The sequence below is a fragment of the Nicotiana tabacum genome, chromosome 6 (genome assembly GCF_000715075.1).
Source record: "Nicotiana tabacum cultivar K326 chromosome 6, ASM71507v2, whole genome shotgun sequence".
NCBI lineage: Eukaryota > Viridiplantae > Streptophyta > Magnoliopsida > Solanales > Solanaceae > Nicotiana > Nicotiana tabacum.
Window position 1 is genome coordinate 201,535,267 of NC_134085.1, and position 72,089 is coordinate 201,607,355.

A 72,089-nucleotide genomic window follows, 5' to 3' on the forward strand; every position below is an offset into this window, starting at 1 on the left:
TGGATCAAACAAGGAGATTCAAATTCCAAGTTTTTTCATGCTCAACTCAAAGCAAGACAGGCCAAGAATAATATTGCTACTATCTGTAATGAACATGGAATGCAGTTAACTGACCCAAAGCAGGTGCAATAGGAATTCATAGGGTTTTATCAAGGTTTGATGGGAAACAGAGCACAAGAACTACCTTGTGTAGATACTCACATTGCTAAAGATGGTCCTTATTTACAGAGAGACCAACAATTGCTACTGATTCAACCAGTCACAAAAGAGGATATTTTACAGGCATTAAGAGAGCTACCAAATGACAAGGCCCCAGGGGTGGATGAGTTTAATGCAGAATTCTTCAAAGAATATTGGTATGTCATAGAAGAGGATGTGAGTAAGGTTGTTGTATAGTTTTTTGAAACTGGGAAAATGTTAAAGGAAGCAAACTGCACCACACTCACTCTAGTACCAAAGGTAGCTAATCCCACATATGTGAAGGAGTACAGACCCATCGCTTGTTGTACAACTTTGTATAAGTTGATAGCAAGAATTCTTACTGACAGACTCAAACTAGTAGCAGGCACAATTGTTGGACATTCACAGTCAGCATTTATAGCAGGAATGAGTATCCTAGATAATGTAATCATTGCACATGAGCTAGTGAAAGGTTATACGCAGAAGAGAGTTTCTCCTAGGTGCATGGTAAAAGTTGACATCAGAAAGGCCTATGATTCAGTTGAATGGGATTTCCTTAGAACTATTCTGCTAGATTTTGGGTTTCTCGGGAAATTTGTTGGGTGGATTATGGAATATGTGACTACTGTAAGCTATATTATATTGATAAATGGAGGGATTACTCCAAAGTTTGTGGCAAGGAAGGGATTGAGACAGGGTGATCTCATGTCCCCGTACATGTTTGTGCTAATTATGGAGTACCTCAATAGATCCCTCAAACAGTTACAACATAATCCAGACTTCAATTGTCACCCTAGATGCAGTAAGATGAAGCTGGTACATATATGATTTGCTGATGATTTACTCAAGTGTCGCCGGGCTGATCGAGTTTCAATCCAACTAATGATCCAAGCTTTTAATCATTTCTCTGATGTGTCTGGGCTGAAAGCAAACTTGGACAAGAGTTCTCTGTACATTGCTGGAATTTCTCAGGAGCTGAAGTAGCAGATTTTGAACAAGATGCAGTTTGCACCAGGAGAACTGCCATTCAAATACCTGGGGGTTCCAATTTATTCCAAGAAGATTACTGTACAACAATGCATGCCAATTGTGGAGAAGATGATATCAAGAATTAGATGCTGGACTACTAAATTTTTATCTTATAGTGGAAGGGTGCAGCTGATCAAAAGTATTCTCTTTGAGATACAAACATACTGGGCTCAGATTTTTGTCTAACCTAAGAAGGTTATTTAACTCATCACAAGTATATGCAGAATCTTTCTATGGACTGGAAGTTGTGAAGCATCAAGGAAAGCTCTAGTCTCTTGGGAATCATTGTGTATACCAAGATCATCTGGGGGTCTAAAGTTGATAGGCTATACCTTGTGGAATAGAGCAGTCATATGCAAGCTCTTATGGGCAGTATCTACAAGAAAGAAATCACTATGGGTGCAATGGATACATGGATATTACATAAAGAACAAGGAGATAGAGTCCATGAAAACACCTACACAAGTTTGCTGGCTTATGAGGAAAATATTTGATGGAAGAAATTGGTTTGGCAACAGGAACTACAAGGTGGAACTGGGAAAGTGCAGCAAGGGTGATAAGTTCAGCATCAAGGCAGCTTATTTGTCCTTTCAGCCACAATATCAAAAAGTTCACTGGAAAAATCTTACCATGGAGGCAAGGCATATTCCTAGACATCAATTCATTCTATGGCTAGCCATAAGACAAAGGCTTGCAACTGTGGACAGAGTAGAGAGATGGGGAATAAATATTCCAAAGGATTGTGTTTTATGCTCCAAGGGAACTACAGAATCACTAGCTCATATGTTCTTTGAGTGTAAATATGCAAGAGATATCTGGAGTTCTTTATTGAAGTGGATGAATGAAAACAGAATTCCTAAAACATGGAATGATGAGGTATGCTGGATGGCAAAGAGGTGTAGAGGAAGCAGAGAAAAAGGCCAGGTACTAGCATGGTTGGTTGCTGCAATAGTTTATCATGTATGGAGTGAAAGGAATGCTAGAAGATTTCAAAATGAAAAGAGAGAGAGTCAACAGAGAATTAAACAAATCAGCCTCCAACTGCATATTCGAGGACAGAGTTATAGCACATGGAAGAAGATATTAGATAGTTTAAATAGTTTTCCTAGCTAAGAGTAGATAGCTTATGAAAGTAAATGCAAAAGTTAACACTCTTAGATAGAAAGAGATAGAGATAACTAATTCTTGAGTCCAAATGGAACTAGTGGCTGTAAATATATAATTTTGGTTGAATAAAATTTTATTTTAACCAAAAAAAACTTTGAAAGAACTTAAATTATCGTGGAGATATGAATCCTTGGCAAACAATATGGATGTATTATAATTATATCAAATAATTCGAATAAGAAAAAAATTTATATAAGGTAAAATTTAATTGATTTTAAAGTCTTATACATTACGGCTTCCTACTTAGTTCAAATAAGAAAAAAAATTAATTAATTTTAAAGTTCTAGCAAATAATAGGAAAATAAATAAATTGAGTTTATCATGTGAAATATATTTTTAATATATACCACTTAGTCCACCTGTAGAATTCTTCTAGAAAAAACAATCTTATAAAATCGAAGCAAAACATCAATCCCTAATCACTAAATAACACAATCTAAACAATGAACAAACATGAAACGAGAATTCCCAACTTTGTTTTTTGTCAACCGACAAAATTAGTTTATATTAAAAACCTGTAGCATTACAAGGAGCAATTATAGAACATTCCCCTGGGTTACAAAAAGAGCAGATGGGGAGAGGTATTTGTTGTTATTGACGTAAGTCTACAGCAATACATTCATTAGATGGATCATCTAGACAAAAAATAAGATGATCAGACTGTGCCGCAAAAGATATTTTCCTTAAGTGGTTAGTGCCTTGTTGATCTTCTTGCAGTGTTGTTTCCAAAAAGGTTGGCGCCTTCTGTAGTAGTTGCAAGTTGGGTCCTTCGCTTAAAGATGCTTCGTATTTGGCTAATCTATTTGCTACACTATTTTGCTTCCTGTAAATATGCATGATGTGTGGGCTACCCAGCTGGCGCCGTACGTGAGCTGTCTCATACGGCTCTTCCTAAGAACTTGAAGCCCCCTCTCTCTAAATAGAAAAAAAATGCATTTACAAGACAAAAAAGACTTTTTCAAAAAGCCTTTGCACTCCTATTCAACGGGGCTATTAGAGAAGCAGCTTCGTTCCTTGACTTCTTTTCTCAGTCAAGTCGTAGCAAGTATCTGCACTCAGAAAGTAAAGATAAGTGTCGCATGTTATTATTTTTCAGCATAAAAATTACCTCAGTGGAGTCGATATTGATTTCCAGTGGTAAGAGTTTACGTTGCCATGCTAGATACAAACCTTGGAGCAAGGCCTGTAGTTCCATCGAAGTAGATACTCCTGTAAGTTTGCTTCCAGCGAATCCTAAGATCCAATTATCTGTGGAGTTTCTAAACACCCCTCCTATCCCAAGACTAGGAGGGTTTGTAGTAAAGGCACCATCTGTATTAAGTTTGAAGGCGTCGTTTGTTGTTGGTTCCCATTTAATATAGAGACTCGTTATTTGAGCAGGTGGACGGTGTTTTTGGATGAGATAATAATATTCGTTAGTCGAGGATACTATTTGTTGAAAGGAGGTTTGTGTATTAATATGTTAGAAAATGTATTTATTACGGCAGTTCCAGATGTACCATATTGTGAAAGGCATGAGTATGTGGGAGGGTGTGTGTGTTGGTGTTGGTATATTAGAGTGGATAAGTTTGTAGAGGTCTTTTATGAGGGGTTTATTATGATCGGTATTTGTTACAGAGTTATGCATAATTCCTAGAGTATGCCATATGATGGTTACTAAGGTGCATTGAAATAATATGTGAGCAACGGTTTCATTCTGTTGGTGACAGATAAGGAAGCTTGGGGATGAGGTGATATTGAGTCTATGTAGATAGGCGGTTGTTGGTAAACGATTATGGCTAATTTGCCACAAAAAGTATTTGATTTTGGGTGGTAATGATAATGCCCAAATCCATTTAAAGTTTTCAGTTTGGTGGTGTTGATTTTTATTTAAATCTTTGAAAATTCACTGTCAAGTCCCCATATAATTTTATCGAAGGTGTTTGGGTTATGAAGTGGTTGAATATAAACGTGTTCCAATTGTTCTGCTAAATGTGTTGGTAGTTCAAACGGAAGGGCTTGGATGTTAATCTGTTGTTGTGTTAAGTAGTGGTTGATAGGTTTGGTCATTTTCGGGTAATGGGACTTCTAGTTGTGTTCTTAATATTATATTAGGCCCTAGCCAAGGTTCTTTCCAGAAATTTATGTGCTGGCCGTTTGCCATATGCCATACTATGCCTTGTTGACAAAATTTTCAACCTAAGGTCCCTTCCAAGTGTTTGAAAAGAGTTGGGGATTTGATTATGTGTAATATTTATTAATGAGAGTAGATGCCATAAAAAATTTGGAGATGAAAAAAGTCTTCAGGCTAATGCGCCTAGCAAGGCATTATTCTTTTTAGTTAAATTATGAATCCCAAAAAAATCCCCCATTTTCTTTAGGTTGTTGGATTGTAGCCCATTTAATGAGGTATAGTTTCCTTTTATTTTGAGTTGTGCCCCATAGGAAATTTTGTTGGTATTTTTCCATTAGGTTAATAATGTTGCGTGGTAGATGAATGAGTTGCATTACATGTGTTGGTAGTGCGTTCAGTGTATGTTTAATTAAGGTACTTCTTCCTGCCATACTGAGCATATAAGTTTTCCATCCTGCAAGCATCATTTTTAAGTTGTCTAGAATAAATTGGTAGTCGCTTCGGCGGGGTGTGTGGTTGAATAAGGTATAACCTAGGTATTTCTCAAATTTTATACCTTCGCGCATACTAAATGAAACCAACACAAATTGTTTATCCCTTTGTGTCGTTTGTTTAGAGAAAAATATCTTTTATTTGTCTTAACTAATTTTTTGTCCTGAGTGGTATGCGAAAGATGTTAGAGTGTCAATAATAGCATGGACACTTTTAGGAGTTAGTTTTGAGGTTAAAGTTATGTCATCGGCAAAGAATAGATGTTAAATGGAGGGTCCCCTACGTGAGATTTGTACAGGCAACCAATTGTTATGGTCAACCTCCTATTGTATTTTACGTGATAAACATTCCATGCATAAAATAAATATATATGGGGAGAGTGGGTCACCTTGTCGCAGTCCCTTTGTAGGCATGAAAAATTTCGAAGGAGAGCCATTTAGTAGAATAGAAATGGATGATGAGGTGATGCACGACGTAATAAGCTTGATTATAGAGTGTGGGAAGTTGAAAGTGTAGTGTTTCATTGATGAATGCCCATTCCATGCGATCGAAAGCTTTTTCAAGATCTAATTTCAATAGAAAATTGGAATTTCTTCCCATTTGATGTCTGAAATGGGTGAGTAGTTCTTGAACTATGATTGCATTGTCTGAGGCACGACGGTTTTGCAGGAAGGCAGATTGCTCCGGACTTATAATTTTATATAGAAAAGGTTTTAGTCGAAGGCCTATAATTTTGGTTATTATTTTATAAAGAGTATTACAGAGACTAATAGGATGGTATTGAGTTATGGATGATGGGTGTGCAACTTTTGGGATGAGATAGAGGTAAGTTTGGTTAACTAATGGGGGAATTTCTTGGGTGTTGAAAAATTCATTACAAAAGGAGATTACTGTAAAAGCTATGGATGTCCAGTATTTTTGATAGAAATATGGGTGGAGGCCATCAGGTCCCGGTGCCTTGAAGGGTTGGAAAGAGTTAATTGCTTTAAGGATTTTTTTTATTGTTAAACCTTTTTTAATGCATTTTTGATCGTGTGCATTTAGTAATTTATAATGAGCTTTGACATAAGAGTTGGTAGAATAGCTGTGATCGGTTGTAAAAAGCATTTTGTAGTATAATTCTACCATTTCGTTGACTTTTGATTGTTCAAAAACCCAATTTCCTCCAAAGTCCTTTAAAGCAGTGATGCGATTTCTTCGTCTCCGTTGTATAGTTGTTTAGTGAAAGAACTTTGTTTTTGCATCTCCTTCTTGTAACCAATTTATACGAGATTTTAATCTCCAAAAGTCTTCTTCTAGCCTAAGGATTTCATTATATCTGTTAATAAGGTCGAGTTCTAGGTAATATAAGAACGTGCTGGTAGTGCATTTTGGTAATTTTTGAATACCATTGATCCTGGCAAGAATATTCCTTTTCTCCTTGAATATGTTTTCAAAAGTTGATTTATTCTATTCCTGGCATTATTTGTAAAATCTTTAATTGCATCAAGAATATTTTTATTTGGTGTCCAGTTTGCAAGTATTAGTGCGTTAAAATTTGGGTGGGAGGTCCACATTTTTTCAAATCTAAATATGTTACTTCTCCTAAAGTGTTTATGAAGATTTATAAGTAATGGGCAGTGGTCGGAGTGTGTTCGAGGTAAATGTTGGATGTATGCATCTGGAAATTTATTTAGCCATTCATAATTCCCCATGCATCCATCTAGACGTTCTAGAATTCTTTGGTGTAGCATTCGTTTATTAGTCCATGTGTATTTACTACCTCTATAGACGAGATCTATTAGTTGACAATGATTAATGCTTCGTAGGAAGTTATCACATTTAGTGTTATTTACTGCATTTCCTCCAAACTTTTCAGAAGCCCTTAGGATTTCGTTAAAATCCCCCCCCCCCCACTAGGAAAGGTAGCTTTATTGAATCATGAATGGCTTGCATGTTTTCCTAAATAATTTTACGTGCATTGGTATCAATTTTAGCATATATAGCCAAAAATAACCATTTATTAGCGTTTGATGGTACCTGGACAATTGAGTGGATTTCCTGATGTGTAACTCCCACTTGATCCAGTTGTAGAAGGTCACCGTGACATAACAAAGCTATCCCACCGACTGGCCTACTGTTGGTGCATGTGCGATGTTGTTGAAGCCAAAATCATCACGTAAAATAGTGTGATCTTGTAGATGAGTTTCCAGTAATGCAACTAATGCAGGGTTGTGATAGTTGAGTAGTGATCGAAAGTTCCTTCGAAAATCTGGTGATTGAGCTCAGCGATAATTCCACATGATGAATTGTATCTTCTTATTGGTTGTTTGTTCCATTAGAGGGGTTGGATGTCCCTCCCTTTGTTGTGTTTTCATTTGTAGCATGGATGGAATCAGCAATATCCCATATTTCTCTACCTCCGGATTGGTCGTTGGCCTTATATTTAGGGAACAACTTCTTAGCTCCTTTGGGCATATGATCACCACTTTTCCTTCGTACTGCTCTTTGAGGTCGTAATACCTGTTCTGATTGAGTAAGCAAAGGATTGGTCTTGTCTCCCTGATGTTTGCCATTGTTGCTGCCACCTCTAGCTATGCAATTTCTTCTAGTTCGTCTAGAATGTGAGGGGGTGTTGGGGGTGGACTCTTTGTAGTTGTTGGAAGTGGACTCATTGTAGGCGTGAGTGGTTGATATGGGGAGGCTTGGGCATGCAGTGGTGGTGGTATCTCTATCACTGCTCGTGGTTGAATCCAAGAAACCAGGGAGTGAGCTAGGAGTTTTGGTGGATAAAATGGGAAGTCTGTGGTTGGTGGTTGCATTTGGTAGTGATTTTGGTGGTGGAGTAGGTGGGTACAATGGAGGTAGGGGTGTCATGTGTTGGTAGCTGTGGAGTGTTGATGGTGGATGCATTGCCCATAGGTATTGGTTGTAGAGGTCGACCCCATTCTCATTCCTTCCGTTACTATTTGTGCCATGTCTGCCGGATTCTGAATCATCACTATGACATCTTGATTCTCGATTTCCATCGTAAACGTGAGAGCATGATCCTAGAGACTCATTTCGAGCCATGATTGTGGGTAAGCTTGCATGGAAGGAAACTGAGAGATGTAGATTGGTGGTGGGTGTGGAGTTTGGTTTGGAGGCTGCATGGTGAGGGTGTTAAGTGTAATTGGATGTTATAGGAGTTGGTGTTGGTGAACAAGGTTGTTCTCCGATACTGAAAGTTTAATGGGGTATGGTTCATGATTTGTTGTAATATGGGGTTTAGTGTTGCTTGTAGGAGTTGGATTATTCAGGGGAATTAATGACGGTGAGGCAGAGACGTGTTATTATTGAGAGGGTAGTTTGTGCGGTTGATTTGATGTGGGTTGTGGTGGGTTATTAACTGAGGAAATGGCACGTAAGCGGTCTATAGGTGTAAGGTATGATTTTGCTTGGGCCTTGGTGTTGTGTGTATTGGGTATCTGAAAATGGGGGAGTGCAGAAGGACCATCTTCGTTGGGTAATGCTTGTGTGGGTGTGTCTTCCGGTGTTTGGGGGTGGTAATTTGCAAGGGAGTGATTGGTAGTATGGGCGGTTGAGTTGATGAGTTGTCATTGGAGAGTTGCTGAGTAAGGTTCCTTTCCACGTGACCTTTTTTTTAATGTAATAGTAGGTGTGGTTTGTGCTGACGGGGACTGACTAATGGAACTAGTTAGTTGGGCTGGTGAATCATATGTGGTATGGGCTTTCGCAATTGGGCTGCTGGTTAAATCTGTAGTTGGGCCAGTGTGAGAGAAGGAATATACTTGGTTAGATGAAGAGAATGTTTGGTCGAGCATGTCGCTATCTTCAAGGTCTTGGACTAAATTTGTTGTATTTTGGTTAAAAAACTTTGGAGGGGTAATGTGGTCTTTTTCTAGTGTTATTGGTTTAGGGTTTGTATGGGGTACGTGGGTTGGTTTATCTGACTGGTGGAATGTGTTAGCCATCATTGAAGAAGACGGTGGTTGAGGAATTGGGGAGGAGTGTGAGGCATTACATTGGGGTATATGGTGGGTTCCTCGTTTGGTAGGGCATCTATTCAGGCGCCTTGGTGGGAATGTGACTGTTTTCCATTCACTTGATGCTGGTTTTTTGGTTGTTAATATTTGTTGGTTGGGTGTGCTAGCATTTGTAACAGGAAGTGTGCTATCGTTTGGTGTTATAGTGAGTGTTGTCGGTGAGGTGCTTGGTGGTGTAGGATATGAACAAAGATTTGTAGTGTGCCCAAGTCTACCACATAACGTACATAACATGTTAAGGCCTTCATAGAGAATTGTTTGACGATGCATGCCGATGAACACATGTGTTTTGAGTGGTTTTTCTAATGGTGCTTCAATACAAATACGCGCGTACCTTCCTCTGGTGGTGGCACTGGTGCAGGTATCTATTTTAAGCAGTGTGCCCACCTTTGCTCCCACGTTTTGGAGTATATCGAAATCATAGAATTCCGTAGGTAATTCAGGGAGTCGGATCCATATGGCAAAGTAAGTTAGTTGGGTTGCTGAGGCGATGTTAGAACGGAGAGAAAATGATTAAAAATAAACCAAGGTACTTCATGCAGGCCCTTATTCATATTTTCTTCCTTTTGGAATTTTATTAGGAAGAAATCTGAGCCTAGATCGATAAGAGGAAGGTTTTCAGTAGGTTGCCATAATGTTTGGATTTTAGTACTTAGTGTTTGGTGTCCAACCTTTCGTCCAAAAACTTTGATTATGACAGAGTACTTCCAGGGTGAATACAAACGAGTTTTGTCAGCAGTGAAGAGTGGGATAAAATTATCTGGATCAGCTTCAATGGTTGTCTCCTCAAAGTCTATGTTGAAAGGTTGTGGCTGGTTATTTGGTTGGATATGATGAACGGTGGTATTTTGTAGTAGTGTTTGTTTGAACGATTGGGGATGTTGATGTGAAGTTTGAATGCTAGGAGTGTCAATATACATGGAACTTAGATCAGGTGGTTCAAGGGGGTTGTTGTCTGGGGTCGTCATGGTGTGTTTTTGGATGATAGAATTCCCAACTTGAATACACGTCAAAACAGAAAAGAAATATGATCTTTTAGCTAATCTCCACCGATGTCGGTTTATATGTGTCTCTATAATCGATTCCTATTAATTAAATTGGGACATTTAGCAGCCGGAGGAGTATTTTAGGATTTAATATATAGGACCTAAATATTAGAGAAAATAATTAAATGACTCTTTTGTTTAGTGTGAAATTAATTTTTGAAAGGTAAAAAAGGGGAATTTGCATCTATACCCGTTTTTTGGGTCACGTTTTAACTTGTGCCCGCTTTGCAAAAAAAATTGCAAGTGTACCCACTTTTTCGCGTAACTTCAGCATACAGGGCTGAAGTAGCAAAGGCAACTATGCAAAACTTCAGCATTCTAGTAGACGGGCCTGAAGTAGCAAAGGCAGTGCTGAAGTTTTTTTTGTCGTGGATAAGATGTTGAAGTTATTTAGTTCATTTGTAAAAACTAAGCACAAAAATAGCTGAAGTTTTTTTGTCCTAGATTCATTAGTTTTGTCATAAAGCTTTTCAAAAACTTCAGCATAAGATGCTGAAGTTATTTAGTTCATTTGTAAAAACTTCAGCACTAAATAAGCTGAAGTTTTTTGTCCTGGATAAGCTTTTTCAAAAATTTCAGCAGAAGATGCTGAAGTTATTTAGTTCATTTGTTAAAACTTCAGCACTATATAAGCTAAAGTAATATTTTGCAGGAAGAGTGAAATATAAACTTTATTTCTTTCGTTATTAGTAGTCTTATTGCTATTTTCCACAAATGTTCTTTCGAATATAACCAACGAAAATTTCTACCAATGTGTTTGCCAGAATTCTGATTACTATGTCTCTTTTTCCACAGCTTTCGTCACCCCAACTAATGCTTCGTTCACCACAATCTTACAATCCGCAACACAAAATCTCAGATTGTTAGTGCCCTTCAGTTGTTAATAGAAGAAGAAAACGAATGAGGAGAAGGATGAGGAGAAAGGGGCTGAAGTTGTTTAAAAGATGGGTACAAGTTAAAACTTTTTAAAAAATGGGTATAGGTTAAATGGGGGCGACCAATAGGGCATCCCGTGCAATTTTTACGGTAAAAAGGTCGCTAAGGACTTCGTACTTTTAATATAGTACAGATTAATTTTAATAGTGGGCTATTATTGATGGGCCACCGTATTGGGCCCTGAAAGCCCAGTAAAGTGGCAACCATCTCCCGGGAAAAACAGAGGTATGAGAAAGTCCCTTGTTCCTACTATTTCCTTGCTCCGACTGAAAGTGCCGGTGTAAGAGATTTGGGGAAGCAATGACCGGAGATGGATTATCGGCGAAAATGGCCGGAATGTCCAAAAACCAGCTCCACGACATTATGTCTCAGATGAAGGTACTCCTATATACATATAATGTAGGCGCGCCTTGTATGTATGTATGTGTGTGTGTGTGTGTCATATAATCCATACACAAATTCATTGTTGAAGGTTTAATCAAGTTCAATTTTCATTTCATTTCGTTTGTTACTCGTATTATTTTCCTAGAGCTACTTGATAAAAATTGTTGTAAATTATTAGCACTGATTTTCTAATGGGGCTGTTGTGTAGACGCTAGTGGAACAAAACCAGCACCAAGCAAGGCAAATTCTCATTCAAAACCCTAGCTTGACTAGGGCACTCTTTCAGGTTTTTTTTTTACCTTCGCTCTCTCTACTAATTTTACTCGTTTGCTTGACTTTGATCAAGTATCTATTTTGAGCATTATTATTCTAGATTCTTATCTCTTTTTGCTTCCTATTGGTTGTTACAATGCTAATATTAGTGTTCTAAGTTATCTAATTATTGCAGAGAGTGTAGTTACACCGGCTTATGGTTTCAACATTCTTGTCCTTATAAGTTTAAACTGAAATGGCGTGATTTAGTTTAAAATTTGAAGTCAGATATTTTAATATGTGATCAAAAAGCTTAATCTATGAGAACTGTTTGCCTTAATGTTTTTAAAGTTTAAACTCTTATATAATTTGACATTTAGAGAAGCCTGATGTAGTAAGTGAAATATATCAAATTTCATGGCTAAAACACAGCTTCTCCTTTGTCCCTCGTGTGAACTCTTAGGATAGAGTATAGGTTGGTTTATTGTGATAAGGATGGTGTTTTAAGGATTATATTCTGTCTTGTATTGTGAGGCATCACAAGATACTGTGGAAGGTTGGAATAATAAGCTTTCTTAATTGGAATCCGACATATATGAATTTGGAGTTTCTTTGTTGATTTATGATTTTCTGAGCTGGAGTTTGATGATGCGTTTAATAGGCACAAATAATGCTCGGGATGGTGCAGCCCCCACAAGCAGTAAGTAGTGTTTCTATCATCCTTTTGTGAAATATCTATTTTCATGTGTACAATGCGATGCAGATATTTACTTTTTTCTATTGTAGATTCCAGCCATCCAGCCGACAGGAGCATTGAATCCTCAGCCTTCAGTATCTCAGCTTCCACGGTCAAATGTCCAGACCACTACATCGTTGTCAGGGCAAATCGGCATTCAGGAACAAACAAGAAAGCAGCAGCAGAATCAACCTGCTCCAATAGTGCCATCCGCTTCTCGTCCACCCTCAAACCTTCAATCCCCATCCTTGCCGTCTTATCCATTGCAGTCGGTGCAGCAGCCAAAAGGACATAGTGGTGCTCAAGCCACACCAATCTCTTTACCACAAACTTCTCAAGTTCCTAACATGCCATCGCTTCCTCATCATTCTGCTTCACCACTGCAATCTCATCTTCAATCACAGATGCCTCCGGCATCCTCCCAGTTGGAACAACCAATGCAAACTAGTGGCAACCAACACCTCACTATGCAACCACAGATACCACCACAAGTGAGACCACCAATGCAACCTTTCCCCCATCAACTTCACCCTTACATGGGACCCAATAGTGGTTTTCCGCAATCTGGAGCACCTCAGCACCACCATCATTCTCAGCCTACTTATCATGTAAGCATTATGCTTATAGAGGATTTAAGGTTTTCCTATTCCATGCATAAGATGTAAATTTTCCTTTTATCATTCAGCCTGCGCCGAGGCCTCCAGCAAGCATGGGACCTTCTTTTCTACCGGGACAACCACCAGTTCCAAGTCAGCTGCCACCCCAGTCGCTATATCAGGTGCCCTAGTTTTTTAAATCTACGTGACTGAAACTTTATGCCATTGCTAGTGCTGGTTGGTCTTTCTGGCCATGTAAGCCTGATCATTCTGTTTCTTGCTCTGCTAAACTTGGTCAATTCTAATAAGGACGGACCATTGTTAAATTTTAAGTGCCACTTAATAGTTACCTCTTTACCAATGCATGAGTTCTGTGCCAAGTTTACTGTGTTTAAGATTTTCTACTTATCCGTGTTAAATACGTCTATGTCATGATCATTAGGTGTGTGGGATTGTGAAGTAGGATATGTATAGAGGGTTTTTTAGTCTTTGGATAAAAATGGCTAGTAGGGATATAGTCATATAGGTATGCTATGCTCCTCCATTGTTAGCATTCTTTTATAAAAATCTGGGTTACCGACTTTCTTTTACATCCCAAATCATTCCAATTCCCTTGGTCCCTCTAGCCCAAACTAACGATTCTATTTTTCCTATTGTCAGTGTTATTATTTAGCCAATCAAAATATTTTCAATATATTTGGCCTTTTGAAACTACAGATTGCAGACTTTATATACTTAAGTATTATCTTCGATAAAGTTCAAACCTTGACAAAGTATAACTTGTTATCCATTCCCAAATCATCTTTTTGTAACATGGTGTTTCCAAGAGCAATGTTACATGTTAGTTCTGGCAACGGTTCAGAAAGCACGATGATTTTGGTTTCTATTGTTTGAAAGAGAATTCTTACCTCTAACTCACTTTGGAATCTATGTCGGCTATTATCATAGGATTTGACGTGCTATCTTTATGTGCTTATATCTAGAGGGGAGGTTCACATTTGAGACCAGAGTTCAATCAAGTTGGAAGTTCTATGCAAGCAGATCGAGTATCTCCTTGGATTCCCAGCTTACCAGAGAATACATCAGGAACACAGCTCCCAGGACCACCACCATTCACTGGCCAGATGGGCCCGAGCAGTCAGCCTTCTAGACCGGCAGCAGTAATATCTGCAGTCCGATTGTTCACTTATTTAGTTTTAGAGATGACTGTTGGTTTTACTTTCTGTTTCAGGCCAAAAATAAGCTAATCTTGTTGATGTGCAGCTGAGTCCGGAGATGGAGAATGCACTTCTTCAGCAAGTAAGGAGTCTGACCCCGGAACAGATTAACATGCTACCTCCAGAGCAAAGGAATCAAGTGCTTCAGTTGCAACAAATGCTCCGTTAATTAGAAGCAATTGCTGCAAAAGACAATTTTGCGAAGAAATTGGAATATCACTGTCTGGCTAACTGACTTTGCTATTTATCCATTCCTGTAGATGGACAGTGCGTCCCTAGTTCAATGGTTTGTTTCCCCCTTCGTTAAGGTTATTTTTCCTGTCATGTAGTCAGCAAATCATAACTGTTGCTTATAGGGGTGTTGGTGGAGCTCCTTTGTGTAATATATATGTCATCTTTCGGACCCTTTCCTCTTTCTTTTGTATCTATTGTCACTTGCATGTAGCATGGTACTGTATTAGCATAGTTTAATGCAACTCAAATATGAGATTGCGAAATAGTATAGTCGCGTAAGAGCTGTACCTAGTTCCCGAGAGATCCAAAGTGAAGCGGAAATTCAGACATTCATGTCCATGGATAATTGTAAACCTATGTAGTAATTTTTCATGATATGTGGAGGTTGGTACATAACAATGTAACTGGTTGGTCCATGCTTCTCCACTCTTCCCCCCTTCAGTCAGATACCCAAACTGAAGACAAAGATATCATTCTTCTTTTTCTTAATAACCTTATGATCGGTGTTAGATTTGAGTAAAGGCTCGATTCATGCAATAGTGAGATGCTTCCACTTCGATTTCATTACCATACATATTGTTTGACGTTTGGTTAAATTTCATTTTACCTTAGAGATCCTAGAAACTAAAAGCACAAAAAAGACCTTAGTTAATAAAGTTGCTAGGACAATAGCTAATTAACATCTGCGTTCTGAAGAAAGCCTTTCATTCCTTGGTATCAAGAAACTGTTAATCTCTGATACTCAGTTCTGCTCGGTGCATATTGAAACAAATCTTCGCAGACACATTCTTGATAAAAAATTTCAATTGCAGTTGTCATTTGCGCTTATGCCCAGATAGATGACAAATGATGTAGTAAAAAGTATTTTCTTTTATTTCAACAAAAGGAATATTTTCTTTTCATGATGTAGAATGTATTTTCTTTAATTTTGATGAAGAAAAAGCATTTTCTTTTGTTCCAACAAAATGAGTACTTTATTTTCGTGTTGTAGAAAAAGTACTTTTTTTTTTCAACCAAAAAAAATATTTTCTTCTTAGTTATGGAGCACAAATTTCAACGTTTTTGCATGATAAACAGTAAAACAACACATTAATTCTTTTGAGTTTGTGTGAATTGTTAGAAGAATAATTAAATTCTTAAAGAAAATACAATCCTAAAAACAAAGGGTAAACATGGGGACTTGAGGGAAGGGGGTGAGGAAAGTAGTATAAAAAGTTATTTTCCCAAAAATATTTTTTACTTTCTAACCAAACATTAGAAAATATTTTCCGGAAATTTTTTCCAACCACTAACCAAACAAGGGAAAATAAGTACAAAACCACTTATTTTCCATGAAAACATTTTCCTTCATACCAAACACACCCTTATTCTTGTTATCTTTTCAGTTTTCCTCTTCTTTTTTTCCCTTGATATGTGATGCATCCTTCTCATTGTTTTCTCCATGATTCAGCAAAGTAATTACAAAAACTGGAAGAACCATAAAGAATGATTGACAAAGCAATTACATCTACACTCATTACAATGTTCACCGAAGGTCCAAAGCTATGAGTTGATAATAAAGTCTGGGCACCAGCAGACAAGCACTCCAGCTAATCCGTCACTGTACAATTCGGGCCAGTTGAGCTTGGATAATTGCACAATGAGAAGCCCTTACACAATTTGAATCGACCAGTGATCCAAAGGCTCCATCGATGGCCATAAGCAAATACTCAGGAGATTTATTAACCTCATTTATGATCCAAAACCTCAGAAAGATGATTGTTGTGGCTGCAAGATACAGTATCATACTTGGTCAATAAGAACATACAGTTATTGTAGTTGGGAGTTGTAGCACTCAAGCAGTAGTTCACTTTTGGTTAATGTGTTTCTTTGTCATTTCCAGTGTATCTGCAAATATAAAAGTAGTACTGGAAGTTAATGCCACTGTTAGCATGCCATGGGTTAAAACGTGTAGTGAATTTTAAGTGTGTATCCCAACACTTAAACTAAGTAGTTTGCACATACTAGGCATCTTCTGAGAAAATTTGACCAGTATATTCATTTCGAATAGTAAAACCTTGTAGTTTATTCAAGGCTTGAACCAATTCTAAAGAGCAACAAGAATATTATGACGGGCATTATGAGGTTTTAAATACAAACAAGTATTTGAGACATTTCGTGTTGCTAGTGGCATCTAGAATTGATTACGAAAAATAATTTCCTTGCTCTTCAAATTTGTTGAACCATTACACTTTTCCCGGTGAGAAGTGCCCTAGCAAACCAGTTCCAATCACTTCGCTTCCTGCCATTTCTTTTTCTTTTTCCATTCGGTAGAATAATATAGGTTTTATAATCATATTGAATATGCATTCATTATTTTTAGGAATAAGAGCTTTTAAACATAGTTTTAATAATGAAGGCATAAGACGGTACGATTACCTCAATAAGACTACAGTCATGATAATGCAGTTCCTCATAAACAATTAGCCATGAAATGTTGTTATCCTGTCTAAATGTCCTCGAGACTGGAGTATTCTGAATCATCATCATTTTCCCATTCAGGATCTTCATCCTCGTCACCATCAGACTCCAGCGATGAAGCTTCATCTTCACTCTGCACACCGAACAAAAAGTAAGTTAATATGAATATTTCACAATCATTATAATTTGATCTTTTCTTCTGGTAAATATTTCATTATTTTGATCCTAAATCCTGAAATTAAAAAGATCAACCCCCCCCCCCGAGGGAGGACCTCTTCACTTCAAGGAACCATTAACAGTTAAGACAAGAAGAAGCCCTGCAAAGTGGTCAGTTAAAGACAATTCTTGACTATCGTACAAGAAACTTCCAAGATTTTCCTAGTTAGCCAGAGAAATCATTGTAAACTCACTTGGGAAAATTCTGAGACATGATTGAATTGAATAAGTGCCTCCAAGTTGCTATTATTGATGCCTGCATTACCAACATCACCCTATGGACATACAAGAAGAAGATTCAGTTATCGAAAATGTATAGATAGTTGAAAACTTGAAATACGCACTTTGAATTTCAAAAATACTGGTAATCACAGTGTAGCTGCAAATATGTTAGATATTACAAAAAACAAATTTAATTCACAAAGCAACCCCAATTTTTCCAGCGACATTTTTCACGTCTTCAAGAGCCTCTCTTGATGAACGTTAACTAGTTCCACTGGTACTTAACAGATATGAAATATTCCAATGATCTTTTTCTTAATAAGGTAATCAATATCCCACTGATGACAAAGTAAAACTGGAAGAAGATGAGTTCAGACTTGCCTACAGTTTGAATTCCAGAGATATGTAACCAATGCTATGAAAAGATCCAGTTAGCATATAAGATTGGGTGTTATCAAGACGATGATGAATGAAAATCCCTCAGATGTGATCCTTCTTTAGGAATTGTGGTTTACAAAGATCAGACTCACTTCTTTGTTGCATCTCTAAAAGATTCTGAACTGAAATTTTTTACTCAATCTAACTTTAGTCAACTTCCACACATTAGGATTTGGCCTTCTAAGAGATGGCAATCTTAATTTGGGAACATTTGTTTTATCTTATAATACTTAGAACTATATTTCTCTGCAAAAACTACTACATGGTAATTTATAGGAAATATTAATGTTGGAATATATAATATGGTTTTAAGAATATCTTCCAGCTATGCATGATCATTGGCCTTTGAAATATGATTAATGTAAAACACTCTGATCCCACTTTAAGTTTAGTTTGGCAATGTTTTTATGGTTGATAGTAGAAACACATAAGGATAGATTATGCACATATAACTATAAGAATGGATCCAGTTAATCTTTTTGAAAAGCTAATAGAGTTGTAGTCAGAAGCCTCCTGAAATGTTTACAAAATGGAGGATTTTTTATATGAAGAAAACCATTTAATTATAAATCGGGTATTTATTTCAAACAAACTGTTAGAATTTGCAGCCCAATGTGGAAATCAAAAGAAAACACCAAGAAATGAAGCATGAAGAATTGGACCATCTGTTGAAGTTGGGACTATAAGTAATCAAGATACGTGAATATATAAGTTCATATCTGACACATAGGCAAGAGCCCAAATCAAGAAGAAGCAGAGTGAATGGTAACATGACAAACTACAAAGGGTATATTAGCAAACTGTACTACATGAACGCATAATTCAAGCTCAGATTTTATCTTACAATTTGCCTTTTCGTTTGCTCTATCGATGTCTCCAGCTCGGTCATATGCTGACTGAGAGTTTGGGAAGCCAGATAAAACAAGCAGATTATCAGTAAAAAGAGAGATAACATTATTTTTTAATGGGACAGCTGACATGTAAGATGAAAAACCTCGTAACGCTGTAGTGCCACTCTACGTTTTAGTGCTTTTGCTTTTGTCAGAAGGTTCCTTGGCCTGAGGCTGATGGGCCGCCTATAGTTCTTCCCACGGTAGAAAATAAGAGCATAACCTTTTGGCACTTTATCTATTGCCACTAGAATCCCACCACTTTCATATTCCAAAAGTCTAGCTGTTTCTTCAACAAAAGCAAGTTCTTTTTCCTTTGATATTAACTTTACAAGTTCTCTGTGTTTCCAATGCAGATGCATGTTCTCAATAACACCATCAAAGACGCCACGAATACCTGGTAAGTAAGCATATACATGAGTTCTCAGTTAAAAACAGGATGTAATCAACATATTGACCACAGTTTTTGTTACGTCCAAGAACAACGAAAACTCACCAAGTGGCAGGTATGACTTCATTCTTAATCCAACTCTGCGGTACATGACCCTTTCCTCCTCTGTTATTGTTTCCAGATCATCAGAAGGACCAGCAGGAATCCAGGAGTCCACAATCTTAGCTAAAATTTTCTCTGCTTTAAGCTTCTTCGCCTGGGACTGTTCACGCATCACATAAAAACGATTACTTAATAGACAAAGGAATGGCAAAATAAAATTGAGACAAGGCTAGATAAAAATAACTTGGAAACAAGATTAAGGAAATAACTAAAGGAAATTAAATTTGGCAGGACATTTTCAGAAGAGCCAAAAATTTAGGGGAAAAAAAGAATGAAGAAAAATATGAATCTCAAGAGAGTAAAAAAAAATTGAAAAGCAAAAAGCTTTTTGGAAAAACAAAAGCCTATAAAATATGAGGGCATAGTGAAGAATGACAGACAGCAAATTTAAAGAATTCTATAGCTCATCAGTTGAAATTTTCCGATAGCTAGATAGTACCATACTCCTAGATCGCACCAAATTTTTTTTCTTCAATAATAAAAGGGAAATCTGACGGATTTCAAAAAAGACAACCATTTTGCAACAGAATGATAAGATAAACTGCAATAAAGGCAATGGGTTATCATGAAAAAAACTAATGTGAGGAAACTTTAGAAGCGCTATCATTCAAGAGATGTGCTTTCAGATTAGCGGTGAAAAGATATACTTACAAGCTCAAGTTTATGTTCAAGCCGCTTGACTACTCTAGCAATCTTAGCTCTAGCTGCTTCTTTTAACATTTTCTCACGTTCTTCGTCAGATATTTCTCTTCCCCACCGAGCCTGAGCCTCATAAAATTCTGCTAAAGTACCAGCAACAGCCTGTGCATCTGTGGCCAACGGTGCCGGTTCAGCAGGCCCGCTCCGCGTTTTCTCTTCAACATCTTGGATCTGTTTTGTTATCTCTTGCCTTTCTGCTAAAGCAGCCGCAACAGTAGGTGGGAGGAAATCTTTTCCTCGATAAAAGATAATGTAATATTTGTTTCTCAGAAGTAGGACTCCCCCTGTTAATTTCTGAGATACAGCTGAAATGTTAGCACTAATACTCAACAGATCTCCAATTTCAAAGGCATACAAGTATTATGTGCTGCTCAGTGAGGTGTACGTCTGCGGCAAAAAAAAGGACAAATGAAGCTCTATATCTGATATGAACTTCAACTATAGAGAAGCAATAATTTTAAGAAGTACCAAGATTCCTGGAAAAGCCTATTATCACATCACTGTATAACTGATATCAGTTGATATGTGATTCCAAAATAGGGCACACCCATAACTCATTGGTGATTACTGAAACACTTTGTAGTGTGAAGCTTAAGATGTGTCACAAGATCACATAAGACAAGATAAGGAGTGTGATCTTTGTGGGCGAAAAATTCTGTACAGTCAAGTATCAAGCCATGAAGGGCTAAATACAGAACTTTAGAAGTGGCAGGACAATAACTAAGATGTCTCAGTTCTGTAACGTCTCTTCCAGACGACTTTTCTGGTTCACATAAACAGGATCAGCTTTTTCTTATTTTTTTCTAGAACTAAATTAGTGGTGTCTGCAGAATGGAAAAGGAAATGGAGAACACAAAGTGGAAGCCGATACTTTCTCCTTTTTTTAATCAGATGGGAGCCAATACTTTCTCTAGAAGTATTAACTTGTAAACATGAAACATGGGGTGATATGACTAACAGCCTAAGGACCTAATTTCATGAAATTGGAATCCCCTCTGACGAAGATAAATAGTACTTCCCAATTCATATGACATCACACAAAGAATCAAAGAAGTCACAGACAGAAGCAACTAACATATAAAGACATTCTTTTCTATTTCTTTTTATTTGGGATAAAATCACATCAAAACATTCTAACACACCTTTAACTCCTCAGCCATCAGCTTGTTGTTTGTATTCTGAATTCCACGTTTGACTGCAATTTTAACAACTAAACTTTTCTCCCAAAGCTTGATTATAGCAGCAGCCAGCCCTTGATGATTTCTGTTTCTTCCTAAAATGGACACCAGGAAGATAACCTATATTGTCACACTAAAAACAAAAACAGTAATGGTACTTAGAGGGTTGAAATTTACCGAGAGCAAAATGACAAGGAAGTGATTTAGCAATTTTCCGTAAATTAGTCATTTCTGCATTTGTTAGGCGTGATCTCATTCCAGTAGGAAGAAGCCGGAAAGGTGTTTTATAGCCAGGAATTGTCTGGGGGAGCAAATCGGCATCAACAGGAATCACCCCCGTACCCCACCAATCCTCATAACGTGGGCCTAAACCATCTAATAGCCTATTGAATTCTGCTTCCTCCTCAGTCATGCTTTGGACACGATGAGGATGAACTTGATTACGATTCTCTATAACTGGATTAGAGCTTTTGTCGTCTTTTGCAATAGATTTATCAGAGGAAACATCAGGAACAAAGAGAGCATTGCCGTTCTCATTCACGGATCGAGATCTCAAAGAAGGCCCCTCATAGTTACTTCCTCGATACACCACCATAACGCTCCCAGCCCTCCATATCACAAGCCCTCCTGTTCGACGCTGACAACCGGGAAAAAAGGAAGTTAGCGCACTGCACCTTTTCTAACAAATACAATATTTAGGTAAATTACAAATGACGATAATTGCTTGCAATATTTACTGGATAATTGCTCGAAAATTGTACTACTATTTATCTTTAACAAGATAATGATTGCATTTTTTTTAATTGTTAGCAAGTTAATAATTGTATTTTAAAACAAATTCAAGTAAATCCACATCTATGAATCTTTATGGAGAATGGCAATCATTACTTTGAAAAGTAATGGACATATGAATAAAGCTCTTTCTTCGTCGTAATGATGATTCCTATTATTGCTTCAGAAGTGCCAAGTTTAGTAAGTGATCCATAGGATGTAATCTTGGCCAGCACTAGGACAATATATGAAGAACAAAATATACAAGAAATCTTTTGGACACAAGTTCTGGAAATATTCTAAAGAGTCAAATGAACTCATGCCAAAAGAAAGCAAGACAAATAGAAACAAATACTCCCCCGTCCCATTTTATGTGGCGGCGTTTGACTAGTCGCAGAGTTTACATTTGAGTGGTTATAAATCATCTCATTAAAGTTAAAATGGAAAGTTTAAAGTTAAATTGTTTCTAAATATAAAAAGGTGTGATTCTTTTCTGAACAACCAAAAAAAGGAAAGTACTCTACAGAATAATGCTATGAGGGTAAAGCCAAGTGCACCAACCTCAACAATCTCGTGGCCAGTCCTCATATCATGAGCCAAAACCTCATGAAACTTGAGCCTAACCAGCTCATTCTTCCTCCACGCATCGTGAATCTTCTCCAACACTGCTCCTGTAATCCCAGCCTTAGGTACACTCACCCTTTCTCTCAAAGTCATACCATTCCTCCTCAGCCTCCTCAATTCCTCATCCTCAATTGTTAGCTCAGCCAATGTTGGTGCCTTCACTGTCCTCCTCTTCCCTCCCCTCTGCTCCTCCACCACCACCTCTCCCTCCTCTACATTCCGTTCCCACGGCAACAATGTATCATCTCCCTCGTCATCATCACTCTCTCCCAATATCATATCCGGTCGGACCCAATCTCTCTTCAGTAAATCCCCTAATTTCTCTTCTTCGCCATTACTCGGCACTGCCGAACTAGAATTCAAATTCGAATTTTCCTCTTCCTCATTTTCATCTTCATCGTCAGAGCCTAATCCTAAGTTTCTCAAACGGAGTACAATCCTCTCTATGGCGGTGGTCCCTACTCTACTAGTGTTCTCGTCGAAGTATTTAGTTTCCGTGTTGGAATCGAAGGTTCTAGAATTGGACGACGAATGTTCTACTGAAGGAGATGTGTTGGGCCATTTATTTAGCCAAGTAGAAGAGTGAGATTTGTTTGGCTTGGACTTCACAGGGGTAGAATTGGAATTTGAATCTCGGTAGGGTTTCCGTTGATCCCTGTTGTTGGTTCTGGTGTTGCCGCCGGTGCGGCGAAGAGATGAGAAGGGTTTAAGGAAAAGAGAGAATGCAGGTCGAGTAGAAGGAGTAGAAAACGAGGAGAACAAATGTGGTGGCAATTCTGTGAATTTCGCCGTCGATAAGGCCATTTTCAATTAATTCAGTTTCTTCTTCTTCCGGTTAGCTTCATAGTAGTGGGAAAAATGGCTTCAGTTGGCAGAGCTTGACGATAAGATATCTATTCGGATATTTTAGCGGTCATATGTACACGTCAGCCTAACCTATTTTTATGCCACCTTTTTAACATATACCCTATTTTTAAAAACTATTGATTTCGTAACCAACTAACAAAAAATTCGTAATAATATGATCATTATACCCTTTCAAAACATATAAAAATTGCATCAAGCATACCCAGATTCAAATTCCAGATCTCCTCCGTATCTCCTCCATCAGTCCGTCTCTCCTGAGATCGTCTCTCGCAACCAGATTCAAATTCCAAATTCAAATTCAAATACATTATAAGTATTCAAATTCATTTCCAGAATTCAAAATAGTTTTTGAATTATATATTTTCTGATTGATTGGTTGAAGTTGTTTGACGAACTTAACTAATATGCTGAATTTGCATTCTAAATCTGTTTGACGATGAATTCTAACATTTTAATCCGACAAATATGTTAAAAAATTATATTAAAACATTATATGAGTGTTTTAATATTTAAAACACATATGTACAAAAAAACTTCGGCAGAGGTGCTGAAGTTTTTTTGTTATTATTTAAAAGCTGAAGTTTTCCTATTACACTGGGTAAAAAAATAAAACATCAATTAAAATTTCATATTGCACAAAAAACTTCGGCACAGGTGCTGAAGTTTTTTAGTTAATTTGTAAAAACTTCGGCTAATGGAGCTGAAGTTTTCCTCCTGCACTGTCTATTTTCCTCCTGCTGAAGTTATTTAGAACGTTTCTAAAATCTTCAGCACTTAAGAGCTGAAGTTGTTGTCCTTGCATTCATGAATCCCTGTCATACAGCTTTTTCAAAAAATCTTCAGCTGATATGCTGAAGTTATTAAGCTTATTTCTAAAAACTTCTGCACTTAATAAGCTAAAGTTTTCTGTGCAGCATTCATTAATTATGCCATACATCTTTTTCCAAAAAAAGTCAGCAGAATATGCCTAAGTGATTTAATTCATTTGTAAAAACTTCAGCACAAACAACCTAAAAATTCTTCTGTTCACTTTCCTAATACTTGCCACTAAAAATGAATCTGCAGGATGAGTTCGATTTGCATTGTTATAACTTTCAATGGGAGTTGGACTCCTGATTTCAAGTACTTGGATCATGATACAAAACTTGTTCTACTTAATAAGCACATATCATTCAATACTTTCCTAAAGAAAATTAGAGAAGTTGCAAATATTGATTCAACCAGATATGCACTAAAAGTATGGTTTGATATCAAACTAAATACAAGCAAAGGAATGCTTGTAACTTCAGATGAAGAACTCAGTACATGTATACATTTGCTTACAACTTATTCACCCTACAAAAATTGCCATTTCATCATCGAAATAATACAACCTTCAGAATCTGCAGCATTCAAACAATCTCTTGCATATGCGATAGATTCAAAACCTTTTGAACATGAAGTAGGACAGCCAATAATGGAAGTAGACAACGAGCTACAACCTTCTAACATTACAGCTGCTTCAGAATATATAATGCTGCAACAATTACCCCCTCCTCCAATAAATTCAAACTAGTTTGTCGATGACCAAGAAGAAGAAGGACAGCTAATAATGCAAATTGACAGCCAACACACAATCCAACAAACCTTTTTGTTACCTTCTACAATGATAAGCAACAATGAAGATGAAGTAAACATGGAGAATATATCGATAACATCAGATAGAATTGAAGAAATTGCTGAAAGTTTTTGTGCTTCTCGGAAATTAGGAAAAAGGGTGAGGTAACAGCTGAAAGAATCTCCACCATGTAAAATACTTAGGCACGATGCGTTGCCTGAGAAAGTAAGAGTTAGATCAATTTTTGAGAACAAACAAAACATGACTAAATTTTTTTGCAGCTTGGAGATAAACCAGAAAGTTGAATTCACTGTTGTTAGATCATGTTCAAAGAGATACAAGCTGAAATGCATTGTGGACAAATGTGGTTGGAATGTACGTGCTACTAGAATAAAAAATTCCACACTATTCAGGGTGATAAAATATCATAACATCCATGAATGCTCGGTTGATGCAAGAAAATCAGATCAGAAGCATGCTACATCAAATTTTATAAGTGAATAAATTACAAAACATGTTCGAGACAAAAAAAATAGAGGTTACACCAGCCTTTGTAGAAAATGAAATGAAAAAGAAATTTGGAATTGACATTGGTTATCACAAGGCTTGTCATGCTATTCAAAAAGTTGTTGTTTGCATAAGGGGGTCACCTGAAGAGAACTACCAGTTCCTTCATACCTACAAATGATGGTGTGCAAAAACCCAGGAACGTACACAAGCATAAAAGGAGATGCGCAAAATAGGTAACCATCAGCCTGAAGTTTCAAATGTTCCTATTTGAAAAACTTCACACCTTATGATTTGTTTTATTGTGTTTCACTGTACAGATTTGCTTACATGTTCTTTGCTCCTGCGGCATCAGTAGCTAGTTGGTCCTACTGTAGACCCGTTATTGCGGTAGATGCAACATTTTTAAAGTCCAAATATCGTGGTATTTTATTTGTTGCTGTATCAAAGGATGCAAACAATCAAATCTTTCCTCTATGTTTTGGTGTAGCAGAATCAGAAAACAATGAGGCATACATTTGGTTCTTCGGGGAAATGAGAAAAGCAATTCAAGTCCGTCGTGAATTGGTTTTCTTGTCAGATAGAAACCAATCGATTGCAAATGGGATTAGAAAAGTTTTTCCTGAAGCTCACCATGGTATATGCCTCTATCACTTTGAGAAAAATTTAAAGCAAAGACATGCAAAAGCCACGATAATAAATCTTTTTCAAAGTGCTGCAAGGTCATACAAACGTGAAGATTTTAATCAGTTAATGTCCCAACTCAAAAGTATTGACAAGAAAACATACAATTACATAATGAAAGAACCTCCAGAGAGAGGTCTCGATCATGGTTTCCACAACGACGTTATGATATGCTAACAACAAACATGGTAGAATCAATGAATTCCGTTTTACTAAAAAGGGAGAGAAATGCTATTTTAAGAATGTTAGATTTCATCCAAGAAAAGTTAGGAGAGTGGTTTTACGAACGGAGAAAAAAGGCAAATGAAACTTTTCACAGAGTATCAATATGGGCAGAAGAAGATGACTAAGAAGATGGACTTGGCTTGTAAAATATTTGTGAGTATATTTATTAACTTTAGCTTTTTATATCTGTTGCAGTGATTTACTGCTTACATTTAAAAAAAATCATACTTTTTCTTTTTGAAGCAACAATACACTAATATAGTTTTTCTTAATTTTTTATTTCTTGTTAGGTGTTCAACCTTGATTCAATGTTGTTCAGAATAAATAGTGAAGGAATCAAATTCATTGTGGACTTAAAGAAGAGAACTTGTGACTGTCTGAAATTCCAACTTGATGAATTGCCTTATCCACGTGCAATTGCTGCTATTAATAAGAGATATATGCAGAAATCTGATTACTGCTCAAATTGGTATTCAAAGGAAATATGGTTGAAAACATATGAAGGATATGTGAATACCGTGGGAGATCAAAAATCATGGGATATACCACAAAATGTACAATCTGAGATCACAAAACCTCCCGATGTAGAGATTTTACAAGGAAGAAGACAAAAGAAGAGGCATATACCTATGACTGAATCAGTACCATTCAAGTCTACCAAATGCAGTCGATGTAAACAAGTTGGGCATAACAGAACAACTTGCTTGTCTTCTCCAGCACCTCATCCATATTCAAAGAAACATACTGAAAAATACTCCAACCTTTAATAATCCTTGGTCTGAATTTAGACTTTCATTATTGTATGACATATTTGAAATGTGATTTTTTCATAGGAATAAAAAAGAAGAAGCTCTTGGACTATTTTATATACTGCTAAAGTACAAATCACTCATTTTTGTTGCACAGGCTTACAGGTTTTGTTGCATTTTTAAAAAGTACGCAATGATTTCTACGAGAAAAAACTTTAGGTTACAGTATGTGAAATACATATCCTTAACACAAATACACACACACATACACACACTCACACAAACACACATACGCATACAACACACAAAATAAGGGCATGTACAAACAAAATCTTCAGCATCTCTAAGCTGAAGTTATAGAAAATGAACTTAATAACTTCAGCATATTCATTAATGAATATTCATTCATATTCATTAATGAATATTCATTAATGAATATTCATTAATGAATATGCTGAAGTAAACAAAAAAGCACAACATAAAAACATAAAAAAGAATTACAAAAACTAAACATAAAAACCAACTAAGAAGTATAAAGCAAATACTAACAAATAACAAGGATAATGCAATAGAAAACTAAGAAGAAAGAGGATGAGAATTACATTGATACAAAAAGAGATGAGAACAACACACAAAGTACAAACAAAAACATCAGCTCTCAGGGCTGAAGTTATACAAAATGAACTTAAAAACTTCAGCTCTATGGGCTGAAGTAAACAAAAAATATAGCATTAAAACATAAAAAAGGATTACAAACACTAACAATCATCACCACCACCATCATCATCATCACAGTACTCCTCAATTTCTCTAAATATCTTATCATCATCAGTATCGGAGATAACTATAGGGTAGTTTGGCAAAAAACCACTGAATCCAAGGAGATCAATCTTCAACTTGTCGAATTCATCACGCAGCTGACTTTGTTCAATGATTACTCTGTCCATAAGAGAAAGAAGAGTCTTTAGGTTGTTTTGCAGCTTGGAATAGTTGTTCCAGCTGGAAAACTGAAAACTATCAAACTGCTGCACAACCTTGTCGAACGAGGTTGAATAACCTCCACACACACGTGCTGAAGTTTTTTAGTTAATCTGTAAAAACTTCGGCTAATGGAGCTGAAGTTTTTCTCCTGCACTATGTATTTTATTATCATTTTTTGGAAAAACTTCATACCAAAAAAAATAAAACATCAATTAAAATTTCATAATGCACAAAAAACTTCGGCATAAGTGCTGAAGTTTTTTAGTTAATATTTAAAAATTTCAGCAAGAGGAGCTGAAGTTTTCCTCCTGCTGAAGTTATTTAGTACGTTTCTAAAATCTTCAGCACTTAAGAGCTGAAGTTGTTGTCCCTGCATTCATGAATCCCTGTCATACAATTTATTCAAAAAAACTTCCGCTGATATGCTGAAGTTATTAAGCTTATTTCTAAAAACTTCTGCACTTAATATGCTAAAGTTTTCTGTGCAACATTCATTAATTATGTCATACATCTTTTTTCAAAAAAAATCAGCAGAAGATACCTAAGTGATTTAGTTCATTTGTAAAAACTTCAGCACAAACAACCTAAAAATTCTTCTGTTCACTTTCCTAATACTTGCCACTAAAAATGAATCTGCAGGATGAGTTCGATTTGCATTGTTATAACTTTCAATGGGAGTTGGACTCCTGATTTCAAGTACTTGGATCATGATACAAAACTTGTTCTACTTAATAAGCACATATCATTCAATACTTTCCTAAAGAAAATTAGTGAAGTTGCAAATATTGATTCAACCAGATATGCACTAAAAGTATGGTTTGATATCAAACTAAATACAAGCAAAGGAATGCTTGTAACTTCAGATGAAGAACTCAGTACCTGTATACATTTGCTTACAACTGATTCACCCTACAAAAATTGCCATTTCATCATCGAAATAATACAACCTTCAGAATCTGTAGCATTCAAACAATCTCTTGCATATGCAATAGATTCAAAACCTTTTGAACATGAAGTAGGACAGCCAATAATGGAAGTAGACAACGAGCTACAACCTTCTAACATTACAGCTGCTTCAGAATATATAATGCTGCAACAATTACCCCCTCCTCCAATAAATTCAAACCAGTTTGTCGATGACCAAGAAGAAGAAGGACAGCTAATAATGCAAATTGACAACCAACACACAATCCAACAAACTTTTTTGTTACCTTATGCAATGATAAGCAACAATGAAGATGAAGTAAATATGGATAATATACCGATAACATCAGATAGAATTGAAGAAATTGCTGAAAGTTCTTGTGCTTATCGGAAATCAAGAAAAATGGTGAGGAAACAGCTGAAAGAATCTCCACTGTGTAAAATACTTAGGCACGATGCGTTGCCTGAGAAAGTAAGAGTTGGATCAATTTTTGAGAACAAACAAAACATGACTAATTTTTTCTGCAGCTTGGAGATAAACCAGAAAGTTGAATTCACTACTGTTAGATCATGTTCAAAGAGATACGAGCTGAAATGTATCGTGGACAAATGTGGTTGGAATGTACGTGCTACCAGAATAAAAAATTTCACACTATTCAGGGTGATAAAATATCATAACATCCATGAATGCTCGGTTGATGCAAGAAAATCAGATCAGAAACATGCTACATCAAATTTTATAAGTGAACAAATTACAAAACATGTTCGAGACAAAAAAAAATAGAGGTTACACCAGCCTTTGTAGAAAATGAAATAAAAAAGAAATTTGGAATTGACATTGGTTATCACAAGGCATGGCATGCTATTCAAAAAGTTGTTGCTTGCATAAAGGGTCACCTGAAGAGAACTACCAGATTCTTCCTTCATACCTACACATGATGGTGTGCAAAAACCCAGGAACGTACACAAGCATAAAAAGAGATGCGCAGAATAGGTAACCATCAGCCTGAAGTTTCAAATGTTCCTATTTGAAAAACTTCACACCTTATGATTTGTTTTTTTGTGTTTCACTGTACAGATTTGCTTACATGTTCTTTGCTCCTGTGACATCAGTAGCTGGTTGGTCCTACTGTAGACCCGTTATTGCAGTAGATGCAACATTTTTAAAGTCCAAATATCGTGGTATTCTATTTGTTGTTGTATCAAAGGATGCAAACAATCAAATCTTTCCTTTATGTTTTGGTGTAGCAGAATCAGAAAACAATGAGGCATACATTTGGTTCTTCGGGGAAATGAGAAAAGCAATTCAAGTCCGTCGTGAATTGGTTTTCTTGTCAGATAGAAATCAATCGATTGCAAATGGGATTAGAAAAGTTTTCCAGGAAGCTCACCATGGTATATGCCTCTATCACTTTGAGAAAAATTTAAAGCAAAGACATGCAAAAGCCACGATAATAAATCATTTTCAAAGTGCTGCAAGGTCATACAAACGTGAAGATTTTAATCAGTTAATGTCCCAACTCAAAAGTATTGACAAGAAAACATACAATTACATAATGAAAGAGCCTCCAGAGATATGGGCTCGATCGTGGTTCCCACAGTGACGTTATGATATGCTAACAACAAACATGATAGAATCAATGTATTCCGTTTTACTAAAAGCGAGAGAAATTCCTATTTTAAGAATGTTAGATTTCATCCAAGAAAAGTTAGGAGAGTGGTTTTACGAACGGAGAAAAAAGGCAAATGAAACTTTTCACAGAGTATCAATATGGGCAGAAGAAGAGATGACTAAGAAGATGGACTTGGCTTGTAAAATGTTTGTGAGTATATTTATTAACTTCAGCCTTTTATATCTGTTGCAGTGATTTACTGCTTACATTTAAAAAATTTCATACTTTTTTCTTTTTGAAACAACAATACACTAATATAGTTTTTTTTAATTTTTTATTCCTTATTAGGTGTTCAACCTTGATTCAATGTTGTTCAGAATAAATAGTGAAGGAATCGAATTCATTGTGGACTTAAAGAAGAGAACTTGTGACTGTCTGAAATTCCAACTTGATGAATTGCCCTGTCCACATACAATTGCTGCTATTAATAAGAGATATCTGCAGAAATCTGATTACTGCTCAAATTAGTATTCAAAGAAAATATGGTTGAAAACATATGAAGGATATGTGAATACCGTGGGAGATCAAAATCATGGGATATACCACAAAATGTACAATCTGAGATCACAAAACCTCCCGATGTAGAGATTTTACAAGGAAGAAGACAAAAGAAGAGGCATATACCTGTGACTGAATCAGTACCATTCAAGTGTACCAAATGCAGTCGATGTAAACAAGTTGGTCATAACAGAACAACTTGCGTGTCTTCTCCAGCACCTCATCCATATTCAAAGAAACACACTGAAAAATACTCCAACCTTCAATAATCCTTGGTCTGAATTTAGACTTTCATTATTGTATGACATATTTGAAATGTGATTTTTTCATAGGAATAAAAAAAGCTCTTAGACTATTTTATATACTGCTAAAGTATAAATCACTCATTTTTGTTGCGCAGACTTACATGTTTGGTTGCATTTTAAAAAAAGTACGCAATGACTTCTGCGAGAAAAAACTTCAGGTTACAATATGTGAAATACATATCCTTAACACAAACACATACACACAAACACACAAACACGCATACACATACGCATACAACACACAAAATAAAGGCATGTACAAACAAAATCTTCAGCATATTCATTAAAAAGAATTACAAAAACTAAACATAAAAACCAACTAAGAAGTATAAAGCAAATACCAACAAATAACAAGGATAATGCAATAGAGAGCTAAGAAGAAAGAGGATGAGAATTACATTGATACAAAAAAAGATGAGAACAATACACAAAGTACAAACAAAAACATCAGCTCTCAGGGCTGAAGTTATACAAAATGAACTTAAAAACATCAGCTCTCTGGGCTGAAGTAAACAAAAGAATATAGTATTAAAACATAAAAAAAGGATTACAAACACTAACAATCATCACCACCATCATCATCATCATCATCACAATACTCCTCAATTTCTCTAAGTATCTCATCATCATTAGTATCAGAGATAACTATAGGGTAGTCGGGCAAAAGACCACTGAATCCAAGGAGATCAATCTTCAACTTGTCGAATTCATCACGCAACTGACTTTGTTCAACTATTACTCTGTCCATAAGAGAAAGAAAGAATCTTCAGGTTGTTTTGCAGCTTGGAATAGTCGTTCCAGCTGGGAAACTGAAAACTATCAAACTGCTGCACAACCTTGTCGAATGAGGTTGAATAACCTCCACAACTACGTTCCAGGTTAAGCCTGTTCTGGAATGATTCATTGGCAAAAAACTGTGATCTGATTCTCTCCCAATCAGCATTTATTTGATCCCACAAAAGCATAAGATTAGACATCGGTTTGTTATTGTACCACTCACATTTCAAAGTCTCCCACTTCTGCATGATTTCATCAAAATTAGGTTTCCTACTTCCGCTTTCACCAGACATTCTTTCTTTAACAAAAGCTGAAAGACTAAGGATGAATATAAATTTAAAGAAATATGATGGAAGTCTATGAATGACTATGAAAATTTCAAGTGAAGAGATTGTTAATATAGACAAAGAGTTCACCTAATCAATTTAATATCTATAAAGGTAAAAGTAACTTTTCAGGTGTTTTTACTGTTTTACGTTCAGAGAAATTGAATGAAACAAGATAAGTAAGTGGTAAAACAAATATGTGGTAAATGCAAAAAGAAATGTAACTTCAGCCCTAATAAGCACACAGTTTTTCTATAGTAAAAAAATAACTTCAGCCTGAAAAATAACTTTTCGGATCATTTACTATATGGTCAAACAAATTTAAATGAAAGATGAAGTAGATGACAAAAGACAAAAAGTAGATAGTAAATGCAAAAAAGATAAGTATCAACTTAAAAAATACCAAAACATGCTGAAGTTTTTGTCATAAGCTTTTTCAAAAACTTCAGCCCAATGTGTTGAAGTAATTTAGTTCATTTATAAAACTTCAACACATAATAAGCTGAAGGTTTTCATCGTGCATTCAATAGTTTTGTTGTAAATGCTTTTTCAACAACTTCAACTCAATGTGCTGAAGTTAGTTAGTTCATTTCTGAAAACTTCAGCACTTGATGAGCTGAAATTTTTCTCCTGGACTCGATAGTTTTTGTCGTAAAGCTTTTTCAAATAACTTCAACTCCATGTGTTGAAGTTATTTAGTTCATTTCTAAAACCTTCACCAGTTGATAAGCTGAAGTTTTTATCCTGGACTCGATATTTTTTGTTGTAAAGCTTTTTCAAATAACTTATGCAGAAAAAACTTAAGTTTTTGTCCTACATTTGACACTTTTGTTATGACTTTTAACCAAAACTTCAGCTTAAAAAGCAGAAGTTATTTGCTTTATACTGAAGTTTAGCATATTTGAATCAATCCAAGTATACTAAAAAACTAATTAATGCGAATAGAACAAAAAATTAAAAGACATCACATAAATCACACAAAATAATGTATATTCACACAATCCAATTTTGTTTTCGCTTACATCCTTGAAAAGAAAAAAGAAAAAAATAGTTTTTTGTTTACAAGTTATTCTCTATTCAAAAAATTGACGGAGTGTCTTCATATTCGCTATAGTCATGTCCTAGTTTCTCTTATTGAGTTTCTTAACAAAATTTCATGAACCTTCACTATGTCTTCAACTGATTCACAAAAGCGGCAATACGAGCACCTTTCTTTACCACCTTGTACGGACCTCTAAATTACATTTGCCATATTATTGCATTTTCTACATATGTGCATTTGTGAGGGCTCACTAAGTGTGAAAAGCCGTTCATGCAAATTTGCTGCAGCACCATGAGCTATAAGACAGTCACCCTCCATTTCACCAAATTTAATTCCACCAAAGCGTTTTCTGTCACACTCAAGTTGACAAAGTTTAGTACTATGATTTTTTTAGCAACTCCCATCTTCTTTCATAAGAAAAAAACAAGAAAATGTTGGCAAAGACATGCTTATTGGTGTGCAGCTGGGAATTCGTGGGAAGCAAAGATAATGAAGGAGAAGTCCAAAAAACTTCATATGTGACGGAGAGTGGCCACATCAAATACTCGAGCCCCAGGACAATTTTACTAAAAGTTAGATTTATCAACTAGTAAAAAGAGCAAATTGTCCAGAAGCTCGAGTGTTTGATCTGGCCACTCTCCTTCACATATGAAGAATTTAGACTTTTCCTTCATTATCTTTGCTTCCCATGAACTCCCTGCTACACCCAATAAGCATGTCTCTGCCAACATTTTCTTGTTTTTCTTTTAATATAAATTTAAAGAAATATGATAGAAGTCTATGGATGACAATGAAAATTTTCAAGTGAAGAGTCATTAATATAGCCAAAGAGTGCACCTAATAAATTTAATATCTATAAATGCTGAAGATATTGTTAACTGTTTTTTGTTCAGAGAAATTGAATGTAACAAGATAAGTAGTTGGCAAAACAAGTAAGAGGTAAATGTTAGTAGTTGGTAAATGCAATAAAAAAATAGTAAAAAATAAGGCCACAAAAAGTAGGTGATATAGGTGATAAATGAAAAAAGTAGCTAGAAAATGCAAAAAAAGATAATTATCAAGTTAAAAATATAGCAAAACATGCTAAAGTCGTACAACTTTTTCAAAACACTTCAGCCCAATGTGCTGAAGATTTTTAGTGTATTTCTAAAAACTTCAGCCCTTGATAAAGCTAAAGTTTTTGTATTGGATTCAATAGTTTTTGTCGTACAGCTTTTTCAAAACACTTCAGCCCAATATGCTGAAGTTGTTTAGTGTATTTCTAAAAACTTCAGTGCTGGATAAAGCTGAAGTTTTTGTATTGGATTCAATAGTTTTTGTCGTACAGCTTTTTCAAAACACTTCAGCCCAATGTGCTGAAGTTGTTTAGTGTATTTCTAAAAACTTCAGCGCTGGATTAAGCTGAAGTTTTTGTATTTGATTCAATAGTTTTTGTCGTACAACTTTTTCAAAAAACTTCAACCCAATGTGCTGAACTTATTTAGTGTATTTCTAAAAACTTCAGCTCTCCTAAGCTGAAGTTTTTTTATTGGATTCAATAGTTTTTGTCGTACAGCTTTTTCAAAACACTTCAGCCCAATGTGCTAAAGTTGTTTAGTGTATTTCTAAAAACTTCAGCGCTAGATAAAGCTGAAGTTTTTGTTTTGGATTCAATAGTTTTTGTCGTACAGCTTTTTCAAAAAACTTCAACCCAATGTGCTGAACTTATTTAGTGTATTTCTAAAAACTTCAGCTCCCCTAAGCTAAAGTTTTTTTGTTGGATTCAATAGTTTTTTCGTACAAATTTTTCAAAAAAACTTCAGCTCAACGTGCTGAGGTTTTTTTAGCGTATTTCTAAAAACATCAGCATTTGATAAGTGGAAGTTTTTGTCCTTCAATCGACACTTTTGTTATGATTTTTAACCAAAACTTCAGCTTAAAAAGCAGAAGTCATTTACTTCATACTTAAGTTTTTTCAACAAAAATGTACTTAAAATTTATAATAAAAGACAGAAACATATTTGTATGAACAAAAGTGAAATAAAAAAATACTTAATGTATAGTCACAAAATACAAATTATGTGCAATCAATCCTCTAATCAAAAAATTCACACACAGTCTCTTCAAAATCTCCATAATTATGTACTTGTTGTTCTTCTGGAGTTTCATAGCCGCTATCTTTTTCCACTTTCCATGAGCCCAAAGATTGACAGCCAATTCTCTCCGGAAGGTCAATGACCGACTTTGATCGAAATTGAAGACATCTTCTTTATTCAACCGCATATCAATTAACTTAAGAGCAAATACACCACAATCAACACTACAAAAAGAACATGAAAAATAGTTAACACAAGGGCAAAAAATAATAAACATAAGATGCATGGTAAAACATATGCGAAACACGTACTTGTTAGTCTGATGTGGTGAGCTCATCCACTTAATTTGAAATTTTTCCACATGACTATCCCCATAAAATTTATTGTGTGCCCCAAATTCCAAGCATTTGAGACAGTGTGGGATCAACCGGGCATAATTTCTGACATGTTCAATCGCACGCTCATATGTTACACTGCCCATGGAATCATACACATATATAATTTTATCTTTAAAGTCCAGAATTCCAAAAAAGTAGTGCATAGATCTCTGGCCCGTCATTGGCTTAAGTTGAAATGGAAAGAATACTTTTCTGACAGATGCCCATGAGATACCACAGGAAAGGTCGATGCCTTTTACGTAGTTGACCACCTTTTCATTCGTTGATTCTTCCTCAAACCAACTAAAGTCTGTAAGTGGCCGAATAACCGCTTCTTCTTTTTCTTCTTCTTGAGCCTGTTGTTTGGATATCCTTTTTCTCTTTGATTTGCTCTTTTTTTATCATCCGTTCTCTTTTGCTTCTTTTTTCTAATTTTATCCATCTGTTCTTCTGAAGGATGAATACCAACCAGCTTAGTCATATACTGATCAAAAATTAAATCAGTTACTGCAAATCTTGATTTTGGATAAGCTGGAAGGTGATAGCAATATTTTTTGCGCAAGTAATATATGCTCACATCCATATGCTGCAAATGAACAACAACAAATGATAACATGTGAAAAAACTACAAACAGCATGACAAAAACTTAAGCATATTCAGTTGAAGTGTTAGAAAATAATCTAAAAAACTCCAGCATGTTTGATTTAAAAGTTTTGAAAAAAACTAGAGAATGTATGTCAAAAACTTCAGCACGGTTAGGCTGAAGTGTTAGCAAATAAGCTAAAAACTTCAACATTTTAGTATGAATAAAGCTGAAGTTTTCCAAATTACAGTACAAAAACTTTACTATAAAAAATAAGCTAAAGTTTTGGGAAATACAGTTGAAAACCAATTCAAAAAACAAACTTAATAACTTACTTCATCCGCAAGATCAGAGTTAGGATCTATAAGCTCGGTAAAGAATGATTTTCGAATATCAATTCCAGCTAATCTGAATGGATTGGAATCATATTCACTGGCATCCATCTCTAACCACTCTATAAATCTTTGCATCAGTCCACTGTCTTGATTAATATAATGGAAGGGACACCTTCATATATTCTTTCCTACTTTCCAATCTTGCCCCCTTTCCTTTCGTTTATGAACTACGTAAGGAGATCTCAACCAAATACTCTCCATACGAATCCTTTTCCCTTTTTTTCTGGTTTTCCTTTTGCTTACTCTTCCTGTTGTTCCATCACAACTAACTACTGATGTTCACCAGCAGGGGGAGAAACCACAGCCATAGTGGCAGATACTTGACCAACTCCATGTTGTTCACGACGTTCTTGTCTCTCTTCACGTACAACAACAACTGTAGAATTACCTTCTGAATCAGTCCCTTGTGTACTATCAAGTGAAAATGAACATAAATTGAAGTTGGGAATATCAGTGATGTCACACATAGGAGAACTGGAAATCTTCCTTCTCTTAGGATTTGGAAGAAGTTGCGATGCATCAGATTATATCTGCAAAAGCAAGAAAAATATAAACATAAATAAAACTGATACAAAACACACATTAGGCAAAAAAACAGCTTGTAATCGAATTGCAGAAAATAACTACCTGATCTAAGTGTTGATACACGGATGGTGTTTGCATTCCAATAGATCCATTTCCTTTACCTTCAGATATGCATGTATCTTCATGCGAAAAAAATAAAATAAAAATATAAATAATACTGACTAAATTTTATAAAATAATATCAACACACTTCACACCTTTATGTGAGCCAACAGGTGTGAATAAATGTATTTCTCCTTTTTGATATAGCTGCATAAGCTCACCAAATTCTTTTTGAGTTGCCTCGAGTCTTTCTGAAAAATCATTAAAAAACATAACAAAGAAAATAAAATATGTAAAGTTTCAAACTATAAAAAATATACTTCGATCAAATGTAATAAATTCATGATCTATAGAATACCTTGATGTTTGTCTTCCGCTGTGGTTTCCCCAGGCTTCATGCCTTTCTCGATATCAGCATTTCCAACTTCATTCAATTGTGCACCAACGTCGAGGAGCATTGGAGTATTCTCTAGAAGGTTTTTCTCAACTCTACCTTCATTTAATTCAGCATCATCAGAGACTTTTTGAGTTGTGTCAATTGAAGCACAACTAGTTTCAACTTCCACTGCATATTCATAAAGAGGGGGAATAGATCAACTAGTTTTTCTATATATATAACATAGTAAAAATTTATACCTGTAGTGAAAATTTCACTACAGGACATTATCAAAAAGATCAGTTAAAACTTTAATCTCTAAGAAGGCTGAAGTTCGACAGTTACAAAAATAAAAACTTCAGCTCTAGAGCTGAAGTTCGACAGTTACAAAACAAAAACTTCAGCTCTAGAGCTGAAGTTCGACAGGTACAAAACAAAATCTTCAACTGAAGTTTTGTTTCATGTTTTGTGTTTTTTTGTTATATATTTTTATGAACTATTATAAACTTCACACTTTATACCTGTAGTAACAATTTCCTGCGTATCACCACCTAAAGTTTCCTTGCAAATAGCTAGTGCTCCATCAAACAAATTGCCCAGTCCAAATAGCTAGTGCTCCATCAAACAAATTGCCCTGTCCAATATAGCTTTCCAAAGAACAACTCGATGCATGTTTTTCAGTACCAACAACTTGATCATCTGCACCTTGTTGTTGAACATGTTCATCGCATTCACCAGCCGCTTCCTTACGTGTAGCATTATCATCTGCGACTTTACACGATGGATCATGAGCAACATGTTCTTCAACTTGATTATCTGCACATTGCTTGCTTCCAACATTCTCAGTTGCTAACTGTTCTTCATCATTTCCATCTCTGCTCAATATATCAGCACTGGAACATTCCTCTTCAACTTGTTTCTGAACATGTTGATCGCTTTCAAAAGCCGCTTCCTCACGTGTAGCATTTACATTTGCAACTTTATATGATGCATCATCAACAACATTAATATCCGATGGAGGTTTGTAACAGTCGATCACCCTATCATATTCTCGATGGTTACTCAAATCAAAATTGCCATCGTCCATTTCATTTGATTTGTTGACAATCTTAAACAACTGTTCAAACTTCTCATCGAAATATTCCTAGAAAAAAAATTACTAACAATGATTAATCTGAATAACATCAGCAGAAATAAAAAGATTTCTCTATAAATTAGCTTACCTTCACTTTTACAAAAACCACATCAACAATAGCAGATCGCTCATCCTTTTTAAACTTATCGAAAACTTCATTCACGATCGTGCTTCTTTCTTTTTCTGCATGCCTTTGAACCTCCGTCGTTAACCTCTAGAATAGATACACAACAAAAATTCAGATATAGAAGAAAACTTCAGCTCAAAAACATGTTGTACTTTTACAAAAACAAAAGCAAAAAACTTCAGATCAAAACTTACAGAACATATTGTCTCAAGTAATTCATTGTCATCAAAGTCAGATGTAGAACGGGTAGAACGACTCTGGGTACGAGATGATTCGCCAATAAAAGGAGTTCGATTCGGTTCTTTTGATCGACTCCGACTACGTGGTGATTCACCAATGATAGGAATTCGATTCGCTTCTTTTGATCGACTCAGAGTACGTGGTGATTCACCAGTTGAAGGAACTGCATTAACTACCTTTGAACGAATTAAAGGCATTGAATTCAATTCCTCTTCTGTAGGAATTATATCCAATACCCTAAAGTCGCGATATCTCTGTTTAATACAAAAAAGTATATTATGAGGAGAAAAAAACTAATACATCAACATATTAACACAAAGACAAAAAAAGTAACTTACTTCATGAGTATTGAACTTATGATAAAGTTCAGGAAATTTAGGCTCTCCCACACATACATAATGTAACATCCTGGGAACCTGAGGAGTATCAAGGTGCTCATCCTCTCTTATATACCTCTCCCGAACATCTGGGAAGCGCTCATAGAACCAAGCACATAATGGATATGGAAATCCACCAAGTTTATACTCAGTTGTATGTAATTTGTTCTGCTTGTTCAATGCATGTTTCAGTGAATAAATGAGCTTCTCATAAGCCACATTACCCCAAGGATATTCAACACAAACCTTATCATCTTCAACATTAGATGCATACTCCTCCATCACACATGACTCGGTATTTTTCCCAAACAAAATAGACTCTACAACAAGAATTTCCATAAGCTTAATAGCATCATCATCACTCTCGCATGCGTGTACGTGATTCACAACATTCTTTGGAATTTCATTGCGAGTCATAAAACTTCGAATATCCTTCAAAGTCACACCCTTGGACTTACTAAAATACCGCTTCAGAATATTGCTCTCTCGATTAATTGGGTTTTCAACATTATGTGTTGTGATTCGCAAACCACACATAATGTGAAAGTCTTCAAGGGTGAAGGAAACATCATGACCAAAAATCTTGAAACTAATGGAGTCTCGATCATTGGTGAATATTCGAGAAAGACACAGACAGTGAACCAACTTCATGCTGCATTGGAAATTCTCCATAGCCATAATGTATCGAAATGTACCATTATTAAGCTTATCCCGTTGTGTAGGAGTCAAGAAAGTTGCAATTAATTTCTTCAAATCATGGTTCCCCTTCCAGTAACCCTTACAGTTAAACCAATCTCCAAACTCAAAATATCTTTGCCCTAGTCTTGTAAGTGGAGGAGCAGGGACATAAGGACCTGGGGGTATTATAGGTTGTCTAGGTGCTTTAGGTGCTTTGCCTACTTTAGCTGCATTAGGATCTTTAGGTACTTTATGAGCCATCTGTTCAAAAAAAGTAAAAGTTACAAAAAATAACATCAGGACATTATCAAAAAGATCAGTTAAAACTTCAATACCTAAGAAGGCTGAAGTTCGACAGTTACAAAGACAAAAACTTCAGCCCTAGAGCTGAAGTTTGATAGTTATAAAACAAAAACTTCAGCTCTAGAGCTGAAGTTCGACAGTTATAAAACAAAAACTTCAGCTCTAGAGCTGAAGTTCACCAATAACAAACACAAAAACTTCAGCTCCTTAAGCTGGACTTCACCAGTTACAAACACAAAACATTCAGCAAAAAAACATGTTGTAGTTTTGACAAAAAAACAAAACACAAATTTTGTTTATCTAAGGTACCATTGAACTATTATAAAACAAATAATACTACAGCTCCTAAATAGTATCATATATTTAACTCTCAAAATTTTTAAATAATCGTTCAAAAAACCTAAATATAGAATTTTCATCAACAACATAAACACTCGTTCAAAAAACCTAAAACACAATCGTAAAAGTAAAACTAATGCACTTATCAAACTAAACCCTAAGAAAATATTTTATCATAAATACATGACTATCAAAACCAAAACCAAAAATTAAATCGTAAAATAAAACCCAGAAAATTATTGCAATGTATCTGTGATTAAATCGTAATGTGGGAACAACGACGACTAGCAGTTGAAAAATCAAAACAACAACGAAAACCGTTTGATTTCAGAGAAGAACAAATCAACAAACGCGAATAACGGGAGTGAGAGACAGAGACAGTAGAGGACTAGCGTATATTTGGAGAGAAAGTAGTCTTTTAATAAAGAAAGGCAAAATAGTCTTTTCAAATGGCTTTTAACAAAAAAACGGGTACGGGTGCAAACAGAAAGACAAAGCGGCTACAGGTTAAAAAGGGGCGTCCAAATAGGGCGCCCCGTGCAATTTTTACGACCCGACCCAACACAGCCATGTAATTGAAAAAATAGGGGGGAAATTCAAAAATAGCCAGATTTACAACTGGTCGTTCAAAAATAGCCCAGTTTCAAAAGTAATCGAAATTTAACCACTTCAAAACCCATAAAATACGCCAGTATATTATGCTGGGGTTCCATTATAAGTAAACTTAAACTCCAACATATTATACTGCAAGTTCCAGGATAAGTATGCTGAAACTCCAGCATAATATGATGGCGTTCCAGCACAAGTACACTAGAATTCCAGCATAATATACTGGAGTTCCAGCAAGTATATCGGGCCAGCATAATATACTGGAGTTTAGAGCACCGGTGCTCCAGCCTCCAGTATATTATACTGGAGCCAGCAAAGTATACCGGTCCAGCATAATATGCTGGAGTTCATACATAGGTGCATCGAACTCCAGTATATTATGCTGGACCGGTCTCTGTTGCAGCAAAATAGTGGCTATTTTTCATTGACTTGGTAAATGCTGGCTATTATTGAATGACCAGTTCGAAAACTGGCTATACCGTGCTATTTTTACAAAAAATAGCTATTGTTATGAAGTTCCAAAAATTTGAAGAATTAACCTAAATAGTCGTTCATATAATTTCTTAAACTAAAAATAGATGGCACGTGTATAATTTATATATAATACATGTACAACTATATATAATCAATGTATACCAATAAAAAAAGTATAACGGTGAATTTGATAGTGCCTATTTTTCAAATAGATGGCTGAAAAGTGGGGCAGAGCTACCGGGCCAGACGAAATTCCGGTTGAACTGTGGAGGTGTGTGGGTAGAGCAGGCTTGGAATGGCTTACTGTATTGTTTAGTGTTATATTCAAGATTAATAGGATGCCTGAAGAGTGGAGGTGGAGTACAATGGTCCCGTTGTATAAGAACAAAGGTGATGTCCAGAGCTGTAACAACTATAGGGGCATCAAATTACTAAGTCATACCATGAAAGTTTGGGAGAGAGTGGTAGAAATGAGAGTGCGAAGGACGGTGTCTATTTCAGACAACCAGTTCGGGTTCATGCCGGGGCGATCTACCACAGAAGCTATCCACCTTATTAGGAGGATGGTGGAACAGTACAGGGATAGGAAGAAGGATCTCCACTGTCACGACCCAAACTGAAGGGCCATGACTAGCACCCGACCACACTTGCCGAGCACCAACGTACATTTCATCTAACCTTCATTATTATCTTTTAAGGCTGACGAGATCAATATAAATGGTATACCTAGATCATGGACAACCAACAATAAAATATGACGGCATGAACATATATAGCAGGGGATGACCAAACAATCAAGAAACTACGTATAAGGTATGAGCTACCACGCTACTATGAAAGACTATACAACAAAAACTAGCCGACAAGGTATACCAAACTATACATGAGCCGACACCTGTCTATGAGCCTCTAAAAGAACATAAGTGTTGCAACATAGCCGAAACAGGGCCCCGACATACCCATAATGTCTATAACAAAAATTGCATACCAAGACCAAGGCAAGTCCAGAGAAGGGATCTCGCCAATCACCGCTGAACTGGACAGTCTACTGTGGTGGGGGAGCTGCACCTGCCTGTCTATCAGGACCTGCAGCACGACATGCAGCGTCCACAAATAAAAGGACGTCAGTACGAATAAAGTATTGAGTATGTAAGGCAAGGAACCATAAATACGATCAGTAATGTAAGCAAGTATAGAGAATATACAACCTGTAACATCTTAGTACCTCTGAGGGCTACTTACATGAAATGCATGATACATATGTATAAATACATAAACCTTTAAAGCATTCGCCTCTGTGGGCATCATCATCATCATATCGTACCCGGCCATAATAGGCTCGGTAGAATCGTACCCGGCCACGTGGAGCTCGGTAAAACCCAACTGATCAGTGGTTGCACAATAGGTGTCGTACCCGGCCAACTATAGCGTGGCTCGGTAGAGTAAAATAGATACATATATATAATGCATGCTCGACTCATGGAATCACATTCTAAACCTTTCGGAGTGACGTAAGGTCGGTATCCTCTATACACGTTATTAGGACTAACTCTTCACTATGAACCTTATAAGATTTAGGAAGTACGAACAACATTGATAACATAAGAATAAGAGAAGTAACATTAACATCAATCGTTCCATAAGAGGGAAAACAATGTAAGTACTGCTAGCTTCTAAGAGTAGAGTATCTTTGGAAGCTCGTTCATTACATTATGTACAATCGGAGTCGTGCAAAAGAAGGAAAGGGATAGCCTCACATACCTTGTATATACTGCCCCAATCTCAAGCTATGCAATTGTCAAAACTCCTTAGTCTACAATAAGAGAAACGATACTATCATTATCATTTAAGCGTCATAACTATTATGTATCGACCACAACCTATTTTACGATGAAACGGACAGCACCTCCCCTATATATATGACCTCATACCATTCAAAACAGTCACCAAACAGCCCAAACAACATCAATAATAAACATATTGAGCCTCCCAAAATAGTCCACACATAGCCTAATCACTCCATACATACGACGACCACCGTAGTCGTGTCAAACAACCTGGAAATGTTACGAATAACTATCAGCCCATAACCCTACATATATATGGTGTTTCTCCACACCCTTCCTCCTCCAAAACTCCACAAGATAGTAGTAAAATACGCAGCCCAACAACAACGCAAAACAGTCCACAAAACAATAACATTACTACCAAGCCTTTCGATATATATCTCACAAGTTCTAGCTTCAATGGCTTAGCCGCAACTTGGATAATCTTAAATACATATAGAGTAAGAGATTCCTTACCTTTATACAGAAAGAACAACTCCAATTTGACCTTAAATTTCCATGAAATATCCCTCCAATGCTGCCACAACAACAAAAAAGCAAAACTAGCGATCAATTAGTGTTTTTCGGCACTAGAATCACTTTAGAAGGCTTGAAATCACCTAGGATTGATATTAAGAACATGAGGGAGTATTTACAGAACATAAACCCTTTAAAACAACCTCCCACACGAGCTGAAACGACACAAAAATGAGCAACAACAAGAAGAACAAGAGACTTACTAGCGCCACGAAATTCCCGACACTTGATTTGTGTTGTTTGCCCTTTTTTTGGGTCTTGAATCTTGAGAGAACCTTGATAGGATGTTCCTAGGGTTCTAAGGTCTGAAAATAGTGAAAAGAAGTGGCTTAAAACGGGTTGGAGGCATCCTATATATGTCCAAATATCTTAAACCGACTTAGTGGGCCCCATAGAGAGGTGCTTGGCGCAGTCTTGCGAAAATGCGAATATCTATCTACTACGAGATCGTATCGATGAACGGTTTAATGCGTTGGAAACTAGACTCATAGATATTTAATTTGGTTGGTAGATCACATCGTAATTCCTTGTAAATTATGAGAAAATATTAGAAACATTTGACCTAATGTTTAAGTAAAATTATGAACCTAAGTTGCGACAACTTTTGTCGACTTTTGTTTCATAACTCGTTTGACTTCAAGACTTATGATACGGATATTATATGATTAAAATACCTTAATAAATGACCTCTTGAGTGTATTAAGCACCGCTAGATTACCTGAATATACGAGTTACAACATCCTTGATTCGTTTAACTTCTAATACTGGTTAATCACCCTTATACACTCTTGTATCACTTAAGACCAATAGGATTGACTTCTTATCATCTCAAAGATAATTCCTTCTTGGATTTATGTTAACTAATATATGGCATGAACTAACACATGTGGATATGGGTTGTAACATCCACATGGTGTTTATTGATCTGGAGAAAGCGTACGATAGGGTTCCTAGGGAGGTCTTGTGGAGCTGCTTAGAGGATAAAGGGGTCCAGGTTGACTATATTAGGGTGATTAAAGATATGTATGCTGGAGCTAAGACTCGGGTTAGGACAGTAGGAGGCGACTCTGAACACTTTCCAGTTGTTACGGGGTTGCACCAAGGGTCTGCGCTCAGCGTATTCCTATTTGCCCTGGTGATGGATGCACTGACTTATCATATTCAAGGGGAGGTGCCATGGTGCATGCTATTTGCTGATGACATTATTCTAATTGACGAGACACAAGGCGGCGCCAACGAGAGGCTAGAGATTTGGAGACATGCTCTTGAGTCTAAAGGTTTCAAGTTGAGCAGGACGAAGACGGAATACCTCGAGTGCAAATTTGGAGTTGAGCCGACGGAAACGGGAGTTGAAGTGAGGCTTGACTCTCAAGTCATTCCCAAGAGGGGTAGTTTCAAGTACCTTGGATCGGTTATTCAGGAGATCGGGGAGATTGACGAGGATGTCACACACCGTATAGGGGTGGGGTGGATGAAGAGGAGGTTAGCATCGGGAGTCTTGTGTGACAAGAAAGTGCCACCGTTACTAAAAGGTAAGTTTTATAGAGCAGTGGTTAGGTCTGCCATGTTATATGGAACTGAATGTTGGCCGGTAAAGAACTCACACATCCAGAAGATGAAAGTAGCAGAGATGAGGATGTTGAGGTGGATGTGCGGACATACAAGGATGGATAAGATTAGGAATGAAGATATTCGAGAGAAGGTGGGCGTGGCCCCCATGGAGGACAAGATGCGGGAAGTAAGACTCAGATGGTTCGGGCACATTCAGAGGAGGAGCACTGATGCACCGGTGAGGAGGTGTGAGCGACTGGTTGTAGTGGGCACGCGGAGAGGTAGAGGGCGACCTAAGAAGTATTGGGGAGAGGTGATCAGACAGGACATGGCGCGACTTAGGATTACTGAGGACATGGCCCTTGACAGGGAATTATGGAAGTCGAGCATTAAGGTTGTAGGTTAGGGGAAACTTGTGAATATTTCTACAGCACAATAGAGTGAGACTAGCCAGTTAGGAGTTAGACTAAGAATGTCATTGGTCGTCTATTGATGCAGGGCTTTACCTGCTAGTTTTACTATACCAGCCATCTATTTCGTATTTCGTATTCTGTATTTCATATCTCTTATATTGCTGTTATTTTATTATGCATTTTTATGGTACTAATATATCGGCTCCTGTTGCTTTTTTTGAGCCGAGGGTCTCCTGGAAACAGCCTCTCTACCCTTCGGGGTAGGGGTAAGGTCTGCGTACATATTACCCTCCCCAGACCCCACTTGTGGGATTATACTGGGTCGTTATTGTTGTTGTTGTTGTATACATAGATTATACATTAATTATATATGATTATACACATATTATATGAAAATAGCACGAGCTAGCCAGTTTTTTGATTGATAATTGAAAAATAGCCAGCGTTTGCAAAGTCATTGAAAAATAGCCACTATTTTACTGCAACACGGAAAGTTCCAGCATAATATACTGGAGATTGGTGCATCTGTGCATCTGTGCATGAACTTCCAACATATTATGCTGGAACTCCAACACACGGAAAGTTCCAGCATAATATAGACATTGGAGCACCTGTGTATGTGTTTGAAGTATATTATACTGGAACTTCATTATATTATGCTGGAATATTTTTCGAATTTTGAACAGTGTTTTCGTTCATATTTATCTTTACATGAAAAGTGAGGCTAAATTTCCATTATTTTTGAAACTGTGGCTATTTTTCAATTATCACTTGTAATAATTTCTCCCTAACAGCTTGTTTGGATGGTTGTTACATATCGTTTCATAATGTATCGTATCATATTGTATTGTATTGTATTGTATTGTATTGTATTGTTTGATGAATACAATGTTTGGATGGATTGTGTCGGTTTGCCGTCGTTTCATAGTATCATGCACCAGTAATATGATGAATAAACTTGCAATATTATAAAGAAAAATTATGAGATGGTATATAAAAAGGTAGGATAAATGATAAAATAAAATTATTTAATAATAATGAAGGGTGAGATTGAGAGAAAAACACAAGGAAACGATGCGACCACACCAAATTGGTCGTTACATAAAGTGACACATTTCATTGTTACGTAACGACAGATTTAACGATACGATACAATACAATAAAATTTAAGTAACAATCAAAACAAACATTGTATTTAAAGTAATAATACGATACGATACAACTGGTAACAACCATCCAAACAAGCTGTAAGAGAAGCTTATTAATGAATTTTTTTTCGAAGAACTTGGGCGAATCGAAAGTTCATGTTGGCGAGTCACGCGGGGAAATCTGGATTAGTCAGATTTCTGGAATATAGAATAAAAAGTAAGTTGAGCATCCATTGAATTGAAATATATGTGGGAACAAAAATGTAATTCTGACTCCTTATATACACAAACGTAACGTCGTTATCAACCAGAAGAGAAAACTGACTTTTATGCTTCTGCATTACAATTACAAAAAGTTAGCCTGCTGTTCTATATCAGAAGCCACCGGCTTCATTTTGAAGGCGTGTGAAATTATTTTTCTTCCAGTTAATATACACGATAATCAATTTTACAGCTTGAAAAATTCAACAAGATTAATATGGACCCTATGACCTATCTAGTGGGAAAATCATATATTGTATATTAACAAAAAGGAAAACAATGGGATTGCAGTTTTTTCAAGGGAAAGTAGGTCTTCTACCCAAAGCATAGGAAGGTGATGAATTAATGATTTCCTGGCCAAGCTCATTTATCTTGTTGAGCAAAAGTGTTTGTTCAGTCTCCAGCTGGACCATAAACTCCTCTTGGGATTCGTGTAGGTTTTCCATTTCGTGCAGTGATGCTGAAAGTCCTTCAAGATCATCGTCTTCTATAAAAGACTGGAACTTGATCATCATTTGCTTCATCTGATGGAATCCATCATCAAGGGTAATATGTCAGCAAATTGTTGAAGTTTGGTGCCTAGTGATAGTCTACACAATGTAAATTACATAGGGACCTGATCTTACCTGGTTAGAAATTTGGCGGCGTGCTTTGGTCACTGAGGACTCAGAATCTACGCTTGTTTTCTTTTCTAGATCCGGAACTTTGCGTGTGACTTGAATATGGATCTCTCCCTTCTTCACATTTTGAAGGGGTATCCACTTGTCAAACATTTGATTTGGAGGCAACCTTTGGTATTCAACGACACAATCACCTATGCTTGCTGTTGGCAGTAAATGGTTGTGGTCCTTAACATGCAACTCCAGGGGACTCCCATCATCGGGAAATTCTAATGTCTGGTGCCATTGAGGATGCAAAGTTTTGTACATAACCTGCAAAGAATTCAGGATGGATAGAAAAATCCTGTTAAACATTCATATTTTTCAATATAGACCAGAGATAGCCATTTCCTTCTCCTATTCTCTTTGCAGCTCTAGTATTTGCAGTAATGGTTTCCGAATTAGTTTCAACAATTCCAAAAAGGTCTATACTTGATGATACAGTTTGTTTGCAACAATAGCTTCAGCATGAGACAAAAAACCTTCAGCAAATAATAGAAGTGTGAAAAGAAAACGACAAAAAGCATTATCTCTAAATTCTAACCTTAGTTCTTCTCTTCAAATTGCCATATTGTACCCTCACATAAGGATCACTGGTTCCTCGGAGATCCGCAGCAACAAGGTCTTTTGCCTCGATGAGAGCAAGTTCAACCCAACCATTGGAAGAACTACCATTTGAACCCTAAAAACACCAATCAGAAGGAAAGTGGCATCATAATCAAGAACATGAGCATGTAAGTGTATCGTTTTCCTTTTACTCTCGGGTGTTTTTTTCTCATACTAATCTGAAATGCCTCCTTTCTCATCATTTCCTCATTAAATTACTAAATGACCAATAACAGCTATGATCGAGAATACCTTGGATCCTTCATAGTCATCAACTCTGACTGCTTCTATCTGGAGCCGCAATTCTCCAGAATTCACTTTCTCGAGAGGAATCCACACGTCCCTCGGGGACCCCTCTATAAGTCCTTCTAAGCTTACTCGTGCACTACCAATGTTCTCATCTCCAAACATCTCCTCAATGAAGCACTTTATCTTCAGATATTCACCACCACTTATTTCATCAAATTCAAACTTCTGATTCCAGGTAGGATCTGAAGTATGTGAAACAGTTCTCGTTCTCTTCAGAGCCTGAGAAAAAAGTTTAAGGATCACTACATATTCACTCAAGCTCCCTTGTATTGTAGTATTAAAAGAGCTTTTAGTACTCCATTTCTAAAACAATTCATGAAAGGCATCAATCAAGCACATACACGGGAATTTAGTTTTGGAGAAATGATATTTCAAGTGACGAGTTCTGTGAGGAAAAAAGAGATATACCTTCCCGTACTGGAATTTTACGTAACAGCCAGAACCAGGCTTTCCAAATTTATCTTTTGATGGAAGGTCCTTTCCTTCAACTATTGTCACGTAGATTTTTCTTCCTGTTCTAGGTAGAAAACTTGATGTACTATTGAGTGAATGCTGAGAGCTGATAGGTAAACCGTTCGAGCTATCTGAACCATCAGCGAATTGCCATTCCTTCAAGACGAGTTTCACTGTCAACTGAAACAATCATTTAAAACAAAGAAATTAGTACTACATAACTCCGTATCTACACCAAATAAAAAGAATGAACATCACTTTCTTTGTCATTTCAATCCTTCTACTTCCAGTGGAGCATATCCTAATAAGTCAGTCTCACATGTGAAGAGAAGTTGTTCGCTAGAAGCAGGACAAAGAACTAGTTATGAGGTACATATTAACCTAAATATTATTATTGGTTGAAGAGAAACAGACAGAATGAACGGGAAACTCGACTTGTTAAGGTCCTTCTGGAAAGAGAAATAAAGGGGAAGGAGTCTTCTTGACTATATTTGAACAACGCATGCAAGAAAGCTCCGTGTAGGAGTAAATGGTACATGGAAAAAGGAAAATTTAGACTAAATAAAATACGGGAATTCTATGCTAAGTTCCTAATCCTACTGTGTCAATTACAAATTTTGAGAATTGATTCTCTCCAAGATCATCAAGTTCTAATACCATATAAAAAGAGGGGAAAAACACTTACCGAGTTGAAGTTGAACAATAAAAGAGGACGTGCATTACATGAAATAGGGGAATCATAGACTACATTAAATACGAAAATTTTATGCCAAGGAAAGTTTCCCATTTCTTGGTATTCTTTAAATATGACACAGCATTAATAATATTCTCTTTGACTTTCAATAGTCCTGTCTCATTTAGGAAGTTTAATCGTTCTAACTAGACATTGACTTGAATTTTCAGAGCTGTAAGCAGGATAAGACAATCCATATTTTACTACAAGTGTCCTGCCTCTGACGGTCCAAAGGAATCTATGATACCACGAAAGGATACAAATTGAAATACACCATGTTTATGATGATAAGATTGTGAATAATACCGTTCTGTGTTATGTTTTTTGCATTATCATTATCAACTACACAATTTGCAGATGTGGAAGCTCAAACGAAGCCAAAGTATAGTGTAAGGAGAATTATGGGGGCTGCAATTTTAAAAAGACCATAGTTTAAAACTAGATTCCTACCTCTCCTGAATTAATCCCCTCAAATGGAACCGTCATTTCAATTTCTTTACCACAAAACTCAGCACGCCTGGCTATAGCAGCGGAGTCAGCTCCCGTTGCCCAAAACATTGTTGAATCATCTGCAACATATCTCATCTGTTTCATAAAGCCATATCATGTGTCAAATGCCACTACAGAGTGATAGAGAACCAATAAATGTTTCAGCCCGTAAAATGAGCGAACTGAAAAATTAATGCAGTAAGGCTCACTCCTTGCTACTAATTCATAGTTTATGTTTGAAGATAGAAATAAGAAAAAGATGTCACTGATCTTTAATTGGAATTGACTAACAACAACTACGTCCCTAAATTGGATGCACTATCATCCCAAATTTACCCGTCATGCTATGACATTCAAGTCAACCTGAAATTATTTTGATACTATGTCACACGGACCTTCATTTGCCCAGATATACCCGTGTCCAACGAGTGTGATAACGGCGTGGGTATGTCATGTAGATCCTCCAGAGTACACTAAAAATTAGCAAAACACTGGACACACTTGTATAGGATACTTAAACAAACTTGTGTGAGATACATACCCATAAACAAGTCATGGAACAGACTTTAATATATAAAGCATGGGTCTTAGCATATTAATTTACATAGATTCACCTTTATTTCACAGCTTGTCAGATAGTCATACTTCACGCTGCCAGGAGTGCATTCAAATAAATTGAACCTAATTGTTCCTGCATCCTCATGTAGAGTCATATTGAACTTTGAGTCCCATCTAGGGCAGGATCCTGGTCTGACATCTGTTTTCCTGGTTAATTCTTCAAGTTCAACCTCGACAAATGTCCGCAAATCCTTGTAATCATGGAGATTCTCCACATAACTATCTGTCGATGAGCTTTGTTTCCTGGAAGGGCTACTCCTCAGGTTACTTCTTGACAATTTGCTGGCAGACATCACGGTCACTGAGAGTACACCAGCGACAGCCCTTTTGAATAAATTTACCGCAGGCAAAGAAAAACAATTACGGCGAGGTTCAACCATCCTCTTAGATAAGGAGTCATTAACAAGTTTAACCTGTGAAATAAAATAAGCAAAATAATTAACTTAGTATTAACGAATCAAAATACTTCTGTAAACTGAGGAAAGAGGGAAAGGTCAATAACATAGAAGCTATAAGCTTTACTGATTGTAATAGGATATGTGTAGTTAAGATTAGAAAATTTACTGCCCAATTGGGGTTCGGGAAGCAAGATGTCATAGTGTAATAAATCAGTCGCCTACCAGCCATGCAGAAACACCTGGCAGCTCAGTTGCTGGAAGAGATTGGCTTCCACCACTTCCAAATGCAACGCCTATCCTAACCTCCGGAGGCGCCACAAATGAGTATAAAAATGCTCTTCCATCTAGAACTGGCACTAAGCGGAGCTGTAATAGTTGGATTAAAGAACCGTTAGTTCACAGCAGTAATCCTTGTAGCCAAGGAAACGGCAGAACTTTAAGAATGACATATGACCCTTAAGTAAACTCTTTTGAAGCAGAGCTGTTTGAGCAAAGCTGCTCTACTTCTGCCCTAAATCGAGGTGTAGAAGGTAAATATTTATGGTGTAGCTGTAGTCTTATGGAACCATAAATACCCACAAAAATAACTAAATGAAGTACTTGCATAATTATCATTCTTTTAGCTGAATTTATATTTTTCCAAGAGGCTGAAAAGGTAAAAATGTACATACATCACCCTTGATGTGGATGCTGTTAATAACTATCCGAGCAGTCCCCATTAAAGGCTTTCCCAACTTGGCAAGCAACATGATACTTATATCGGTAGTGTCCCAGTCAAAACCAAGATGCACAATTTTCTGTCCACAGAGGTAATAGTCAGAATAAGATCTCCATTTTTTTAATACAAAGGGGAAAAAGGAAAGAACAGACAAGTTAGAACCAAACCTGATCACCGGAAGTTGACCACCGTATCCCACGAAGCCCTAAGAGCGGAGGTTTAGAACCAAGTGAAAATTCTTGTAATTCGATCTTTTCCTACAATCATGATCAAGTCAGCTATCAGTTCTTGTAATTTAGGCAACATTTAATCTAGTACGAATCGTCATATGAAGGGGCAGACAAGAAAACTCACAATCAACTTTGGTTTTCGTTGTTTCATGCGTCTCTGTGTCATAACAATTAAAAGAAGAAAAGGCAAATATTTAGATAAAAGAACAGAAACTTAAGTATGTTCTAAAATAAAAGCAGTGTCATTACAGAGCATCACATATGCATTTATATTTATCCTACCCACTTTTTCCATCAACACTCAACTACGTATCAGTTAAGATTCCGCTGCCTGTTGAGCAAAATGCAAGCACGTGCATATACAGAGAGAGGTACAGAACAAAGTAATTTACCTCAACAATAGAAGAGAACCTCAAAGAAAGCCTTGGGCTCATATAAGTAGGCCAAATTTCAATTAGTAGCTTGTTCAGCCACTCACACTGCTCCAAAGGTGTTGTTGGCTGTAGAAGGCAAAAAGAAAAAAGAAAGAGCAAAATAAGCGTAACGCAATGGCAAAGGAAAAGCAAGGAAAATGACAATGAAATTACTGATGTCTCCAGCAACACTTGCATCCATTTCTTATTCAAGTCTTCCGCAAGAATTTTGCGCTGGTAACTTCCATACTGCAAATAGAAAAGTTGGTGCTTGATTAGAGCCTTATATACCTTTGTGTCTATTCAAAATATAGTAGGACAGACATTCTGGGAAAGAAAGACACTAAGCAGAATATTACCTAGCTGATAAAAATTAACTAATAAAAAGCCATCACATTACCAACACTGAAGAGGATTTCAGTAAAAGATAAAGGGTAACCCGGTAAACTAAGCTCCCGCTACATGCGGGTTCCGGATAAGGTCCGGACTACAAGGGTCTATTGTACGCAGCCTTACCTGCATTTATGCAAGAGACTGTTTCCACGGCTTGAACCCATGACCTCCTGGTCACATGGCAGCAACTTTACCAACTCCCCGATTTTAGTAGCAGATATTTTGAGAAAATCTCACTGCAACAAGGAAATAGCGACCTTCTACACATTGATCTAGAAATAACTCAAAAATAAAAGTTTGGCTGTCGGTGGAGATATCAAAGTACAAAACCACAGATGACATCAGAAGAAAAATAAACACAAAAGATCAAGCAATATGTCACCAGGAAAATATAATACTTCGTTCCGTATAGATCCAAGAATTTGTTAAAGATCAATATAGTTGAAGAAATTCACATCCCAAATTAAACCAATCAAGTGAAGGCAAATAAGAGAGAAGTTGTTAACCTGAAAAACTGCCCAGACAGCTACGGCAAGAGGAACCCAATTAGTGAGAGAGAAAATCCACTTCTCTATCACCCAAACAACTAAAAATATTGGAATTACAAACGGAAGAATTGGTTTATCAGCTAACAACTGATTCAGGAAATCCATAGCTTGTCTCACATCCAATGAACTTGCTCTCTTTTTCTTCACCATCTAAATACTAGTATGCAACTACAGTAACCAAGTTCTCAATAGCAATACTGCACTTGATCAACTTTAGCTTTTTTACCGCATTCCAAGAAAATTAAAGATTTAAAAACTTGTCTTTTTCCCTTGTTTTACAGAAACAGAGAAATGAGAATTTTTTTTTTATTGACTTGGGAATAAGAAAAGACAGGAACTGAAGAACATATACCCCTTTTGAATCCGTTAAGAAAGCAGAGGGAATTCAGAGAGACGACTCAAAGACTTGGTAAATTTTGCGCCTTTTTATCTGTCCAAAATGAAGACTAAGCTACAAGATGGAAACCCAGAAGAAAAGTCCAAGTCAACTGAGACGCCTTGGACATGCATATGGTTTAGTAGTTATATCTTTCTTTTCCAATTTAAACGATACATTTTGAGTTAGCATGAAATTTCTTTTAAAAAAAATAAAAGTTTTGGTGGAATTATAATATTTATGCGATTATAAATTTTTTTATTATCCAAAAATATTCCCCCGAAAGTTACACAGCAAACCGACCATTCACAGTAACGTGGAAATTCAGTACTTCAATTCACTTTAGTACTTTAGAAAGGCCCCTAAGCATTATTTAATTCATTAATTATGATAAAGTGGTAAATATTTTTTCTATTCTCGAGTATCTTTGTTAGGGAGTGTTTTATTTACTTATGTGGAATTTTAACTTAATCGGACTCAGACACCTATTGAAAAACAAAAACAAACAAACTAAATTTACAACTTTTGAACGAACCGCATACATTATTTAATTCATTAATTTATTGCTTAAAAAGTCATATCCCATTTTTGCCTATTAAGCACCTTTCCCTTTTTAGTTTTACCCAGCCCTCATTCAATTTACCCAGAAAGTTCTAAAATATTATTTTGGGGTTATTTATTTATTTTAAGAATGCACCCTTAAAGTATCATTTCAGCGATTAACACAAGAAGAAAATCATTGCTATTACAAGAAAAAATAAAAACAGTTATAGTCACATGCCCTTAACATGCAGGTTAGCTAGTAGTAGTTCCTTAATTGATATATATAACTGAAAAAAAATATGTTAACACAATAATTAGGTAAAATACCAACAGGTCAAAAACAGAATTATATTAAAAAAGAATATGGTTGATAAGTTTAAAAAGGTATGGCTCTTTAATAAATATTTTGAAGTAGATATGATTAGTGGTGGTCTAGGGGTGGCAAACGGGCGGGGCGGATCAGGGCGGAAATGAGACGGTAATGAAACAAATTATTTGACCCACCCATATTTAATACGGATAAAAAAGAAATTATTAATCAGCCGATAATATAGGTAACCATAATATGGGACAACTTGAGGAACATCAATTTGAGGTTTTACAAATGTATAAGTTAAATCCAGTGGCGGACCCAGGATTTTGTGCAAGCGAGTTCAGTCAGAGAAGTCCATATCTAACATAAGCCGTATAAACGGGTTCAAAAATAATTTCTATACAAAATTTACCTTGCTTTAGCCATAATTTATACATATACACAGTATTATTTTTTGACGAAACGGGTTCAGTTGAACCCACTTCTCACCACTTGAGTTCGCCCCTAGTTAAACCCAATAGTTATCCATTTGTTATCCATTTTCTAAATGGATAATATGGTTCTCATCCATATTTGATCCGTTTTTGAAAACTTTATTATTCAACCCATTTTTCAATGGATAAAATAAGTAGTTAATTGTTTTCTTTTAACCATTTTGTCATTACTAGCGTTGGAAATCCATTTTATTAATAATGGTTTTACAAATCGTGATGCACATTTTAAAAGTGCAATATTTGATTCTGCACCAAACATTTCTCATCCCCTTTCTCTACATAAAAAGGGACTAATATCAAATGTACTGCGTAGTTGTTTACAATAAAATCCTATATTTCCAAAAAAAAGGTATATTCTCGGTATTGTAGTTCGGGTGTAAATTACAATTATTGTTGCAAGTACTTGTAATTATGTAAGTTAATTAAAAGCTGTATACATTTTTTTTTATTTCTCACCGGTATTCGGTATCCACATTGGGGCACGACTAATCCGGATTCGCACCGAGAAGTTCCACATTGTGGATTAAAGCGCTCCCAGCAAAGGCGACTCTATAATCAGGGCTCGAACTCGAGACCTCTGGTTAAAGGTTAATGAGTACTTACCACTCCACCACAGCCCTCGTTGGTAAAGCTGTATACAGTGTATAAAGCTGTATACATTCAATTAAGCGAAGCTGTCTCTAGAGCTGTCAATATGGGTCGGGTCGGGCTACCCCAGCCCAGCCCACGTGGGCTTTAGCAATTGACGGGCTGGGCTGGGCTAGCCCACCATTTTGATGTGCCTTATAATGGTCAGCCCACCCTAGCCCTATGTGGGCGCGGGCCCCCACGGGCCGGCCCATCATTTTTGAAAATATAATTTTATATTTTTTCTTTAAGTTCTGACCTAAAAAAAGATGATTATTTAAAAGTTAAAAAATTTCTTATTGGAAATAATTCACAAAACATAATAACTTTTTATATTGTTCCAATATATCACAATAAATACTAAAAAAAATAAAAGACAAGACTATATTTCGTTCACTAAAAGTCAAAGCTTAAAACAAACTATTCAAGAGAATGTTCATGATGCTTATGAGATATCCAACACATCATCTTCATCAAACACATTTGAATCCGCTTGTGACAAGGTTGTCTTAACATCTTCACTTTCATCTACAATTTATATGCAATATTAATTAGTTAAATATTAAAAATAATTAAATTTTAAAAATTAATAATATTTAAATTCACATAAAAAATATTACTAGTTTGAGTTCGGCAAAACATGCGCAACCAATTTCAAGTAGTAACAAATGTTTGGACATTTTCATAATAAATGCAACTTCTGTACTTTGTAAGAACACACCACCAATGCTAAATGTTGATTCCGATGGTACAATGGTAATAAGAATGCTAAGTACATCACGCACCATCATTGAAAGATCGGGATATTTTCTAGAATTGTCCTTCCAATACATAACAACATCATCTCTTGAAACTTCTCAAGATCAAGTTTTGGTTCCTCTTAGTAAAGATCCAATACTTTCCATCTCTAAAGGCAGTATATTTTTTATTTTTTTATATATTTTAAGTAAATATTTTATTAAGCCCATGGGCCGGCCCAGTCCAACCTCAGTCAAGCCTCACGGGCCACGAGCTTACTCGGGTCGGGCTTAAAAGCCTCGATTTTAAACGGGCTCCAAATATTCTAGTCCAGCCCTGCTAAATCACGAGTTGTGCTGGGCCGGCCCAGCGGGCCAAGCCCATGTTGACGGTTCTATCTCTTATACCATGAAAAAATAAATACACTGCGGTGTGGTAAAGACAAAACATGTAGAATTTAATTCCACTAACTTTGTAGTTAGATGCGCATATTAAAAGCAAGATTCTTCAATTTAGCCAAATTAATATGTGCTTATTATCCACCTATAAGGTTCATGTCCGATAGACACTTTTGTCATTAAGCATGTGGGGCACTTTAACTGTTACTTCCTCCGGCTCATAATAACACCAATTTACTTTTAGCACGCCCATTAAGAAAATATTAAATTCTATACAAAAATATCTACTATGACTTAAACTATTCCTAATTAAACATTTAATGTGAGGAGTAAGAAAACTTTTTAGGAATATGTACATATAGGTTATTTTGTAAAAACAAATTGAATTCTTTCTTAATTACATAACTTGACACTTATTTTGAACCAAAATGAAAAAACAAATTGGTCACTTATTGTGAACCGGAGGGAGTAACATTTATGGGTGCGTTTGGTACGAAGGAAAATATTTTCCGGAAAATATATTTTAATTTTCTCATGTTTGGTTGGCTTAAATATTTTTCTCATGAACTCATTTTCCTCCAATTGGAGGAAAATATTTTCCTTATCAAGAGAAGCAAAAATATTTTCCAAAACTCCTTTTCAACCTTCCGCAGCCTCACCAATTCACCCCACACCACCCAACCCCACCCAACCCACCCTCTCTCTAAAAAGGTTTTTTTCGGCACCACCTATTTTTTGTTTTTCTGCACCACCCACCTCCACCCCGCCAAACCCACCCCCCACCCCTCAGCAAAAAAAAAAAGTTTGTTTTTTTACTTTTTTTTTTGTAATTTGCAAATTTCTGTTTTTTCGTTTTTTTGCACCACCCACCCACCTCACTGCCCCCTCCCCCCGGGATTTTTTTTATATATATATTTTCAGTTTTAATTTTTTCATTCGGTTTACAGATTTGAAATTTTACAAGTTCCAAAGTTATGAGTTCGGAGGTTTATTTTGTTAAGCTGTTGTGAACTTTAAACTGAATTTAGGGGATGTTTAGATTGGATTTTAAGCTGGTCAAATTAGCTTTTAAGTTTTTTTTTTTAATGTTTGGCAAAATTAAAAAATGCTTAAAATAAGTTTAAATTGCTTAAAACAAGTCAAAAAGTTTAAAAGCTATTTTTACTGAAAAAAATACTTTTTAAAGTTAATCCAAACGGGCTCTTTCTTTATGTATAAGCACAACATTATCTTTTAAAAAGTTCTTTTAATTTCCTCTAAATGGAAACTTAGGACTGAGGTAAGTTCAAAAGATCCAACACAAGAATACAATTCGTGGGAAGGTTCGCAGAATTGATTCTCTTCTCCTCTTTTTTTTGTAAGGATTTGGTTGACCTAAAGAGTAAAAGAGAGTACGTACTTTCTTATTATGATGCCTAAAAGAAAATTTTGATGATAAAAAATATAAACAGTATGTTGTCTCATTCTATTTGGTACTCAACATTTAAGGATTCGATTAGTCCAAATTTGAATCTTATAAATTTCATTTAACGAGAAAATGCTCCTTGCTAGATTTTGATTATTTATTTTAGAGTCCGATTCTAATATAGGGATCCCGTGTCACCACATTCCTGCATATTATTTTCTTCTTCTAATTTTTCCTTCCTTATTCTTAAAACCTTATTAAACAAAACACTGACTGTAATGCATTCATTTCTGTTTCTTTCCCTTTTTGTCTTTTTATTTCATACTCCTTCCGTTTCAATTTAGATGATAGTTTGACTCGATACAAAGTTTAAGAAATTTTTTTTTTTTTTTAAATTTATGGTCTTAAAACTTAAGAGGTAAAAGTTTTGTGGGATAATCATTTGTGATTATAAAAACTTTCTCTTTTTTTGTGGGATAATCATTAGTGATTATAAAAACTTTCTCTTTAAAAGGTAAAATGAAAAATTTAAAGCTAGATTATTAAATATGGACGTGTGTGTCTAAATTGAAAGAGATGGAATAATATGATTTGACGTCGTTTTTTAAACTTTTTTACGTACGGATACGTCATGTCCAACATTAGACATGAGAAAGGCATGATCTCATTAGTTTTCAGAAATCTATATATTGCATCCAGAAACCTTTTGACATTGCAAGTTAGGGGAAGGTTGGCAAATTGGCGTTCACATTTAGTTAACTACTCCCTCCGTTTCAATTCATGTGAACTCATTTGATTGGATTTAAAAAAAAAGATTTAAATCATTGTATAAAAGTAAATTGTTTCCAAATAAGGAAAGAGATCATTCTTTTTGGCACGGACCAAAAAGGAAATAGATTCACATAAATTGAAACGGAAGGAGTAATAATTATGCTCAATAGGATTTCTTTAACTGTTCTTATTATGATGCTTTAATTAATTCATTATTTACTACGTATTCTCAGATTAGTGGCAGATTATCTAGTTATATAGTAAAAGGCCATCTTCTAGAAAATGGGGAAAAGAAAATTAAAAGAAACCTAGCTAGTAGCTACTAGAATAACTTTGATATTTCCTTGAATTGCCAACTCTAACATATTATGTTTGGAAATTTTTATCTTCAATTAATTACGCAGGATATTTCTTAAACTGCAGCAAAAATAAAAAAAATAAAACAATTAAAGTAAGAAAAAGGGTACCTCAAATCTCATGTTGGAGTAAGTTACTCTTTACCAGGTGTACTAGTTTCAGGACCACCTCAATTAGCATCATGGAGATCTTCTGATCTATCACCAAGAAACTCATAATACATTCCTCTGCCTTTGTTCAAGATTATTGTCTGCTTATGTAACTACAACTAATACTATTCTGTCAGCTCATACGAAATTACGTTCCATTAATTGTACCTTACAACTAAATTAACGCTCCTACACTACTAGAAAACTGGCATTTGTCGTCTAAGGCATACCGACCGAAATCGATCGCAAAAAAGCATACCGACCAAAATCGATCGCAAAAAACCCGACTGAAATCGGTTGGAAATTAAGTATTTGGTCGCAAAAGTCAACAAAAAATTTTCTGACAACAGAAATAGTTGTCCCACATCAAAAAAATAAAAATTCCGACTGATTTCGGTCGGAAATTGATCAATATTTGACCAACACCTGGTCATACACTCATGCTTGTATATAATATACAAAAATATTATTTATTAAAAAAAATTCAAATTTCCGACCGAATTCGGTTAAAAAGTTTAAAATTATTATTTCCTGCCAAAGACAAAAATTTAATATAACTTATAATTAAATATTTCCGACCGAGTTCGGTCGGAAACACAATTTAAAGTAATTAAAATATAAATTTAATAATATTTTTTGTGTATGTGTGTGTAAATATAAATAGCTTTTAAATAAACAATATTTAATACTTATTTGATATATATATATATATATATATTTGTGTGTGTTTTAAAATTACTTTTATATGGACACTAAATCCTATATGTATGTATGTATGTATGTATGTATGTATGTATGTATGTATGTATGTATGTATATATGTATGTATGTATGTATGTATGTATGTATGTATGTATGTATGTATGTATGTATGTGTGTGTGTGTGTGTGTGTGTGTGTGTGTGTGTGTGTGTGTGTGTGTGTGTGTGTGTGTGTATATATATATATATACTATAACGACCTGACCGGTCATTTTGAGCTCTATCGCGTCGTTCGGCGGTTTGACGCCATGAGTAGCTTTACTTCAGGCATTATGACTTGCACGCATGGTCGGAATTGAATTTCGGGAAGTTCAGAGTTGATCTGGAAAGAAAATTCTCGTTTTGGAAGCTTTAAGTTGAAAGAATTGACTAAGGTTTGATTTTTGAGTAACCGAACTCGGAATCGAGATTTGAAGGTTCCAACAGCTTCGTATGATGATTTTGGACTTGGGCGTATGTCCATATCAAGTTTTGGATGACTCGTGATCATTTCAGCGCCTATTGTGGAAGTTGGCATTTTGGAAGAATTTTATAAATTTGGGTTGCAGTGCATTTCAATGTTATCGATGTCCGTTTGGGATTTTGAGTCTGGGAATAGCTCTATATAGTGATTCTGGTATTGAGAGCGCGTCCGCAAGTGGATTCGGAGGTCCATAGGTCATTTTGGGGTCATTTGGCGAAAGTTAGAAATTTGAAGGTTTTTGAGAAGTTTAACCGTAAGTGGACTTTTTGATATCGGGGTCGGATTCAAATTCCGGAAGTTGGAGTAGGTCCGTAATGTCGAATGTGACTTGTGTGCAAAATTTGAGGTCAATCGGATGTGATTTGATAGGTTTCGACATCGAATGTAGAAGTTTGAAGTTCTAATGTTCACTAAGCTTGAATTGGGGTACAATTCATGATTTTGATATTATTTGATGTGATTTGAGGCCTCGCGCAAGTCCGTGTTATGTTATGGGACCATTTTGTGTGATTGGGCGGGGTCCGGGGGCCTCGGGTGTGTTTTGGGGTGGTTTCGGATCATTTTGGTTGTTTTGCAGTAGCTGATGCTGGTATCTGGTGTTGTTCTTCGTGTTCACGAGGATCCTCTCGCGTTCGCGAAGAAGGATTTAGCTTCAGGGACTTTGTTCTCCGCGTTCGCGAAGAAGGAAATCTCTGTTGCATAGGTCTGACTTCGGAGGCTCATATCTCGCAATCTATAAGGAATTTGGAGATGATCCAAAAATGAAAGTTGTATCTCTTTGTGTCTAGTTTTCAAAAAAAATAAACCATTTGTCATTTGGAGTTTTGTACTAAAAAGTTATGACCATCATACTAGAAGATATCTGAGAAGAGTTTGGGAATGGCTTTCGAGAATTTTGTTCATCGCAAACGCGAAGAAGGGATGCTTGGCAATGTATAAGTTTACAAAAATGGGTTTGGCTCATTACTCATTTCCTCCATGGGAGACGACCTAAGAGTGATTTTGGAGCTCCATCTTCATCATCTATATCAAGGTAAGTAATTTCCACCTATTGCAAGTTAATTACTTGGATTATATCTAGATTTTAACATGTAAAATCATGGGAAATTAGTGGAAATTTAGGGTTTTGAAGAAAAAAACTAGAAATTTATAGTTTTGGATTTTGATCACGAAATTGGACATGGAACTTGGAATAAATTATATATTTGAGTTCGTGGTGTTATGTGTAAAGTTTATCTTCGAATTTTTTTGGAATCCAGGCATGTGGGCCAGAGGATGATTTTATCGACTTTTCAAGCAAAGTTGAAAATTGTTGTAAATAGGATTATAATGGGTATTTGAGTATATATTAATGAGTTTGCATAATTATTGACTAGTTTTGGAGCGTTGGGCATCGATTTGAGTTGTTGGAAGGGCTTGGGAGCCAGTTATGGAACTTCGGAGTGAGGTAAGTCTCCTTTCTAACCTTGTAAGAGGGAATTAATCCCATAGGTAAAGGAAATTATTATGTGCTTCTATTTGTGGGGGATACGTAAGCACGAGGTAATGACAGTCCGTACGTAGTAACTAGCTATACCTATGCCCGGGTAGTTTTAGGCTTACATCATGCCTTGTTGATATTATTGTTGATTTATATTTATTGTTTGCCTTGAGAAGAAGCGAGAGTGAGTTAGCTTATTATATGTTTTTGAAAGGAGTCAAAATTGAGAAAAAGTTGGGAACTTAAAAGTTTTCATTTGAAATTCGTAATTTAAAAAGAATTGATGAATACTTTAATAACTTAAGAAATCTATGTGTAACCGCGTCGCACGTATGATTCGCGAGCGGGTAATTCCTTAAACTTATATTTGATCGTGTCACAAGTATGATTCGCGAGCGGGGTAACTCCTTCTACTACTCTCATGGAAGCGGGCTGATCGGCTCGGAAGTTAATAGATGCATTTATGGTTCACGCTGTTTGACCCTTGGCAGTGCACAATTTACTTTTATGTTGGATCGGGTCGTACGCCTCGACATTTCTTATATATATATATATATATATATACTCCTCATGGAATCGTGCGTAATATTTGGCAAGACGCCAGTGTATCTGAGGGTTTTTTCTTGATTTGAATTATGACAACCTTTTTGATGAAATCCACTGTATCTATATATATGCTCCAGTTACGGAGGGAACTTGCTAGTTGAGAGCTTGAGTAAATTGTAAAGAGAGGAATTGTACCACGTATTTTATACTTATTTGTTTCATATTTATTCACTTCCTCATTGCACCTGGTATTATTGGACCACTAGTAAGTGTCGAAGTCGACCCCTCGTTACTACTTCTTTAAGGTTAGACTGGAAACTTACTGGGTACGCATTATTTTTGTACTCATACTACGCTTGTTGTACATGCACATATATGTCTAGTGGCCTCGTGGGTTCGGCATCATGGTTGATACGGAGACTTAGGTGAGCTGCATCTTATGAGACGATCTGCAGCCAGCAAAGTCTCCTTCAGAGTATTGTATTTTCTTTTCTGTCCAATTTTTATCCCGGGTAGTTATTGTATTACATTTTATTTCTTAGTAATTGCTCATGTACTTGTGACACCGGGTTCTGGGATGATGATGGAATATTCAGTAATGAAATGGTAAATATTTTTATTTATTTTGTAAAGTTCATCCGTTACTAGTGAAATTGAAGGAAACTTTATGATTTCAAAAATATAAAAGGAGAATTTAATTAACTATTTAGTGTTGGCTAGCCTGACAGCTTATCCGGTGCCATCACGACCTTTAATGGATTTTCGGTCGTGACAACATGGTATCAGAGAACTAGGTTCACTTAGGTCTCACGAGTCATGAGCAAGTCTAGTAGAGTCTTGCGGATCGGTACGGAGACGTATGTACTTATCTTCGAGAGACTACAATGCTGCTAGGAGCACTTCCCTTCTTGATTTATTATCGTGCGGTTTGATTCCTTTGAGGCTTATGCCTTTGTTTCTTTTCTACTCAATCTTATGCGAAGTGAAGCGTTTGCTATCAATTGAGAATTGAGAAATTATAATAGTACTACATATGTGGTGCGGGATGTTCCTCCCTACGTATTTGATTGGGCTATTGTCGTCGACTTGCAGAAGGTCGTTCAGTCGTTTCAGCTCAGCAATTATCAACAGCGTTTTTGAGATTTGACATTAATTGTTATGACGATTCGTGCGTTGCTATCGCATAGTATTGGTGTAATGGTAGGGTGCTTGTCTATATGTTGAAGCAGTGAATGACTTGGAAGGATAATTACTTAATACAAGATTTAGAGATTCAGAGTTTTGTTTCCAACAGAGGAGAGGCAATCGGGCTATGAATGTTCAAGTTTGGTTTGATGGAGTAACGAGACTTGATATTTTTGAGCGTGGCGGAATTTTCATATGTGATGTGGTGTCATTGTCCTTGTTGAATAGTTAAGTTCGCCTGTGTTATGGTTTTCTTCAATTCGCCTTTGGGCCAGAGTAGCATACGGGTTCTGTGGTGGAATAACAACACTCCCTGAGAAAAGTTTAGGCTGATTTGGGATTCATGGTGGACAGTGACTAGGTTTACGAACTTAATTTGAAATATTGTCTAATATACGACGGGAGATTAAATAACACAGAAAGGAGTTTCTTGACATGAAGAAGGATACAACATGACTTTAGATTTGAAGGTCTTGTCGCACCTTTTAGTATATTCCAAATGGGGAGTGAACGGGCTTGTACAGCTGATAAATGGGCACATACCCGGGATGGTTTATTGGTTTCATAGTAATTGTGCTCGGTGCAACATCATTGCTAGATTTCGAGGATGTATATATATAATATAGTATAGTGTATACTAAATGTGTGTGTATATATATATATATATTATTAAATATTAAGTAATTTAAAAAGCGCACAAACACACACACATAGTTTGATTGTCATCATCAGTTCTTGCCAGTTGATTATGAGTTCAAAAGGATGAAGAACACATTCAAAGAGAATACAATGGAACATGATTTGCCACCTCCAATTTATTCCGGTGAAGAAATTTGGGAGAGGGTTCAGAACTTCACTAAAGTTATAGAGGCCCCACCTTCTAGATTTCCTAGATATGGTGTTACTCATAACTGGACAAAACAGAGCATATTTTGGGAGTTTCCATATTGGAAGGATAATGTTCTCTGACACAATCTTGATGTCATGCATATTGAGAAGAACTACTTTGACAATTTGTTCAACACAATGATGGATGATAAGAATAAGACAAAAGATAATTCGAAGGCTAGACTGGACTTACAGGAATATTGCAAGCGACCTGAATTACATTTGCAGTCTGGGAATAATGTTAAGGTGTTCAAGCCCAAGGCCAGCTATACATTCACTTTGGAACAAAGACGACAGATTTGTGGGTGGGTTACAAACCTAAAGATGTCCGAGGGCTAGGCATCAAACCTGGGAAAACGTGCCGACATGGTTGAGGGAAAGCTGACTCATATGAAAAGTCATGACTATCATATCTTCATGGAAACCTTAATACCTATTGCATTTTGTGGTTTGCCTGAAAATATATGAAAACCCATCACAGAGATAAGTTTGTTCTTCAAAGACTGATGTTCTACCACATTAAGGGAAGAAAACCTATTTCAAATAAATCAGAACATTACTGTAATTAGTAATAAGTTGGAAAGGATTTTTCCATGTGGTTTCTTTAATGTGATGTAACACCTTCCAATTCACCTTGTACACGAGGCGCGATTTGGAGACCCGGTTCAATGCAGGTGGATGTATCGATTCGAGAGGTAATGATCAAACCTTGATTTATTCTTGTAATTTTCTTTAATGGTATCGTCTAATATGATAATGTGAAGGACTATCGGCAAGTGTAAACAATTTGTTAAACAGAGGAATAGGATTGAAGGATCCATATGCGAAGCCTATCTTGCAAAGGAAACTGTCCATTTTTGTTCTTACTACTTTGACAGTCATGTGCCATGTGCTAGAAATAGGCCCAATCGGCACAATGTCGTGATTGATATTGATCCATCACATCCACCAATGTCCATATTCAATCAGCCAGACCGAGGTTCTAAAGATAGAACAAAAAGTGGCCTAAGTAGTATGGAGTACAAATCAGCTTCAAATTATGTGTTGCTAAATTGTCCGGAAGTTCAACCCTTTCTTAAGTAAGTGTTGACATAAGATTAATTTACATGGACTACTATTTAATTTGGTTGATGCAACTAACAAATAATTTTCAATGCGTCGCTCAGTGACTTCGTGAGTCAATTTGGTCAAGGTGTTGTATATTCTACATTTGAGGCATGGTTTAAAGAGTGTGTAAGTTCATCTTACATACTTTCTCACATGTGAATATACATACTTGTGAATATACTTGCTCACTTGTGATTTATTTAATGCTACATGTAGGTCAATCATCCAAACAACGGTATTAATCAATTTTTGAAAGACATATCTTGGGGACTTGCACCTACAGTTACGACTATGTCTCAGTATTATGTGAATGGTTACAAATTTCACACCGAGGAATGCTCCAAGTATAAAAAAAAGCAATAACAGTGGGGTGTGTGCAGAGGCGGACCCAGGATTCGAGTATGACGGGGGCACCACTGTATATGCTAATCGTCAGCGATAAAATTTGGCGTGCAACTCTTTGAAACCTAATGATTATGATGATTTATCATCCAAGTATTAACAAAAAAAAGTTCTAACGAAAAAGAAAGCACTAAACGGGGGGGGGGGGGGGGGGAGCGAGAGAGAGAGAGAGAGAGAGAGAGAGAGAGAGAGAAAATTCTTCGCAATAGGGCGTTCAAACGTAAAATTATAAAAGACTTACTAAAGAAATTAAGATTAAGAGTATGTTATTACTAAAAGAATTGAAGAAGAGTCTCAAACTCTTAGTTTCCATTTCTAATTCAAAGTGAATGTTAAAGAAGATTGTGGTAGAAGATTTATATTTTTCTATTTGTGGAGCGATAAGTTGCAATTTGAGGCTTTCAATTCTAAGGAAGGAATTTTCAAAAAAGAATAAAATTAATTAAGTTGACTATTTTGTATTAGTACTAAATTATAATTAAATATTAAAAAAAGAAGGAGATTAAAGTAAAAATAAAGTAATTTTCTATTAAATAAAAATTACGTTGTATTCAAAGAACTAAAATAAAAAAAGGAGAAAAGACTGAGGAAAGCTTTGGGTGGTTTCGAACCCGCGTCACCATAGCATAAGAGAGAATTTAAGTGCCCAAAGCAACCACTTCTTCCATCCATCACTTTGTGTTTGGGGGCATCATTAAAATATTTAAGGGTTCCTGTATATAAGTACACATATATATAATATGTATATACAGAATTTTTGCCGAGGCTAACGGGGTCATGTGACCCCTCAACTACCAACCTAGGTACTCCCCTGGGTGTGTGTCAAAGGTGGTGAAGGCAACCAGGATGGGGAAAATGATTATTATGGTGTGATCAAAGAGATTCTGGAATTGTCATATTCAGGTTAGACAAATAAGAAGATCATACTTTTTCGATGCAAGTGGTTTGACCCAACACTTAGAAGAGGTACAAATGTACACTCGCAGTACAACATAATTGAGGTTATTAAAAAGAGGGAGTATGATCGCTATGATCCTTTTATAATTGCAGAAAGAGTTAGGCAAGTGTACTATGCTCCATATCCTCTGCGGAGGGATAAGGCTGATTGGTTGGTTGTAATCAAAACAAAGCTTGTTGGTAGGGTGGAAGTTGAGAATGTGCTAGATGTTGCTTACCAAAACGATACCTCAAGTGTTAACCAAATGTTGGATGATCAGTTAGAAAATTACTTAGAGCATCCTCAACACATATTAGAAGAAGTTGATACAGAGGAAATAACAATCATAGAAAATGAGGATGAAGAATCACCTAATGAAAATGAAATAAGTGAAGAGGAAGGATTTTCAGACGAGGAAGGATACGTCGACGAAGACGACTAGCATGTTAGTTTTTTCAAGCGCTCTCAACTAATATAGATTTATATTCTCAATTCTAACATTTTCTCAGATGACCGGTAGGGGTCGAGGTAGGTCTAGGAAGGATAAAAGGCCTATTGATCATGATGATAGTGCTACACCATCGCTTCCTTCCACTCCACACTTGCATCTCTCTGCTGCTGATGGCCGGCAACAATCTTCTAGGCACACATCTATTCCACCATATTGATATACTCATCATACTACCCACCATTTGCCCTCCCAACAGTATTACTACCATTCTCCGCCACAGGGCTATACGCTGCTTCCTCCATATGATCCTACATGTAGTTACATGGGTCCATCGAGTCAGCAGTCACAGAGCCATGTGGTACGCCCATCATCTGCTCCTTTTTCTTCATCACCAGTTGGATCGCATCCATCTAGATTACAGCCGGCCGGATTGCAGCAGTGATCTGGATCGCAACAAGGGTCTAAATCGATGCATGAGTGTGGATCACAACCATCTTCATCAGGGACCCCGTATCCCTCTCCACGGAGTTCGTCTCCTAGCATTTCTAGACTTCATCTTTGGGATAGTAGCACTAAGCTAGATGCCTCCCCTTCTACGCACGCTTCAGATTCATCGGAGGATGATGATCCAGATGAAGTGCGGTATGATCATTATCATAGGATGATCATTAGGACTGAGGGCAATGGGTAAGATATATTTATTACTTCTTTATTTTTGCTGAATTATAATAGCTACTCTTGTTTATTTAATGTAATTGATATGTTGTAGGTTCATACCTAATAATCGGGTTACAAAGATAATCACTGAAATTCTTTGCCGGTTGTATAATGCACCCTATCCGACTTGGAGTAACTTTTCACCAGATCTCGTGCAACAAATGTTTAACCAATTTAAGGTTTTAATACAATTATTATCTATTTAAGCATTATATTAATAATATTTTCATCTAACATTACATACTTTATTTGCAAACTAAGTGTGCCTGAGAGGACCGGTATAACCGTGAAATTTGTGCAAATTGGGAGTATAAATGCCGTAAGAGACTATCTGATTCCTTCTACTCCACTCGAAAGATTAACAAGAAGCCTTCATAGGTTCTACCGGATTTATGGGAGGATCTGCAGAGGTATTGGACCACCGAGAAATTCGAGAAGAATCGTGAACTGGGAAAGAAGGCCCGAGCATCTGAGAAGAGTGGCTCCTTGCACTATGTGGGTGCAAGGAGCATGGGGGCTACGAGGAGACTACTGATAATTCCTTAAAATATTTACATCTATTTTATCGAACTATATTTATATATGTTAGGTTAGTTAGCAGTTTTATTATATTTGTAGGAAAAAAAATATGGGAGGAAGATGACTCATGATGAGTTCTTCATGGAGACTCACATCCGGAAGAAAAAGGCACCGACAGATCCAAGTAGATGGGCCGAGGACTAGGCGGAGACTGCATATGTAAGTTTCATTACTACTATAAATATTTAATATTATATAGTTAAGAATTTTATATCTTCTAAATAAAGGGTCGCTACAAGATTAATGTGGAGAAACACACTCAGAGCTTGCCATCGAATGAGCAAGGCGAGCGACCATCGCTTTCAGACGAAGAAGCGCAGAGGATATGGTTGGATGTTGTCGGTGGTCCTAAAAAAGGAATATCATATGGCCTTCCAGAGAAATTATTTTGGCGCTACAGGGCTGGATTGCAAGGTATAGGGACTTCCGCCCAAGACGAGGCAATTGATAGGTCGACTATCTCGTCTATGGAAGAGAAGATTACAAAGCTGACTGCAAAGCTTGAAGAGACAAAAGCTAGAGAACAAAAGAGAGATGAACAATTTGGTATCCTTCAAGTTCAGCTAGAAAGAAGGGATGAACAATTTAATCTCCTTCAAGGTCAGCTGGCCAATCTTCTTGCTAGTGGTGCTTTCCCCATTCCCCAGTCTCGTGAGCCTTCCCCATGTGCTAATCCTTCTCGTCGTGATCTTTCGAACCATGCCGACGATGAAGGTTCTAGGAGTGAAGATGGAGATGATGCTAGATAAAACACTCATTGAATAGTGTGTACTGCTAAACAAAGTATTGAACTTGTCAATATTTAGTTGAGACTAGTTTTGAATGATGATTGTATTGTTGATATTATTTTGTTATTGTACATTTGTATAGGTGTTGTTGTGGTTGGCGTTGTTGTTGTGGTTGTTATTAGCATTGTTGGTTAATTGTTGTTGTTATTGTTAGATCATGATTGTTGTGGTTGGCGTTGTTGTTGTTGTTAGTTAGTCAATTATTGTTAGTGATTAATTATGATTGAATGGCAGCAATGTAATACTGCCATTATAGGATGGATATTAGTTGTAATTGGTAGGTGGTATAGCTTAAAAGCAAATATTTCGTGTCGAGTTTTTACCCAGATTTCCGACCTAAATCGGTCGGAAATTAATATCTTTTTGCCCAGAAATTCATAATTTCCGATCGAATTCAGTCGAAAATTTCAAATGAAATCTCCAGTTTTTTGAAATTTCCGACCGAATTCGGTCAGAAATTATGAATATATATATATATATATATTAAATAAATTAACAATTTATTACAATTTACAAATAATTATTTATTTAAATAAAATTATTATTTATTTACAATTCCGACCGATTTTAGTCGGTATTTGAAAAAAATAAAAAAATTAATTAGTACCGTCCGATTTCGATCGGTAATTGAAGTTTGACAGTCAGTCAACGCTTGGAATAAACCGATCGGCTTCGGTCGGTACGTGTTAGCGACCATCATTTTTCCGACCAATTAAAAACAGTCAAAAATTGATTGATTTTTATCATTTTCCGACCGATTTCAGTCGGTTTTGGTGGACGAATTTACATAGTTTTTTAGTAGTGCTAAAAGAATGGAATTCAAAGAGGTATTTGGATTGACGCGAAATTTAGTTGCATCAAGCATTTACACTAAATTAAGTAATAAATAGATGTACACTTCTTTGAATTCCATAATAAATAGTCGCATCAAGCTTAACTATATTTAGTTAGTTAAGCTATATTTTTGTCTCATTAAATTACGT

At 36.2% G+C, this 72,089-nt stretch overlaps 5 protein-coding genes across 8 annotated transcripts; 3 read left to right on the forward strand and 2 right to left on the reverse strand.

The window, feature by feature from the left end:
* The first annotated feature begins 1,656 nt into the window (after window positions 1-1,656).
* LOC142182282 (uncharacterized) lies at window positions 1,657-2,322 on the forward strand. The gene has a single exon (XM_075256479.1). It carries the CDS (start codon window positions 1,657-1,659, stop codon window positions 2,320-2,322), a length of 666 nt encoding a protein of 221 aa, XP_075112580.1.
* Window positions 2,323-11,204: 8,882 nt separating this feature from the next.
* Window positions 11,205-14,617, forward strand: LOC107800405 (uncharacterized). Its single transcript, XM_016623568.2, has 7 exons — window positions 11,205-11,366; window positions 11,581-11,658; window positions 12,286-12,324; window positions 12,411-12,968; window positions 13,046-13,138; window positions 13,940-14,116; window positions 14,220-14,617. The coding sequence occupies exons 1-7, from the start codon at window positions 11,289-11,291 to the stop codon at window positions 14,340-14,342; spliced, it is 1,146 nt and encodes a 381-aa protein (XP_016479054.1). The 5' UTR covers window positions 11,205-11,288; the 3' UTR covers window positions 14,343-14,617.
* Window positions 14,618-15,625: 1,008 nt separating this feature from the next.
* LOC107800404 (CRM-domain containing factor CFM3, chloroplastic/mitochondrial) lies at window positions 15,626-23,347 on the reverse strand. 4 transcript variants are annotated; one of them, XM_075256450.1, is made up of 10 exons: window positions 22,396-23,347; window positions 21,241-21,700; window positions 21,028-21,158; window positions 19,838-20,179; window positions 19,130-19,286; window positions 18,737-19,030; window positions 18,588-18,646; window positions 17,278-17,358; window positions 16,826-17,000; window positions 15,626-16,174 (listed from the first exon to the last, which is right to left on the reverse strand). In XM_075256450.1, exons 1-9 carry the CDS (start codon window positions 23,260-23,262, stop codon window positions 16,896-16,898), a joined length of 2,496 nt encoding a protein of 831 aa, XP_075112551.1. In that variant the 5' UTR covers window positions 23,263-23,347; the 3' UTR covers window positions 15,626-16,174; window positions 16,826-16,895. The 4 variants fall into 4 exon arrangements, with proteins under 4 accessions (XP_075112551.1, XP_075112550.1, XP_075112553.1 ...); XM_075256449.1 differs by having other exon boundaries at window positions 15,626-16,294; XM_075256452.1 differs by having other exon boundaries at window positions 18,588-18,639; window positions 18,722-19,030.
* A 1,623-nt stretch (window positions 23,348-24,970) lies between these two features.
* LOC142182283 (uncharacterized) lies at window positions 24,971-27,105 on the forward strand. The gene is made up of 5 exons (XM_075256480.1): window positions 24,971-25,086; window positions 25,204-25,289; window positions 25,629-25,665; window positions 25,750-26,275; window positions 26,629-27,105. Exons 1-5 carry the CDS (start codon window positions 24,971-24,973, stop codon window positions 27,103-27,105), a joined length of 1,242 nt encoding a protein of 413 aa, XP_075112581.1.
* A 21,092-nt stretch (window positions 27,106-48,197) lies between these two features.
* On the reverse strand, window positions 48,198-55,144 carry LOC107816669 (uncharacterized). Its single transcript, XM_016642398.2, has 14 exons — window positions 54,591-55,144; window positions 53,866-53,940; window positions 53,671-53,778; window positions 53,403-53,435; window positions 53,216-53,305; window positions 53,002-53,127; window positions 52,553-52,696; window positions 51,929-52,345; window positions 51,276-51,410; window positions 50,048-50,272; window positions 49,583-49,858; window positions 49,269-49,406; window positions 48,692-48,997; window positions 48,198-48,589 (listed from the first exon to the last, which is right to left on the reverse strand). The coding sequence occupies exons 1-14, from the start codon at window positions 54,780-54,782 to the stop codon at window positions 48,362-48,364; spliced, it is 2,493 nt and encodes an 830-aa protein (XP_016497884.1). The 5' UTR covers window positions 54,783-55,144; the 3' UTR covers window positions 48,198-48,361.
* Between the last annotated feature and the right edge of the window lie 16,945 nt (window positions 55,145-72,089).

Bases quoted from the DNA above. Each gene is read 5' to 3' on its own strand.
- LOC142182283 (XM_075256480.1), top strand. From the start codon at position 24,971: ATGATAAGCAACAATGAAGATGAAGTAAACATGGAGAATATATCGATA. The intron at 25,290-25,628 runs GTTGGAATGTAC...GCAAAAACCCAG, and splicing joins ATGCATTGTGGACAAATGTG to GAACGTACACAAGCATAAAA. The intron at 26,276-26,628 runs GTTATGATATGC...ATTTCTTGTTAG, and splicing joins ATCATGGTTTCCACAACGAC to GTGTTCAACCTTGATTCAAT.
- LOC107800404 (XM_075256450.1), bottom strand. From the start codon at position 23,262: ATGGCCTTATCGACGGCGAAATTCACAGAATTGCCACCACATTTGTTC. The intron at 19,031-19,129 runs GTGAGTTTTCGT...CTTACTTACCAG, and splicing joins GAAGTCATACCTGCCACTTG to GTATTCGTGGCGTCTTTGAT. The intron at 17,001-17,277 runs GTGAGTTTACAA...TTCGGTGTGCAG, and splicing joins ATGTCTCAGAATTTTCCCAA to AGTGAAGATGAAGCTTCATC.
- LOC107800405 (XM_016623568.2), top strand. From the start codon at position 11,289: ATGACCGGAGATGGATTATCGGCGAAAATGGCCGGAATGTCCAAAAAC. The intron at 11,659-12,285 runs GTTTTTTTTTTA...TGCGTTTAATAG, and splicing joins TGACTAGGGCACTCTTTCAG to GCACAAATAATGCTCGGGAT. The intron at 12,325-12,410 runs GTAAGTAGTGTT...TTTCTATTGTAG, and splicing joins TGGTGCAGCCCCCACAAGCA to ATTCCAGCCATCCAGCCGAC.
- LOC107816669 (XM_016642398.2), bottom strand. From the start codon at position 54,782: ATGGTGAAGAAAAAGAGAGCAAGTTCATTGGATGTGAGACAAGCTATG. The intron at 53,941-54,590 runs GTTAACAACTTC...TTCTATTTGCAG, and splicing joins CTGTCTGGGCAGTTTTTCAG to TATGGAAGTTACCAGCGCAA. The intron at 49,407-49,582 runs GTATTCTCGATC...TGGTGTTTTTAG, and splicing joins ATGACTATGAAGGATCCAAG to GGTTCAAATGGTAGTTCTTC.
- LOC142182282 (XM_075256479.1), top strand. From the start codon at position 1,657: ATGAAAACACCTACACAAGTTTGCTGGCTTATGAGGAAAATATTTGAT.